The 71,717-nt window shown below is 34.2% G+C and overlaps 1 protein-coding gene across 1 annotated transcript; it reads left to right on the top strand.

Annotated features, from left to right (window-relative positions):
* The first annotated feature begins 33,324 nt into the window (after positions 1-33,324).
* Positions 33,325-60,549, top strand: LOC115433891 (pro-neuregulin-3, membrane-bound isoform-like). The gene is made up of 2 exons (XM_030155448.1): positions 33,325-35,778; positions 60,416-60,549. Exons 1-2 carry the CDS (start codon positions 35,046-35,048, stop codon positions 60,547-60,549), a joined length of 867 nt encoding a protein of 288 aa, XP_030011308.1. The 5' UTR covers positions 33,325-35,045.
* The last annotated feature ends 11,168 nt before the right edge of the window (positions 60,550-71,717 follow it).

Below are 71,717 nucleotides of genomic sequence, written 5' to 3' on the forward strand. Positions count from 1 at the left end.
ATTTTGAGGACAACTGTATAACCTTTTCACTGTATAACTGATTTTGCCTCATTGTGCAGGGAAATCCAGGAGGTATTCCAGGAAGCATTTGTTGACCAGGAAATGAAGAAATGAAGTTTGATGGCCTTCTAGTTTTATATTAGCTGCTGTCATTAGTATTCTGATGCACTGCAGGGTCCCTGGTGAGATATGAAATCACAGCCCATTCCAGTACCAATCATTATGTTCATGTACTCACACAGAAGCTCCATTTCTTATTTTTTTTTTTTTTTTTAAGGAACAAAAAAAGAAACACAAAATGAAACATATCACAAAGAAAAGTCAAGCTGGAATGTGCTGAGATGGAGGAGTCAGGTACGCTCGATGCTGCAGGGCTGCAAGATGCTGAGACGGTGAAGATACAGATGTCTGCAGGTGGTCCAGGATTTGCAGAGGTGGGATTAGAATAATTCAGAAGAGCATCTGAAGAGAAAAGAGGAATATATGAGACCAATAGGTGCTACATTACAGTAATTAAAAAAAAAAAAAAAAAAAAAACTGCTGATGGTGAAACTCAGCCAATAATAATACACCTGTCACATTAAAACCAAGACCTTTTAAAAAACGGCTAAAGTAATTATACCAGGCATTCATGCATGCACATGTTCCATGCTGTTTGATATTGTTAATATTGAGTATACAAAGGTTCACGACTATTAACTGGAAAAGGAGGTGGAAAAAATGTCGTAATTTAAGTAATGATGGCTTCTTATATTAAAATGTCAATTAAAATGTACTGTATATTGGGTGCTTCTATGAAACTGGTCCCTAAAAAATAGGACATGGGGGCTAAAAATTCAAACCAGATGTAGAATTAATGTTATGACGCAAGTTTGGAAGCACGTTGGGTCTATTTTAACCCTTTCATGCATGAATTATGAGAACCTTAGTCAATATTTTTTTTCTTGAGTGTTTTTATTCCTCTTGAGGCATGAAAAAAACAATGCAATTGATTTTTTTTTTTTTTATGAACCTATTTTTCTTGGAGTAACAAAAATATCCACTCAGCTGGACACCATGCATTTAAGTTTTGAAGCAAAGAAACATTTATTTAAAAAAATCATCATTAGAAAGTGATATACTGTGTGAAAACTATGAAGTAAAAACATTTTTAATGCCGCTAATTGCTAAATTGCTACTGTTTTCTCACATTTTATCATACTCTAATATTAGTTATTACTCATTTCATGGAGATAATATCCTCCTGAGACCCAGGAATTTGACAGTTTTAGCTTTTTTACATTAAAAAATTGTCTTGATTGGAAACTGCATAATGCAACAGTTTTTCCAGATACATTTTTTAAAATTATTTTTATTTATTGATTGATTTTTTAATGGAATTTCCTTTGCAATGAACAGTATTTTTAAAGTAAAACTGTCAAACTTTTGTCCACTGCAGGGGACAAAACGCATTGCTGGGTTTCAGGAGGATATACAAAAAAAAAAAAAAATTCCAGAAAACTGTTAATTACAGTCTAATAACAATTAGCAATTGATTTACACTAAAACACATTAGTGTAGATCAGGTTTATCAACAACAGCAAAGTTACAGTGTATGTCAGTGTATGAAATGGTGTTTAAGTGTCCACTGTGTTGGCTGATAACTGGCTGGAACTAAAACAACAAAACCCGTGAATAAACAATAGAACAGCTGTAGGATAACTGTCCACTGTGGTGACCAGTATGCATGAAAGGGTTAAAAATAAATATTTACTGAGATAAAAGAGAAACTATTTTTCAGATAAAAGACATTTTTATATATTTTTTTAGATTATTTTTTTATACAAAAATTTGCGTGTAACATGGTAAAAAAGGACACGAAAATTACATGCTACTATTTCTCGTATATTTGGGGAATCAAACTAATTATGCAAGACAGAGTGTTTCACAAAAATAACCACTGTTGCAAAATCATTCACGATTCGGACCCCTTTAGCCCTACCAGCCCAACCGCGGGAGGAAAAAATTATATTAATATTCATCTACTATAAAAATATAATAAATCAAGACAATGAATGTTTTTTTCAACTTTTGCCCAAAGTTTAGACCCTAATGTTAATAAAAGTACATCAAAAGTGTATTTTAGTGCAAACTCTAATGTTCAAACATGATTTTTAATCTTTGTGGGGTGAAATATACGCTATTAAAAATCTCCAACACGAACAATTAATTTATGCATATCATCGTCAATCCAGCCGAAAAAAAAAAACAGGCGAGGATAAAAAATTCTAATTTCTCTTTTAGTTTGTTACAGTTTACTCAGGCATAGTAACAGACACAATATTTTAGACAATGGGAATAGATTCTGTGAGGTCTGTAAATGTCCATAGATACCAAGAATATCCATATAAACCTTATTATTGTGAAGTAATTCTTCATTTACTTTGGGTATGTCTTTTTAGGTGTTTTTCTCCTGAAAATATGGTCAGGGTTAAACAGGTTAACTAGGCAGGTTCCGCATGTAACGCAAGTGGACACGATGGGTTACATACAAAACTTGGAATGAGACTGAGATTCATGAAAAACCCACATGTCTGGATTAGAAAAAACACTAGGATCATCAAATTTAACACAGTGTCTTTATTTATAGTGTTATATAAGACATTTACAGCCATGTTTTCCAGATCAAATGCACTGACATGTCCCAATTTTGGTCCTATTTTTGTCTCTATAATTTGATTAAAAAGTCATTAATTTTGGGATGGCTCAGATCAAGAGTATAATGTTTTTGCCTTTATCTGAGGTTATCATTAGGTACATCCTGCGGGGAAATATGTCTAATTTTCTCTTTTATTATTGGGTCTAAAAAGCTGGAAAAGTGCCAAATACCAAAATAAACCCAGTTACATAGAAGCACCCATTTATCATTTTTTCAGGCAAACAATGTGACTGTGCTTTAGAATTTAACTTGAACTGCAGGAAACAGGATTTGACACATATTTGACACGTGCATCAAAGGTGAGGCTACAGTTAAAAGACTCCATAAAAAACATAATTTTCACTAATGAGTTCAAGGTTAAAGTAACTGGCATTTACTGATATTTAACTGTTACCTAAATGCACCATGGAAATCCAAGCAACAATATATCACAGTATTAAAACAGTATACAGTCTACTCTCGTTAAACCGCCCGCCGTTATACCGCCATTTCCGCTTATCGCCATCCGCCAGCCCAGTTCCATGCACAAACAACACTTATACCATTGATTTCCCGACCGTTATACCGCCAGCGGCGCGGCGCGGCACCTCCGAGGTGCGGCTCCCAGTGTTGTCTTTTCCGTGGAAACCGGGTCAAAATGGCTCTTTGAGTGTTAAAGGTTGCCGATCCCTGCCTTACAACATAACAGAATCAAGATTTATTTAGAAACGTAATTAGAACGGGTTAACAGAGGCAGCATAGACATCATATAGTAAAGACATACACATTATGGACGCAACCCATTGTAACGCCATTTTCGCTATACCGCCAATTTGGCCGTGAACGGAAGTTGGCGGTATAACGAGAGTAGACTGTAGTATTCAACGGTTAAAGGGCATTTTCATTTTTTTTATTCATTTTTTTGAGACCATGATATTGTGCACATTAACACACACACTGTCAGGACATTTCACACTAAGGAGAAATGCTATCATCATGTTCCACAGAAGGTTATGAATAATCTAGTGTAAGTCTCTGTACATACATACGTACATACGTACACCTCACACTGCTGATTCATATGTGAAATATAGGTTCATATTACACTCACTTTTAACAAGATGACATTTTAACTTTTTCCCATCTCAGCGTCGGGCTCAAATTGTACAACATCGCCTCCTGGAATAGGGCTCATCAGTCCGGTCTGTCCTTTTAATGGCTTAACATCTGTTTAGTTTCAAAGAGCGTGTTCAATGAAGCCGGTCTATAGAAATAAAGGTCATCATTACTTCAGTTCCTATTCTGACAACCAGCAGCACAAAACACTCACCTTATTCTGTGGGCCTTGTGTAAGATGAGATGAGATGAAATAAAATAAGATAAGATGAGATGAGATAAGATAAAATAAGATAAGATAAGATAAGATAAGATAAGATAAGATAAGATAAGATAAGATAAGATACAATGAGATTAGATAAGATTAGATGAGATGAGATAAAATAAAATAAGATGAGATAAGATAAGATACAATGAGATAAGATAAGATGAGATACACTAAAATAAGATACAATAAAATCAGATACGATATAACGAGATAAGATGAGATGAAATGAGATAAGGTATGATGAGATGAGATATAATAAAATGAGATAAAATGAGACTGAATGAGATGAAATGAGATAAGGTACGATGAGATAAGATAAGACAAGGTACAATGAGATACGATGAGATGAGATACACTAAAATAAGATAAGATACAATACAATAAAATCAGATACGATACAATGAGTTAAGATGAAATAAGACAAGTTAAGATCAGATACGATTAGATGTGATAAGATGAGATAAGATATGCTAAAATAAGATATATGTTACAATGACATTAGATAAGATATGATCCAATAAAATCAGACGCAATACGATATGATGAGATAAGATAAAATAAGACAAGTTAAGGTCAGATACAATATGATGAGATGAGATAAGATACGATGAGATAAGATAAAAATACAATGAGATGAGATGAGATACACTAAAATAAGATAAGATACAATAAAATCAGATACGATACAATGAGATAAGATGAGATGAAATGAGACAAGGTATGATGAGATGAGATAAAATGAGATAAGATGAGATTAGATGAGATAAGACTAGATGAGATAAAATAAGATAAGATAAGATACAGTGAGATGAGATAAGATTAGATTAGATTAGATAAAATAAGATAAGATAAGATAAGATAAGATACAATGAGATAAGATGAGATGTTATACACTAAACTAAGATACAATAAAATCAGATACAATATAATGAGATGAGATGAAATGAGATAAGGTATGATGAGATGAGATAGAATAAGATGAGATAAAATGAGATGAAATGAGATGAAATGAGATAAGGTACGATGAGATAAGATAAGACAAGGTACAATGAGATACGATGAGATGAGATACACTAAAATAAGATAAGATACAATACAATAAAATCAGATACGATACAATGAGTTAAGATGAAATAAGACAAGTTAAGATCAGATACGATTAGATGTGATAAGATGAGATAAGATATGCTAAAATAAGATATATGTTACAATGACATTAGATAAGATATGATCCAATGAAATCAGACGCAATACGATATGATGAGATAAGATAAAATAAGACAAGTTAAGGTCAGATACAATATGATGAGATGAGATAAGATACGATGAGATAAGATAAAAATACAATGAGATGAGATGAGATACACTAAAATAAGATAAGATACAATAAAATCAGATATGATACAATGAGATAAGATGAGATGAAATGAGACAAGGTATGATGAGATGAGATAAAATGAGATAAAATGAGATTAGATGAGATAAGACTAGATGAGATAAAATAAGATAAGATAAGATACAGTGAGATGAGATAAGATTAGATTAGATTAGATAAATAAGATGAGATAAGATAAGATAAGATACAATGAGATAAGATAAGATGAGATGTTATACACTAAACTAAGATACAATAAAATCAGATACAATATAATGAGATGAGATGAAATGAGATAAGGTATGATGAGATGAGATAGAATAAGATGAGATAAAATGAGATGAAATGAGATGAAATGAGATGAAATGAGATAAGGTACGATGAGATAAGATAAGATAAGACAAGATACAATGAGATACGATGAGATGAGATACACTAAAATAAGATAAGATACAATACAATAAAATCAGATACGATACAATGAGTTAAGATAAAATAAGACAAGTTAAGATCAGATACGATTAGATGTGATAAGATGAGATAAGATATGCTAAAATAAGATATATGTTACAATGACATTAGATAAGATATGATCCAATAAAATCAGACGCAATACGATATGATGAGATAAGATAAAATAAGACAAGTTAAGGTCAGATACAATATGATGAGATGAGATAAGATACGATGAGATAAGATAAAATACAATGAGATGAGATGAGATACACTAAAATAAGATAAGATACAATAAAATCAGATACAATACAATGAGATAAGATGAGATGAAATGAGACAAGGTATGATGAGATGAGATAAAATGAGATAAGATAAGATGAGATTAGATGAGATAAGATGAGATGAGATATGCAAAAATAAGGTATGATATATACAATGATATTAGATAAGAGATGATCCAATAAAATCTGACGCAATATGATATGGTGAGATAAGATAAAATAAGACAAGTTAAGATCAGATACAATACGATGAGATGAGATAAGATGAGATGAGATAAGATAAGATGAGATACGATAAAATAAGATACGATATGATACAGTAAAATCAGACACAATACGATAGGATGAGATAAGACAAAATAAAACAAGTTAAAATCAGATACGATATGATTGGATGAGATAAGATAAGATACGATCAGATAAGATGAGATAAGATGAGATACGCAAAAATAAGATAAGATACGATACAATATGACACAATGACATTAGATAAGATGAGATACGATACATTAAGATGAGATATACAATAAAATCAGACACAATACAATATGATGAGATAAGATAAAATAAGACAGGTTAAGATCAGATAGGATATGATTGGATGAGATAAGATACGATGAGATAAGATGAAATGAGATATACACAAATAAGATAAGATACAATATGATACAATGAGATTAGATAAGATGAGATACGATAAAATAAGATAGGATACAATAAAGTCAGACGCAATATGATATGATGAGATAAGATAAAATAAGACCAGTTAAGATCAGACATGATACAATTAGATGAGATAAGATACGATGAGATAAGGTGAGATGAGATAAGAGGAGATGAGATACGCAAAAAAAAGAGAAGATACAGTATGATACAATAAGATTAGATAAGATGACATGCGATAAGATAAGATGAGATATGACACAATAAAGTCAGACGCAATATGATATGATGAGATAAGATGAAATAAGACAGGTTAAGATCAGTTATGATATGATGAGATAAGTTAAGATGAGATGCGATAAAATAAGACACGATATGACGCGATCAGATCAGGTTCGAAACAATACAATAAGATAACAAGATACAATACGATAAAATGAGATGCGATATGATGAGATACGATGAGTTAAGATGAGATACGATAAAATAAGATAAGAACCAATATGATGAGATAAGATAAGATGAGATAAGATCAGATATGATATGATGAGATAAGTTGAGATACGATAAAATAAGATGCGATAAGACTTTATTCCACTTTGGGATAATTTCACAGTTAACAGCAGCAACATACAAGCAAGAAAAAGACATGTAGAAAAAACACAAACAAGTGACAATATAAGAGAAAAATAAGAAATTTAGTATTTATATAAATATTTATGTAAATAAAAAAATCAGAATCAAATCTATTATTTCCATTTGCGTCCACTGTTGACACTTGACACCATGATGCCCAGCTTAAATTATTTTATAAATGAATAAATATAGGATAAACCTAAAGCTCAAAGTAGATTAGGCTAAGCATGGTGTGTGTGTTTGTGTTTGCAAACACTTCTGATTGTGCCACTCATGATGAAGAGTGCAGCTTCATTTGTATTTAATTCATAAACATCACACTAATGCATACGTGGCCATACAATATGTACAAAAAATAAACAAACCCATCACTATAAGCTACAAGTAGACTTGACTAGAAACATCTTTTATTATATATGATAGGATTATATTGCTGCATGGTAAACAACAGATGGTGTGGGATTGGAGAGCATGGCAACACTGAAAATGATATTTACAACTAATGAGAACCGGTAAACAGCTTAAAATAAAACCAAGAACAGAGACTAAATATAAACCTTATATGGTGACAGTCAGTTCAAGCTTTCAGCAGGATTACCGTGCAAACTGCAACCTAATACTTAAAGCTCACTATGTTACAGCTGACACAAATAAAAGAGAACAGTGCATAATCGGTACCTGGAAAAGATGAAAAGAAAACCGTCAGAGTAATGCTGACATGGGGAGAACATACCCCTCTGTGCCAGACTTTAATTATTTTTACATTACCTAAATTAAAACCTCATTAGAAATGTGTTGCAGCTGCAGCCATCCACAAATCCAATGTGCTTCAGTCTTCAAGTTTCGTTTTTGTACTTTTTTTTTTTTTTTTTACCATGCATTTATAAAATCAGAGAAGAAGAGCTATTCTAACTCAGTATAAAGCATATTAATTTGTGCAAAAATATTCCTGAACTATGAAAAAAAAAAAAAAAAAAAAAAAAAAAAAACTTGCTTAAAGTATTGGATGATGTGAACATCGGTGTTAAAAATTAAAGTTTCACCTATCATTTCTCAAATAGGCTCATTTTTAACTGAAGGACTCTTATTTATTTATTTATTTATTTATTTATTTATTAGGGACAGTGCATATTAATGAACATCTACAGCAATTGCAGCTGTAAATATGCCAGATTGTAGCAACAGTGGTAATTTCCATCCATCATTTTATGGAACCGTTTACAAAATTTCCGTATCACTTGTAGAAAAAAGATATAACTGATTATGTAAAGTTATAATTCTCTAAATGCAATACTAATAATATATTTTCTTGCTTGTATAGTGATATTTTAAATCTGTGAATCTGTAGGAACTAATTATTCAACAGTACAAGAACATAGAAACGTTATGTCCAATCCAATTATTTGTCAAATATGCCCTGTTATTAGCTGTATATATCACTTCAGCTGTAATACGTATGTTAAATAAAAGTTTAGTAACATATTTTTAGTGTTTTACTTCCAAAGTCTTTTATTCTGATTGTGAACAAAGGGACAAACTACTGTCCTCTTGTTACAACATATTAGTGTTCATAAAAACGTATTATTTAAACATTTTTATCCAATATTGATCACAATTGTAGTTTAACATCATAGCTAAAGCCTTATGTTTCATTTAGGATCGATTTCTTATGAGAATAGCACATTTTGTACATTTGTGTAAAGTTTAAAAAAAAAAAAAAAAAAGGTAATGGCTATTGCTGCAATACTGTGGCACAAAATATGGGTTTGTCTATTGACACAGAGCCAATCAAATGCTATCATTAGTACTAAAGCCAATCATGTTTTTTTTTTTTTTTTTACATTTTGCTACCACAGTACTGTGGCAACTGATGAAAAAATGATCAGTTAGTGATAATATATAGTATAGAATGGGAATTACTGTTGTAAATACTCTATATGTAGTTGTTATATGGTGTTCTTTACTCTGTGCAGTCAGTGAGATTGAGGCTGGAGAAGGTGGGCGGAGCTACATGTTAAATGCAGCAGTGTTCCGTGTGACTTCTCAGTTCTGTGTCAGTTCAGTGCATTGAGTGCTGTGTTCCGAATTCTGCACTCTGAACGTTGTCCCAGTGGCTGATTTATATCAAAGTCAGACGCCGTGCCATGAGATCACAGAGCAGTCCAAATTCTAAAACTAAGATGATACTTTTTTTCATTGTATACGTAGGGTCTGTAGAGACTGCCTCCATGTGGTTTGGAGAATATTGCTTTAATAACCCTTTGGAAAGAGAACGTAAAGTATGTGTCCACAAATGTGGACATCATGCATGAACATTAGGGATGGGAATTGTTAAGAATTTAATGATTCCGATTCCATTATTGATATTGCTTATCGATCCGATTCCTTATTGATTCTCTTATCGATTCTCATTGGGTGAGGGAATAAAAGAGTACAAACGGGTGTGTTTGCATTAACTGTCTTTTATATTTCCATCTCTGCACAGAAAATATAACATATACAGTATGTACAAATAATAACAATAGATGACACGGCCCTGTTGGGGGGGGGAGCACAGTGAAAGTGAAACTAAAGACGCTTTACTAATTCCTCTATTGCCACATTTCTACTATGTGGAACCGGTTCGACTTGGCTCGGCTTGTCTCCTGTTGTTGTGCATCTCATTTCCTTTCCCTTCTTACCTTCGGAAACTTGTATTTGAGGAGTTACGACGTTTGTTGCCCACACCGGAACCGGCCCGGCGTTCACTCTGCCGCTACATTCACAAGCGCCGCTGAGTATCAAATACGTGACATTCCTGTAAATGATTCACATGCTGTGGACAAATGTTTGAGGATATTGGAGGGATTCCACCCTTTTGAAGACATGGAAGCTTTGACAGTGTTCCAAGTAAGTGGACCTGGTGTCGTCTTTTTAGACCGTTTCTGCCTCAACACCATGTTGGCTCTGTTCTGACCAAAACAATGCAGCGTACATGTGACATCATTGCGCATGCACAGCGAAGGCGGAATCGATAAGCAGAATCATTAAGCAGGCAGGCAAACGATTCCAAGGAATCGAGCTACTGGGAACCAGTTCTCAAAAAAGAACCGGTTCTCAATTCCCATCCCTAATGAACATAAATGGACCTTATGGAAAGGATGGGTGAAAAGTAACTAGGCATTATACACTGGTAATAAAATCCATTTTCCTATTACAAATGTATTGAAACAAATGATACATGTTCTTTATTACGTGGGAAAATGAAAGTAAATCTGCATATTTCAGTGGAAGCAGCAGTGGTGTCAAACAGTTTCCTCAAACAGCCAGGGATGGAACGAACAACCCTCTGAAGGACGTCGTCTGGGATATCATTGAGAACCTCCTGACTCTGTGAATAAGAAATAAGAAAATAAGAAATCTGAACCGCTGAGGCCTATTTGATACGCATGTCAATACGCTGCCAGCGATACCATACATTAACGATACAGTGAAGCCCCCTGCAGATATGATGCGATACGATTCACCCCCTGTTTACGATGTGATTCATTAATGAGTTGACAACGATTTCACTTTATACAATGCAGTTCGGTAGGATTTATGAAGCGTTCCAAAAAACGATTCAACACAATACATAGAATTTCCAAGCCCACATGTGGTTTCTAAACATCACAATTCTTTTGTCCTCTGTCCCTGTGAAGGATGAATTTGATACTTGATTATTTTTTTTTTATAACTCAGTGAAACCAACATTGATTCACCAGTAAAACCACTGGAGTTTGACAAACGAAAGTGGATGAAAACACTTGGTTTTCTGTTCAGTAAATAATATATTTGCTGAAAAAGTTGCTTTTTCTTCAGGTTTCTCCTCAACTTTAATCTGAGCTTTTATAAACATCTACATGATCAGTGAATTAAATATAGAAAAATACCGGATTTTCAATGAAAAAATGCAAAATACAGAAAATAATATTATAATAAATGGTGATAAATCACTTAACAAAGATTAAATAGAGAGAAAAATTCATTTGGGAACTGACACAAAAGTAGCATGGGGGTCTTTACGGGTTAAAATCAGAAATGACGTGAACTGTAACACTCATTAATTTCTGTGAAATAAGGAGAGAACTGTGCTATAAGTTTATCTTGTATTTTAAATTAGTAAAATGACACCTGCTACAAATCTCAGGGTTGTGGAAGTTTGTTCATTTCCATCCATGAGCTTCTGGGGAATATTAATGACTTCAGATCCTCGCTTCAGATCAACAGCTATCCAGTTTATGTAATAAAGTGAAAGACATGCCCCATTCACTGTGAGTGCCATCAGTTTGAAGAGAGGTTTGGGAGTGACATCAATATATTACAACTGTCATTATTACTTCCGCTATCGGTCCACCTCTAATAATGACGGTATCTCAGTTTGGTTCCATGAAACACTGCACGATAAAATGTCTAGAATAAATGTTACACAATGTGAGAGTAACTGAGGCAGAAAAACACAGCCCTAAACATCAGGACAGAGGATGTATATGGGTCAAAACATGGTATTTGAAATCTCTCTGATGGGACATTTTAGAGACCATTTGACAGATTAGTGTTGTTAAATGACCTACATTTTAACTTTTAAATTCATTTTTGCTTCAATTGGACCATAAGGGATCATCCAAAACAAGGACCTACTTTATATTGACATAAATATTGGAATGGAAATCAATTAAAGTTCACGCTCTGATGGGGCATTACTGAGTTTTGACCAATATACAGTTGCAGAAAAAATTATTAGACCACCCCTTGTTTTCTTCAATTTCTTGTTCATTTTAATTCCTGGTACAACTAAAGGTACATTTGTTTGGACAAATATAATGATAACAACAAAAATAGCTCATCAGAGTTTAATTTCACAGCTGATATCTAGACATTTTCCATGTTTTCTTGATAAAAACCAAAATCACTTCAGTACTTACATCAGTATCTATGGCATTATACTGACAAAAACAGTGCTTTTAGGCATTCCATGTTTTCTTTTCTGTCTGTTTTAGTCACATGATACACACAGGAGTTAGTACTTGACTGCATAACTATTGTTTTTGATGACTTTAGATCAGGGGTGTCAAACTCATTTTAGATCAGGGGCCACATCCTCCCAGTATGATCTGAAGCGGGCCGGAACAGTGAATTAATAACATAGTAATATATAAATAATGCCAACTCCAAACATTTCAATGTGTTTTATTGTGAAAAAAAGTAAAATTACACTATGGAAATGTTTACATCTATAAACTGTCCTTTTAAAAATGTGAATATAATGAACAACCATGAAAAAACTGAAATTTATTAAGAAAAATAAGTGCAATTTTAACTATATTTTGCCTCTGCTTATCATTTGTAAATGTGCATTACAACTTACAGATCACAATGGATCTGAAAATTTACAAAATATTTTAGTAACTGGCAAAATATTAGCAAAATTGCACTTACTTCTCTTAACACATTTTTAGTTTTTCTTTTTTTTTTTTTTTTTTTGTGAAAGGCTAGTTTGTAAATTTACACATTTTCATGTAATTTCACTTTTTTACACTAAAACAGGAAAAATTTGGAATTGTCATTATTTGTAGGTTTTTATGGTAGTATTTTACTGATTTGACCCACTTTAGGCTTTTTAATGGCCCATTGACTATTAATATCTTGAGTGTAGTTTTTTGCATTTCAAAAATTCATCCTATGGGCTGGATTGGACCCTTTGGTGGGCCGGATTTGGCCCCCGGGCCGCATGTTTGATACCTATGCTTTAGATGGTCTAATAATTTTTTTCCGTGACTGTATATCACTGCTTCAGAACAGTGTTGCTAACTCCTCAGTAAGGAAAGTAGCTATTGGCTGTTCTAAAAGTTGCTAGATGTCGCTAACAGATGCTAATGGGGTTTAAATTACAGACTCAGTGGTACCTCCACTCATTCTTCTCCCCCGAAAACAAATTTGCGACCGGGGTGGTGGTGGTCGAGAAAGAAAGTTCTCTGTATGTAGCGCAACATACATTAGTTCAGGGGGGGGCAATGTGCAATAGGAGGCTACTGTGACACTGAACACCTGTGTATGCATTAGGATGACAGAGATCAGTTACTGCAGAACAATACATGCTTTCACGTCATTAGGGATGGGAATTGTTAAGAATTTAACGATTCCGATTCCATTATCGATATTGCTTATCGATTCGATTCCTTATTGATTCTCTTATCGATTGTCATTGGGTGAGGGAATAAAAAAGTACAAACGGGTGTGTTTGCATTAACTGTCTTTTATATTTCCATCTCTGCACAGAAAATATAACATATACAGTATGTACAAATAATAATAACAGATGACGCCGGGCCCAGTTCGGGGGGGGGGGGGGGCTTGCAGTGAAAGTGAAACTAAAGACGCTTTCCTAATTCCTCTATTGCCGCATTTCTACGTGGAGCCGGTTCGACTCAGCTCGGCTTGTGTCCCGTTGTTGTGCCGTTGTGTCTTACCTTCAGAAACTTTTATTTGAGGAGTTACGACGTTTGTTGCCCACACCGTAACCGGAAATGGCCCAGCATTCACTCTGCCACTACATTCACAAGCGCGCTGCTAAGTATCGTATCAAATACGTGACCTTCCTGTAAATGATTCACATGCTGTGGACAAATGTTTGAGGATATTAGAGCGATTCCACCCTTTTGAAGACATGGAAGCTTTGCAAGTGTTCTAAGAAAGTGGACCAGGTGTCGTCTTTTTAGATCGTTTCTGCCTCAACACCATGTTGGCCACGTTCTGACCAAAGCAATGCAGCATACGTCTGACGTCATCGCGCATGTACAACGAAGGCGGAATCGATAAGCAGAATCATTAAGCAGGCAGGCAAACAATTCCAAGGAATCGAGCTACTAGGAACCGGTTCTCAAAAAGAACCGGGGAAAGGAAATGAGGTGCACAACAACGAGTTGAACTGGTGCGGCAATATAGGAATAATTAAAATATCTTAAGTTTCACTTTCACTGCCCCCCCACCCCAAACCGGGCCTGGTGTCATCTATTATTATGATTTGTACATACTGTATGTTATATTTTCTGTGCAGAGATGGAAATATAAAACGGTTAATGCAAACACACCCGTTTGTACTCTTTTATTCCCTCACCCAATGAGAATCAATAAGAGAATTGATAAGGAATCGAATTGATAAGCAAAATTGATAAGGGAATCGGAATCGTTAAATTCTTATTGATTCCCATCCCTACTCAGTGGTGCTCATTTCTGTTCTAGTCATGTGATCCACACAGGGAATAAAATGTACACATAAAGCATTAATTTTAAACCAAATACTGTTCTACATTTGGGTTTTGTTTGATACCACGAATTTCCTTTCCTTTCCAATCCAATTCTGAGTAAAATTCAGGCTGGTATCGACGATACTGATCCGATACCGATACTTTGTTCAAATACACATATTGTCTTGGGAAAAAAATGTGTATTTCAAATCCTAACGTCATAAAGAGTACAAGACATGAAAGTAATTATTGTTTAATTATTTAGAACTATTATAAAAATGAAAGCTTGCATATTAATTCATGTTACATGAACGTGTAACACTTCAACAAAAGCATCCAACATCGACACTTTCCCTCATTCACAAGTTTTTGTTCAGGAACAACAGCATATTTACTGTTTTCCCCTTTAGTCTGTTTCGTTTTTTGGACTGAGTCAGAGTTAAGTGACTGAGAAGTGTGATGCAGTACACACTTACCCAGGCGGAAGAAGAAGTACTTCCCACCAATCGCGTATCATTTGGATAAAATCCCAGTAGTTTAGCTACTTTCCACTGTGTTCCTGATGTATATGACCTCAAATGACCGAAGTACCAAAAGTATCGATGTTATGATTTGTGAATCAATTCAAGAGTGTAAAGGGCTGTTATTAGAAATATCAATATTTCAGTATCAATCTGTACATCACTAGTTTTTAACTCAAAATGTATGCCACTTTTAATCCATTTTAAATGACTTTACTAATTCAAAATCAACTATACATATCAGGGTTTCATGAATAAAAAACACCGTAGTTCTAAATACTTCCCCACAAATGTTCTGCCTCAAAGCTTTTTGTATCTGTGGGTTTTTCAATAAAAGATCTTCAGTCAAAAAACATAATACTAATAAGTGTCGAACATCAAGCCCTCGTATGAATCCTGTATGTTCTAGTCAGTCTGCATCAGTGTCTTCTATTGGTTCTACAGTCATGGAAAAAAATATTAGACCATCAAAAGTCATCAAATACAATGGTTATGTAACTAAGTCCTAACTCCTGTGTGTACCATGTGACTAAAACAGACAGAAAAGAAAACATAGAATGTATAAAAGCACTGTTTTTATCAGTACAATGTCATAGCTATTCATTTAAGAACTGAAATGATTTTGGTTATTATCAAGAAAACATGGAAAATGTCTAAATATCAGCTCTGAAATTAAACTCTTACGAGCTATTTTTGTTGTTATCACTGTATTTGTCCAAACAAATGTACTTTTAGTTGTACCAGGCATTAAAATGAACAAGAAATGGAAGAAAACAAGGGGTGGTCTAATATTTTTTCCGCAACTGTATATATGCATTTTCCAGATAAAAAAAAACAAATTAATAATAATAATAATAATAATACATCAGTTTTATATAGCGTTTTTCTAAGTACTCAAAGACGCTTTACAAAAAACAACCAAGGGACAAACATACATCCAACGGGTAAACAGATACAAAGTTAATGCTAAATGGTAATCGAAGAACAAATACAGAGACAAATATTGATTAAAGAAAAACACACAAAAGAAGGTATGTGAGAGTGGAGGAGGTTGAGTGGGTGGTCAGTTTTCGAATGATGATCTGAAGAGGTGGGATTTGAGTTGGCTATTGAAATTGCAACTAGATTCATTTTAGATCAACTTTGCGGAAGCTTCTAGAAATTTAGTAATGCTGTTTTAGATGCATCACTTTGGAGTCTATTTCCATAGAAAGCTTGAAAAATAACCAGTCATTTTTTGCTGTAATATTCATGTTCTGAGTGTAAATACTCCTGATATCAGAATGTCTATTGAGTGGAGTTTATATATTTAGGTGTTTCCTTTATTTTAAAGGAGTGATATTTTGCTTTTTAAAAAGGAATTATGCATTTTAAAACATTTCCCTGTGATCTATATAAACTATAAATGCTATGGTTGGGTCTGAATTCTTCATTAATTCAACTCCACAGGTCCATCTTCAACCCTATTTCTGAGTAATGACACCAGAAAGGTGGTTTTGAGCGCTGGCCCTTTAAATGCAAATGACCCCACCCCCTCCAGTTTGTTGACCTTGTGCTGCTCTGTCCCATTCAACCAACAATTGAAAATTTTAGTTAATCGGCTCAAAGTTTGGATATATTTTCAGTTTTTACTACAACCGCTGCTGCTGATAAACAGTTATGTTATACTCGGAGAAATGTTCGTCGGAAGTCTTGACCTTATATGCGCAAATGTCGCGATGTGACTAGTTATAAAATGTAACAAATTAAGCAGGAATTGAAACAGGTTGTAGAAATCCACTGAATTTTTGCCACAATAAATATAAAGATAGCTTTGCAGCACCTGGAGGGTTCAAATTCAAACTGTATGAACTATTAGGGTCCAAATACACAAATAAATGAAGCAAAGACTAGTAAAAGTGGGTTTAGCAAAATATGACCCCTTTAATGTCTACTACACTACACCCCACAGAACCCCCCACTCGCCCCACCCACTCATACTACAAAATAAGTCAGGGGTTAGTCAGCAGAGTTATGAAGAAGGGTCCCACATTCAGATAAAGTTAACATAAGAGTAGAGCAAAGACATACTAACCTTGTTCACCACTGGGTTCTGCTGCACGTGCTGCTCTCACTGTGGGTAAGGACAAGTAATTAATCCACAATCCAGCACAGGCCATGATAGATTATCATTAATTACGGCTATGGTTCACATGTTTGTCTGTACATTTTTCTGTAGTTAAGAGCAAAGTGTTCCAGTTTAGAGACGAAGCAGCGTACTTCATAAAGCCAGGAGTGTGGTGTACTTACACTGAACCACTGCTGTGCAAGAGAATGATTACTATTATTAGTATTATTATTAGTAGTAGTAGTAGTATTTATATTATTATTATTATTATTATTATTATTATTATTATTATTATTATTATTATTAGTGGTAGTAGTAGTTGTAGTAGTAGTAGTAGTATTTATATTATTATTATTATTATTATTATTATTATTATTATTATTAGTAGTAGTAGTAGTAGTAGTAGTAGTAGTAGTAGTAGTAGTATTTATATTATTATTATTATTATTATTATTAGTAGTAGTAGTAGTAGTAGTAGTAGTTGTACTGTAGTAGTAGTTGTAGTAGTAGTAGTAGTTGTAGTAGTAGTAGTACTAGTAGTAGTAGTTGTTAGTAGTAGTAGTAGTAGTAGTAGTTGTTGTACTAGTAGTAGTAGTTGTAGTAGTAGTAGTTGTTAGTAGTAGTAGTTGTACTAGTAGTAGTAGTTGGAGTAGTAGTAGTTGTACTAGTAGTAGTTGTAGTAGTAGTAGTAGTAGTAGTAGTAGTTGTAGTAGTAGTAGTTGTACTAGTAGTAGTAGTAGTAGTAGTTGTACTAGTAGTAGTAGTTGTAGTAGTAGTAGTTGTACTAGTAGTTGTAGTAGTAGTAGTAGTTGTTGTTGTAGTAGTAATAGTAGTAGTTGTACTAGTAGTAGTAGTAGTAGTAGTAGTAGTAGTTGTACTAGTAGTAGTAGTTGTACCAGTAGTAGTAGTTGTAGTAGTAGTAGTAGTAGTAGTTGTAGTAGTACACTGTAATACATTGATTTTGAACTATTATATTATGTATGTCATATTCTAAACAGTGTTTAAAGTTAATAAATGCATATATCTATGCAAAATACATTTGAATATAATTTTATAATATAATTTATTTGTATGTTATAAATATTGTAAAAAAAAAAAAGTATATGATATTGATTATTGAAATAAAAAATGTTTCATTTGATATTTAATTTTGTTGTCCATCCGTGACACTGCCATTTTTCAAAACTCTTGCTATTTAGGTATGATGAAATATTTTTTTCCTCTAATCAATTCTAGGTTGTAAAATAGAGGGTTTAAGGCAGGGGTGTCAAACTCATCTTAGTTCAGGGGCCACATACAGTCTAATATGATACAAAGTGGGCCGGACCAGGAAAAGAATATAAATAATAGAATAAGAACGTGTAAAAAACGTCAACTCCAAAGTTTTCTCTATGTTTTTAAGCGGAAAAAAGTAAAATCACATTATGAAAATTTTTACATCTAAGAACTGTACTTGAACATAACATGAACTAATATGAACAACCTGAAAATTTGTAAGAAAAATAAGTGAAATTTTAAAATTTTATGCTTTGGTTTATTTATTTACACATGTGCATCACAACGTACACACAAGTTTTAGTAACAGGCAAAATATTGGTACAATTACACTGACTTCTCTTTAGACGTTTCAGGTTATTCACTTTTTTTGTACACAGCAAAAATTGGAGAGTTGAAATTTCAGGGTTAAACATTTGAGAGTCAGTTTTCACTCTCAAAGTGGAGTTTTAACTCACTGTGAGTTAAATGTCACTCAGAGTTGGGGTTAATGAAAAGAGTTAGTCAAGCCTGTGGAAATTCACTCAGGAGAAGTGTTGTTTTGCGTCTCTCCAGTGTTAATTTGCCTGGCCCCTGCATTTCAAACCAGGTGAACCTGTGCAATTTCTACCAGACTGTCACTGTCAGAGAGAAAAAAGAGGAAAAATATATTTTATAGAAAAAAAAAAAAAAAAAAAAAACGCATCAGTTTTCTTTGAATCATCCTGTTCACATTGAATTTTAAGTAATTTTTAATGGATTCACTTTTTTATGATTAAAATGAACACTACTTTCAGAGTGAAAATTAAGTAAAATGAGTGTTATTTTTGTTACTTTCATGGTGTTAATTTAACTCTGTTTGAGTTAAAGGAGAAACTCTGACAGTGTAAATAATAAATCCATATGGGTTCATTTAACCCAGGTCGGTGAGATTATGAAGGGCGGCTGTGGTTCAGTTGGTAGAGCAGGTCGTACAATGACCAAAGGGTCGGCAGTTCAAATCCTGGCTCTGACAGTCCATGTGTTGAAGTGTCGTTGGGCAAGACACTGATGTCACTGTATGAGTGTGTGTGAATGTGAGGAATTGTAAAGCGCTTTGGGCACCATGAAGGTGTAGAAAATGCACTATATAAGTTCAGTCCATTTACCTTTTATGAACTCTAGTGAGTGATGGGAGTTAAATCAGTCAGTGTTAAGTTAACTCAGGTTTCTGAGTTAAAAAAGGCATAGTGTTAAATAATTAACTCCAATGAATATGTTAATTTAACTCTGTAAAGTTTGGACCTGTATAAACTCTGAAAAAGAGTTAAAAAACAGCTCTGTGGGAGTCGATTCAACTCTCCAGTTTTTGCTGTTCAAAAAGCTAGTTTGTAAATGTAAACATTTCTGTGTAATTTTACTTTTCTTACACTAAAACAAAGACAAAAATTTGCGGTTTCATTATTTATAGGTTATTATGGTAGTATTTTACTGGTCTCACCCACTCTAGATTGAATTGATCTAAGATGATTGTAACATTCTTGATTGTTAATATCTTCAGTGTTTTTTTTGCATTTCACAGGCCGGATTGGACCCTTTGGCGGGCCGGTTTTGGACCCCGGGCCACAAGTTTGACACCTGTGGTTTAAGGGATACACTGAATACATTTTAGGATGAAAATGTCTTTGGAACTTCACTTTTGAGAACTTTGTAATTCTTACAAAAACACAGATGTAAATTTTTTGTCCATCTGTGACGCGGTAGTTTTTGATGTTTTTCATTTAAAAATATTTGAGACTAAATTTTGCCTTTTGAGTATGTTTAACCCTTTCATGCAAGAATTATGAAAAAAGGCATCTAGATTGTTTTAAGGATTGATTTTATTTCTCAAAATTAGGCCAACGTTGAAATGCATTTTGATTTTTTTTTCTTCTTTTTTTTAAATATGGTTTTATTAAGAAGACAACCTCCCGAAACCTAGGAAATTACAAGTTGTTTTTTTTTTTTTTTTTTTTAAATAATTGCTGATATTTTATAACAGTTTTTCAGATGCATTTTTTTTTAACCCTTTCATGCATAGTGGTCACTACAGTGGACAGTTTTTCTCCAGCTGTTCTCTTGTATATTTATGGATTTTGCTGTTTTAGTTTCATATCAACCAACACAGTGGACACTTATGCACCGTCCCATACACTGACATTGAAAACATTACTGTAACTTTGCTGTTCTTGATAAACCTGATCTATCATGTTCGAGTGTAAATTAATTCCTTGTTATTGTTATTAGACTGTGATTAACACTTTTTTTTTTTTTTTTTATCTCCATGAAGTGAGTAATGACTAGTATTAGAGTACACTACAAACAAAAAGTTAAGGATATTTCTTTTTTTTGGTCATTCTTTTGGTCATTTTTGCCATTTGTAAATAAAACTATATCTGGTCAATAAAAAAAAATTGTTTTTCGATTCGCACACAAAAAAGTAAACAGCATTGTGCAAAAATCCCAACTGAAAAAAAAAGCCCAAAATTTAAAATATCCATAACTTTTTATTTGTAGTGTATGTTAAAATGTGAGAAAATATCAAATTAGCAGCATTTAATGTTTTTATTTCATAGTTTTCACACAGTATATCAGTAAATATATGTTTCTTTACTTTAAAAATTCAACCCACTTTTTTGTAACTCCATGAAAAAGAGCTTCATCCAAAAAAAACAAACAAAAATAATCTCATTGTTTTTTTAAATGCCTAAAGAGGAATAAAGAAAAAAAAAAGTCTTAATTAATGTTCTCATAATTCATGCATGAAAGGGAATGTCCTTTGCGGTTGACAATTGTTGTTTTTTTTTTTTTTTTTTATAAGGCTGTGAAACACTTTACCCCAAACATGGACAGAAAACCCATAGCTGGGTATTGGGAGGTTAAATTTATGACATCACAGATCAGTCTACATTGTGCAACTAAGATAATCCTTTTGTTCATTGTATTGCTGAGGGTCTATAGAGACTGCCTCCATGTGGTTTAGAGAATACTGCCCTTAGAACCCTTTGGAAAGTGAACTTAAACAATGTGTCCTCATGTGTGGACATCATGCATGAAAGGGTTAAGATGGCATTTAAACCGTTCCAATTATGCGTAATATTTATCTTAACCTTGTCTGGTTCAGGAGTTATGAACCTAAAGGTAGTGGGCTGTCCATCCATTGACCTCGCCCTATAGGTTTTACAGTCCAGCTGTATATTTTTACGCTCCTAAAAGTGTGGTGGCGCTGATGGTTTAGCATTTAATTTGTGTCTGTGTGGCTTTTTGCCCGGACAGTTACTGGCAGGTGTTTGAAGCCACTACTGTACTGTCATGGCTGCACCACCACACCAGACCTGCTGTGTATACTTATGTGACAGGTGAAAAAGAAATGTGAAAAGCTACAGCACAGGTGTCAAACATGTGGCTCGGGGGCAAAATCCGGCCCGCCAAAAGGTCCGATCTGGCCCCCAGGATGAATTTGTGAAATGCAAAAATTACACTGAACATATTAGCAATCAGTAGTGTAAAAATCATTTTATTTCAGCTTCCATACAGACACATATAAACCAATTAGATCTCACTTCAGTCAGACCAGAAAAACACTATCATAACTAGAAAAGCACTCAGACAGCGCAGACCTCCGCCAAGGCAGATCAGCCCCCCCCCCAAATCACCACCAAAATTTAATCATTTGTTCCTTGTGCCAGTATCAACATTTCCTGAATTTCCAACTCCATCCATAATGTTTTGAGTTATCTTGCTAACAGATAAACTACTATATCAATTTTGCTACACATGATGAATCCATCTTTAATATCTTGTAGAACCTGTTGGGAACTTATTTTGTATTTTTTTTTACCAAGCACTCTGACCATTCATTGTGGAGTTACACATACATATGTTGAAAATATCCCTATCTCCCAATGATAAAGAATCTTTTTAAAAATTCCTGGTTCCAGACAATGATCCAGATCAGTCCCAAAATCTAATCATTTGTTATTCGTCCCATTTCGGACATTTCCTGAAAATTTCATCAAAATCCGTCCATAACTTTTTCAGTTACGTTGCCAACTAACCAACAAACAAACCCTGGCAAAAACATAACCTCCTTGGCGGAGGTAAAAAATCTTACCAAGATAATTTTCACTTGTTCCATTGGAAGATTGTTTTGGTTAATTCAAGATTTTGTTGCTTAATTCAAGCAAAATAAAATCCGCAATCTGGATCAGATCCGGATCAGTCTTTGCCATTTGATAGAACACCCCATTGTAAATCCCTGAGTCAAATTGCATGAGATTTGCACAATTCCCCCATATTGTGATTTCCACATAAATATTAGTCCCATATTTATTTGACCTATATTTTAAGATTCCTTGACCATGAAAACATACCATTAGCAACTGGATTCATAATTATATCCTTATTAGTTCAGTAGTTATTCACGAAAATCACATTTCTCGTAATGGCGGTTTTCTTCTGGATCTAGCTCCTTAAGTATTAAAGCTACATGAAATCCGGTGGCATACTCCCGATGCGGAACTGACTGAGCTACACGATGGCGCTTGTCAGAAATTTCTACCTTTAATATTAAATGCACAGTAGGCCAAAAAGTAAGGGCACCCCCATTTTTTTATATTAATTGAGATAATATCCGCCTTCTGGATCAGATCCGGATCAGCCTTTGAAATGTGATAGAGGACCCCGTTGTCAATTCCTGAGTTAAATTTCATGAGTTTTGGTCAATAATTAAGCGAGATATTGGGAAACGAAAATTTTGGCCCCATTTACCACAATGTTAACGAAAATTTCAAAGTGATCCAGAATCCAGGATTTCTTTCGCATCACCCCCAAAAGTTAATCATTTCTTCCTTATCCCATTTCCAACAAACCCTGAAAATTTCATCCAAATCTGTCCATAACTTTTTGAGTTATGTTGCACACTAACGGACAGACAAACAGACAAACAAACCCTGGCAAAAACATAACCTCCTTGGCGGAGGTAATAACCTATAATTAATGACAACTGCAGTTTTTGTCTTTTTTTTGTGCAAAAAAAGTGAAATTACACAGTAAATTTGCCAGTGTAAAAAATGCAGTGTCAAAGTATTTTAATTCTTTCGGAGTTATTCCAACAATGGACAGAGTAAAATTTAACAAGATAACTTCCAGTGTTGGTGTAAATAATTGGAGTTAACAGAGGTTTTACACTGTCAGTGTCATATATTCGGTGTTAAAGTAAATTGACTCTCTTAAAGTTAATTCAACACCGATAAGAGCAAGACACCTTTCAGTGTTAAAAAATAATGACTCTGAAAAGCCCCGCCCACCAACCTCTGTGCTCAAACTGAGTGAGAAGTGGGACTCTGGAATCGCTATCTTCCTCGCATCAAAAAAACTGCGATAAGTTTTTGTCAATAAACTATTGCTTTTGTTATTTCATCCAAGCAGAATCTGTGTGCAAGAATATAGTTACGTCGTCGTTGTCAGTGTTGGGTACGTGTTTTCAAATACCGAATTTCAAATGGATAACGCGATATCAGGTCGGCGGCTTTCATTTTACATGTCATTTTATGTTTACTTTTAATTGCAATATTTCATTTTTACTTGGAATAAATTGGGTACAGAAATAATTGTATCTCTTTTCCCCCCTGCAGACACTGAGACTATAGTACATCATATGTAACACTGGTAGGAGGCAGTTAAAAATCAACACTCTTTGTAGTAATTTATTTATCAACATGTAGTGTTAAGTAGGTTCAACATTGGAAAAGTTATTTCTTAACACTTAACTCTTCAGTGTTGAATGTGAATAACACTATGGGTGTTACTTCTCACATTGTGTAAAACTTGATTGACACTAATTAGTGTAGTGTAGTGTAAGATATTGACTCTTACTAGAGTAAAGTTGACTCTGGAAATGTAACTCTATGTTCAGTGTAAATTTTGCACTTTGTAGATAGGGACCATATGCTCACTGAGGTAGTGTTAAAATTAACTCTTTAAGTGTTATATAAACACTGGCGATTTTACTGTGTACATGAAAATGTTTATATAAACAAAATATCCTTTTACAAAAAAATGTGAATAACCTGAACAAATATGAACAATGTGAAATATCTTGTGAAAAGTAAATGCAATTTTATCAATATTATCCCTGTTACTAAACGTTTTGTGTATTTGTAATTGTAATGGAAGTTGTAATGCACATGTGTAAATGATAAACTGATAAACTGAGGCAGAATAGTGTTAAAACTGCCTTTGTTTTTCTTAAGACATTTCAAGTTGTTCACGCTGTACAGATTTTGAAGCAAACGTAGTAGATGTAAACATTATCATAATTAGGGCTGTCTATTGGCAAGAATCTGGCGATACGATACAAATCACAACACTAGGATCACGATACGATATATCACGATATATCATCATACTGTTAAAAAGGCAATTTTTTGTTTGTTTCTTTTTTAAAAAATGATTATTTCCTGGAAGAATTAAATTACACCAGAAATCTGCACAAATATGAAACACTTTTTTTTTTTTTTTTTTTATCACAACAGGATCTAATGCTATAGCACAAAATGTTCCTGTGTTCAAACTTAAATTCTGTTTTACAGACATTCCAGTTTAACCCTTTCATGCATACTGGTCACTACAGTGGACAGCTATTCTACAGCTGTTCTCTTGTATATTCATGGATTTTGTTGTTCTTTTCGTTGTTTTTTTTTTTTTTTACACATATCTTTATTAAAGTTTTAAGACATTACATGTCTTTTCTGACATGAATTGGTAACATTATGTACATCTCTCCTGAGGATAAACCCCCAGAATCAAAAGCCTTCCCCACAGTTTTCACACAGTTTATCAGTAAATACATGTTTCTGTGCGTCAAAAATTAAATGTGTGTCCAGCTAAGTGGATATTTTTGCAACTTCATGAAAAATAGGTTCATAAGAATTTTTTTTTGTCATTATTACTTTTTTAAATGTATTTATTTATTTATTTTTTAAATAATTTTTATTTTTTTTATTTATTTATTTTTCAGAAGAAAATGTTCTATCACATTTTTTTTTCATGCCTAAAGAGGAATAAAAACACTCAGGAAAAAATTTTGATTAAGGTTCTCATAATTTGTGCATGAAAGGGTTAAGATCCTGTTCAAATGTTCATATTCTATAAGTTCAGAACTAACATCAGAACATTATTTTGCGCAATCCCAATAAAGGAACTACTATTTGCCTCTCAGACAGTGAAAAGTGCTTTTAGGATGCTTCAAATAACCATTATTAAATCAAACAGTGTTAAATAATAATAAATAAGATATAAATAACAAAGAAAACTAAAAAACTAAAATGAACCTCTGTTATATCTGCATTTGAATAAATACCTGAAAATATCAATACAGTACTTTTTAATATTAATACAGTATTGTGAAATGAAACATCGTGATATATTGCAGAACCGATATTTTCTAACACCTAATCATAATGTAATTTTCCTTTTGTCACTGGTGTTATTTTACTGGTCTGGCCCACACGAGGTCATATTGGGGTGAATGTGGCCCCTGAACTAAAATGAGTTTGACACCCCTGGCCTACAAGCATCTTTACATTTTCCCCTTTGGATCAACTGAAGGATTTTTCTGTAGTCAGATGGCTATCTGCATGCTGTGCATGTGTGTCTGTCTTTCAGTGCTATCGCATTGCAAACACAAGTGTGCACACAAAGATAAAGTCACAACAGGGTGAAAGGAACTGTGTGTGGTTTTTACTAAATCCATCTTAAAGGTTGTTTTACACTGCGCCGTACACTGTTAAATTGATTTGATCCAGGCTGGATTTACTGAGGCTCAGTCGACCAAACTGTCTGATTAACATAATAGTCAAAGTATCAGTGGTGCAAAACCCAATAGATCATTCAGTCTTTTGTCTTATTTCTTTCGGCTAAAATTTGCTTAGAGGTCTTATTTCTGTCTTTGTGCATAAGAAATCAATATAAGTGAGAAGTTTGTGTTGGTAAATGCAAGTTATGCAAATTTACAGTTCTGTTGCAACATGTTGATGGTCATATGAACTATGTTTTCAGGTCAAAAATGTCCAATTTCATCACAATTAATGCTATATTTTCATGTCACAAATGGTTAGAATATTAGTCTCAGAGCTACAGATCTACACTACACTGTCTGCACATGACAATACATTTATTTACAGGTTCTATCAGTGGAAGACTTATAAACCTATTGTATACATGTACATAAACCAACACTTTATCATATACCTTGAAAACATCAGTAAACCAGCACTTTTGTCATCTGTTTTCCAATTAATCTTATTAAAATATGTAATGTTTAGCACATTTTATCTCTGAAACAGTGTTGCTAACTTGGCGACTTTGACACAAAATCAGGCGACTTTTCAAACCCCCTTGCTCCTTTTTTTTCCAAAAGTGACTAGCGACAAATGTAGCGACTTTTTGTGGTGGTACTGGAGTTTTCTGGTGTTTTGGAGACTATGACATGAAAGCACTTATCGTTCTGCAGTAACTGACCTCTGTCATCCTAATGCATTCACAAGGCGGTCAGTGTCACAGTAGCTTCCCGTCGTGCATGCCCCTCCTCTCCCGGGTTTTCCGAACTAATGTACGTTGCACTACATACGGAGAACTCTCTTTCTCCACCACCACCACCCCGGTCGCAAATTTGTTTTCGGGGGAGAGAAGGATGAGTGGAGGTACTACTGAGTCTACAATTTAAACCCCATTAGCATCTGTTAGCGACTTCTAGTGACTTGTAGAACAGCCAATAGCTAACTTTCTAACTGAGGAGTTGGCAACACTGTTCTGAAGCAAAAAATTTCTATAAAAGTGTAGACCAGTGATATACGGCTAAAATTTGCTTAAGTCTTATTTCTGTCTTTGTGCATAAGAAATCCAAATAAGTGAATCCCCACAGGAACTTTGTGTTGGTAAATGCGAGTTATGCAAATTGACAGGATTTCAGTTCTGTTGCAACATGTTGATGGTGATATGAACTATGTTTTCAGCTCAAAAATGTCCAATTTCATCACAATTAATGCTATATTTTCATGTCACAAATGGCCAAGTTATATTTGAACTGAATTTACCTGAAAAACAAATATTCTATTCTTTTAGATTCCCCAAATTTTCTTACAAGATTCTATCCTACATATCACATGTTTTATTTTGACACGTTCAATATGGAGTATGGTGCTGATCCATCCTGCTTATGTTATGCCAATACATACATGAAGAATGTCACACGTCACTTTCTAAATCAACAGTTTTCGGTAACACTTTATAATAAGTACACACTGTGAAGCATTAGTTAAGCATTAACAAATAATAAATTCATTGTTTATAAAACATATTTCTGACACGAATACTCATTAGTATATAATTTATAAGCACAGTTCTAAATGTTTTACTCATCATTCATAATCATAATCATTAATCATTCAGTCATGCAGTTTGTTTGATAATCCCATGTGCTTTGTCTTTCATTTGTTAGAATAACTCAGACTTTTGTGAGTCTTTAGACATTGCCAACCTTTAAATCTCATTTGTAAATGTTTTATATGACATAGATAGTCCACACTTTAGATGAGCTCACACCATATATTTAATTAATGAGTAGTAAGTGCTTTATAACTACCTGAAATAATGGATTCCTGTATTACTAACTGCTTATAGGACATCTATTGTAAAATAAATGTGTGAGTTAGTATAAAATACACACTAACATATTCACTAACCATTAGTACATGTCTGAATAGTGTATGTGCGAGCATAAATGTGTGTCATAACTGGTTTGTAAGTGATGCAATACTGCATTTTTAAATGCTGAATCCATAATTTATAAAGTATGAAAATAAAATCATTAAGCACGTTGTAGATGAGCTTATTAATGATGAGTAAAACCATTATAACTGTGTTTATAAACCATATATTAATGAATATTCATGTCAGAAATATGCTTTATAAATGATGAATTCTGTATTTGTTAATCCATAACTAATGTTCTTATTAATGATGAATAAAACATTTTTAACTGTGCTTATAAACCACATATTAATGAGTATTCATGTCAGAAATATGCTTTATAAATGATGAATTCAGTATTTATTAATGCTTAACTAATGTTCATAGTGTGTACTTATTATAAAGTGTTACCCAGTTTTCTAATAATAAGCATTTTTATAAAGAAAGAACAATTCTATATTGTTATTTACTCTTTAGTATGATGATAAACTATACAATAAATAATTCTGATCCTAGTTTTTGCACAGGGATCATTAGTGGAAACGGTGACATGGCTGCCGAGCATCAGTATGATGGGATCTGTAACAACCATGTCACATCCGTCCACTGCCACATTTTGTGTTTTTGTGTCAGCTGTTATTGTTTTAGATCCACAATACTAACATTTATGAATAAGAGGATAATTAGCAATAGTAAGTATATAAGTTTATTACTAATAAAGTACTGGTACTGACCAGAGCATCATGGGTAATGTCACGTCCATCCACCGAGGTTATAATAGTTTTGGATTTTTCATTATAGTTTAGTTTTATTTAGTTTTGACATTTTTTTTCTCTATTTCAGTTCATTTTAATTGGTTTTTAGAGCAGGTTTGCTAGTTTTTATTAGTTTTTATTTTTTTTCTAAATGCTTAGTTTTAGTATAGTGTTTATATGTTTTCTCTTCTTCTCTGTCATATTCAAATAAATCCCAGACAGGACTCTGCTGTTTTCTCCCAACTTTAGTCTCCATGTTTCCAGGTAGAGTGGGGATGAGAAGACGACTGGAAACCACAAGTGACGGACCGTTAAATATCATATGGTGGCGCAAGCTAAAATTGCTTGAGGGAGATAAATCGATTTTATATCAACCCGACATTGACAAAGACGAAAACGAAGGGAATTTTATCCATAATTTTAAAATGTTTTAGTTAGTTTTTTAAGCACACAATACAGTTTGAGTTAGTTATTGTTTTTTTCTTTTAATTATAGTTTTTATTTATTTCAGTTAACGAAAATGTTTTTACAATTCTAGTTTTCGTCATTTCGTTAGGTTTCATTAACGATGATAACCTTGCCGTCCACCAGCAAAAGTTTTCACATACACGTGCTATTCAAAATCCAATATTTCTGAAAATATAGCTTCCACTGTCAAATAATATCAGTAGTCTGTGCACAAACGGATTAGCATCATTTCAACACAGTTCTATGCATTTCTTACAACTTTTTTTTTTTTTTTTGACAAAAATGGCCACTCATTTGACCCCCTAAGTAAATTTTTGCCGCTTTGTGTTTTGTCCCAACTGTCCCACTTTTATGTCATTTCTTGCATCAGTTCAACTCTTAAAATCACATTTTATAAACACAGTAAATGTATTTAATAAAGATATAATGGACGTACAATATGAGAGGGGAAAAAAAAGAAAGAAAAGCAGGAAACAAAAATAAAATATGTGCATAAATAGAAGTGATGCTCACAGTCTGTACTTCTAAGGTGCCAGTTTTCACAGATGCTGCATTTTGGCTTCAGGTTTCTGATTTAATTTCAGTGCATTCAGACAAATATGACTTTAAATAAACAATTGTTTGGAGTAAAAATAAAGACAGGACTCACGATGCTGCAGAAACATGCTTCTTGTGCCATATTTAAAGGTTTATACACTGATTTTTTGGAAAACCTGAGCAGTAATCACAACCAACATTTAAAACAGTGGTAAATATAAAGTTTCTAGACAAAATTAGAACAAATGCAGAGTATAAGCAGAAATATGAATAAGAATAATAACTGAAATAAGTAGAAAGTGCAAAGAATTCAAGTGGCTTTAGAGAAATATTCACAGTTTAAAGTTAATGATAAATAATGTACACTACAAAGAAAAAGTTAAGGATATAATTTTTTTTTTGCCATTTGTAAATAAAACTATGTCTGGTCATTACAAAAAAAATATGTTTCAATTCAGTTCACACATGAAAAAGTAAAAAGCACTGTGCAAGAATCCCAACTGAAAAAAATAGCTCAAATATTAAAAATATCCTTAACTTTTTGTTTGTAGTGTATATTATGTACAGGGTTAGGACTAAATAAATTTTTTATTTTTTTTTATTTTGACATTTATTGTACCTAATGTTAAGATAGTGTTTAATGTGTACATGAACTATACATTTTCGTTTTTCATTAATTTCAAGTGTTCAGATTTTAAAAAGAGAATACAAAACAACATTCATTATTAAATAAATATTGACTATAATCATAAGAAAATGTAACATTTTATTAGAAAAATTCACGTACTTAATTCAAAGAACTTAATTTCAAAAAATCATAAAAGTGGTTGCATTGATATTATTTCTTTGGGGTAAAACCCATTCTGTCGTTAATTTAATTAATTTACTTATTTTTAAATTGACAATCATTTTACCTCATGTTACGATAGTGTTTTATGGGTAAATGAATTATAAATTTAAATTATCATCAGTGTTAAGTGTTCAGATGTTAAAAAAAGGTAAAATATAAATGTTTTTTAAACAGAGAATGCAAAACAACATTCATTATTAAATAAATATTGACTATAATCATAAGAAAATGTAACATTTTATTAGAAAATTCCATATACTTAATTAAAAAAACTTAATTTAAAAAAAAAATCATAAAGGTGGTTGCATTGGTATTATTTCTTTGGAGTAAAACCCATTCTCTCATTAATTAAATTAATTAATTTATTTTTAAATTGACAATCATTTTGCCTCATGTTAAGACAATGTTTTATGGGTAAATGAATTATACATTTAAATTCTCATCAATTTTAAGTCTTCAGATGTTGAAAAATGTTAAATATAGATGTTTTTTTTTTTTTTTTTTATTTTAAGAGGATACAAAAGAACATTCTTTAGCAAATAAATGTTGAATACAATCATAAGAAAATGTAAAATGTTAGAAAAATTCAAATACTTAATCCAGAACACACAAATTTTACCTCCTGAGACCCAGGAAATGTCAGCAAAGTACAAGCTTTTTTTTTGTTTTTTATTAAATAAGTGCCAATATTGGAAACATCATGATGCAACCGTTTTTTCAGATGTAGTTTTTAAAATTTTTAGGGAATGTTCTTTGTGGTGGACAGTTTTCTTCTTTTTTTTTTTTTTTGCATAAAGTTGTGAAACTCTTGTCCATAAATGTGGACAGAAAACCCATAGCTGGGTCTTAGGAGGATAAAAAAAAATCATGAAGGTGGTTGCATTGACATAAAAATAACACTGGGTTACAAAAATATGTTTTTTGCAAGTTGTCTAGGTTTTTTCAACTGAATTAGGACCATTTTGCACCGCTAAATCCAAAAATGACATCTGTTTTTTTCAATCAGGTCAGGTTTTTTTTGCTAATTTGATTTTGAAAAATTAGATCTTCTCAAAAAATTGATTACATTTAATTACATTAATACCAAAATAAGATTGGTAAGCACACTTTATGAAACTTGTGACTTGATTCCTGTTAGGTACAATGGTGTATTCACCGCAGATGTAGCAGAATACGTCAGGCTTATTTTTGCAAGATCTTCTAGTCGAAGCCATTTCATTCACCTGTAATGTTAAAAAAAAACATTAATCATAAATTGGCAAAAGTAAAATCTTCAGAACTCGTTTATTGCAAGAAATATGAAAGAATTTTGTATCATATGATGTGAAAATGTCCATAAATGTAAGCAAAAATGTTAAAAAGCCAATATGTAGCATAGTTCAGAAAGTTGACCTGATTGAGCAAAATGAATGTGATTTTTGGATTCAGCACACCAAAATGATCCTAAATCAGCTCAAAAAACTTAAACAATACATTTGTTGTTGACAAGTGTAATAATTTAAAAAAAAAAAGATTGTAGGGTAAATTACTGAATAAACAAAAACAACAAGTAAACTTTACAAATCTAAAGTTTCCTGGTGGAATCTGCGTCGACAGGGTTGAACTTCAAACTCATGGAGTAGAACTGAATTTGCGATTAAGCTTAAAAATTGTTACTACGAATACTAAAAAACTCAATCAAACACGTCGATGTTGAGTATTTGGTTTGATATTCCATCTGTGCTCCCTCCTCCTCCTCCATCCTCCATCCTCCCTCCTCCCTCCTCCTCTTCTTCCTCCTCCTCCCAGCCGGTCCTGATGCTGCGAAGTGGGCGGGGCTGAGTGGGTGAGTGATGGCTCTGATCCGTCTGGGACTCTCGCTTCTCGCTGGTAACTGCCTCGTCTGTCGCTGCAGAGCCGTCCCCCCCCCTCCCCTCCTCCTGCTCTCATTATCTTTATCTGTACACACACCTCCAGTCCCTCTTTTCTCCCGTTTTCTATATGCATTCTGCATCTTTACTCTCTCCCCTCCCTGCTAACGGAGGTGGGCACGCTTCCCAGTGCTGGTGCATCTAGCAGGTGCAGCCTCTTTCTCCCTCCCTCCCTCCCTCCCTCCTTCGCTCTCTCTCTCACGCTCTCTCTCTCTCCCTCTCTCTCCTCCCTCGCTCGCCCGTGTGCACACTCTGCCTGCATTTTTCCCCCCTCTCTTATTCGTTCTCTGTCTCTCAGCAGCGGCAGCTCAGGGAGGCAGCTGTATATGTGTGCGTCTGCGTTACAATCGCCGCACGTTAAAGGCAGCTGCATTCGTCGGATGTTGCTAACCCCACGGGGGGGGTTGAGGGAGCCTCTGCTGCTGCTGCGATTGGAAGTTCTCATCCCGGTGCGGGGCATCCATCTCTAATCATCTCCAAGAGAAGCATCCTGGAAGAAGAGAAAAAAAAAAAAAAAGGGACGAGCAGAGGATCCCGGCAACCCAGCCAGCAAATCACAGGCTGACCTGAAAGAGCAGGAGGCTTTCTTTTGGTTTGGGCAGACTGAGGAAGAAGAAGAAGAACTCTGAAAAGAAATCTGACAGCAAAATACAAAAAAAAACCCAAAAAAAACAGTTGGACGTATCCAAACATCTCAGCCTCCTGTTTGTTTTGATGCTTGTGTCTCTTTCTATCACTTTCTGCATCAAATCCTTCTCATCCACTCCTTCTTCCTCTTCTCCCTCTTATGCCCTCATGCTTCATCCATCTGTGGTGGAATGTTTCCTGCAAATACAAGAGGAGAAGCTTTTGTGAGCGCTTGCTGCAGTATTAACGGACAGTATACTGAGACAGCAGGGCGCTGAGCGGACAGACTGGGGGGAAATCTGATCCACAGCCGGCTGGAGAAGGAGCAGGATCACGCGTCACAGTTGCAGATTTATCCGCCCTGTGATACCACTGCGCGACAACACCCCTCATTCTTTCTTTCTTTCTTTTTTTTTATCTCTTTCTTAACCCTCTCCCTCTTTCTCATCTTTTGCCTGAAGTGTTGCTTTTTTTTTTTTTTTTTTGACTCGATCCTGGAAAATGCATTGGAATCTACTGGTATATTTTTAGCCTCACTGGAATTAAGAGCGCATATATCAACGGGAAAGCGAAGGACTCAAAGTGGCACGAGAGAAATATCTCAAGAGCTGATTGAAAAGCAAAAGGGGCGACAAAAGATAGTGGATAATCAATCCTTGGAGAGTGTTCGACAGACGCATTAAACCACAGATCTTTCGCGCTCGCTCTCAGTTACGAAAGATTTTGGGGAGAAGCTGAGGGACGCTGACTCGGCTAAAGCTGTTGGAAGGGGGCTGCATCGTGCAACATTTGCTTGTTTCTTTTTTTGGGGGGGAAAAATTTCAGGTCCTGCACAGGGTGGGGGAAGCAACAAGACCCACCCTTCAAGTTTCACTCCCCCCCCTCCCCCTAGTCAGACTATCCCACTGTCCCATCGTGGATTTGTACAAGGAAGGGGGACAAATATGCATGCTGAGTAAAAGTAGCTGTGGATTGTCTTTTTTTTTTTTGCTGCAATGCCATCTGAACACTGATGCGACCGATTCTTCACATGCACAAATGTAAAGCTGTTCCTTCCCACCCATCTCTCCCTCCCGTCTCTCTCTTTGTCCTTCTTTCTCGCTGTTAGTAGAGGCTTCTTCCTCTCCTCTGGTTTTCCCTTTCGACTTGAAGTTTACTGTTGCTCCAGTTGGACATCGGGAGCTGTGCAGGACTAAACACGGACTAATCGGTTGATTATCCGTCTACGCTAGCTCTCCCATTTCTCACTGGGTGTCTTTGAGTGTGTGTGTGCTTGCAAGCGTGTTTGTGATTGGGTGTCTGCATGTACATTCTGCACCCCTCCCCACCTCTTTATCCTCGGATTATATATTTGTGTACATATTAACAAGCTTCTGTGGGCTCCTTTTTTTTTGTTTTTTTTATTCCATTTCTTCACCGTTTCCCCCCCTTGTCTTTTCTCAATGTCCGGCATTGTCTGGAACGTTTCTGCCATGTGCTACCGATGCCAATCACAGGGTTAACCCCCAATGAGCCATAAAGGACGGCAGGGAAGGATGAGCGAGTGTTCTGGGGCAGCTGTATCCGGGGCAGTGATCCTGGAGGAACCCGAGGCTGCAGGTGCTTCTGGGGGCCGTGGCGAGGGACAGGCTCAGGATCAGGGCCCCCTTCGCTGTGCGTTTTGGCCTCGCCAGCAGACATGGCTGTGTGTGGTCCCCTTGCTTATCGGTTTCATCGGCCTTGGATTGAGCCTGATGCTGCTCAAGTGGATTGTCGTTGGGACAGTACGGGATTACGTGCCAACGGACCTGGTGGATGCTAATCGAATAGGCCAGGATCCTATATTCCTTTCTAAGCCAAGTGGGATTCCCAAAAGCCCTGATACTACTACTACTACTACCACAACTATTACTACAGTTGATGGAGGAAACCCCACAGCTAGAGCTGTAACCGTGGCAAAAGGTAGAACTCGTTTCAGCGCTACCACCACGGCTGTAAACGCCAGAGGGGGAGGAGGAGCCTTCGGTAACCAAGTAACCCCTCGAAATCCCGGGAATCGTAACGGACGTGGACCCGCTGGTTTTACTACAACCACCGTGGCGCCCAGGACCATCTTCACAATTGGAGCGGGAACTTCTACACCTTCGCCGTCTAATCCAACGGTACTCCATGACTCTACACAGATGTGGACCCCGGAACAAACTACAACTGAGACAGTCTCCACCACGCTTACCACGCGCACTCACAGCCACCGCAAAACACGTAAGTCGCCTCAATCTATATGCTTTTGGCTTGAAAATCGGACGAAACGTATAACTTTGGCGGCGAGTTGTGATGAGCTGGTTGACGTTCGGCCTTTGGGCCTGATTTGACCTCATGACGGATTACAAATGAGGTTTATTTCAGAAAACTTTGGGGTCTTGTTGAACTAACTGTCACATATGACAGTCTGTTTTTGTAATGGTTTGTTTGACGCTAATGTAGGCCAAGAATTGCATAAGAGCGATCAATTGCATTGATTTAGGACTGTAAGGCTATTTGAACCATTGGAGAGTTCAATTATCAATCATTGAGCTGTGAATGGATTGAAACTGTAACAGTGCTGGAGTTGGAGTAAAGAACTGTGGGACTTCCTTGTGGAACGTGCAACGCGGAATTGGTGCAAAATGGAGGTGCATGCGGAAAGTAATAACTTTAGGCTGAAAATAAAGTGTGGACTTGAGTAAAAGGCTGTTAGCAAGATTTTGAGTTGTTTTATCACAGATATTTACTTGGATATTTTAGTTTATAAAGATATGAATGATATGACTGTTTTTTTTTTCAGTGTTCTGTATGGTTACTAGAGGTGATTTGGCTTGAGCTGAATCTGAGGGATGACTGGAAATATGGCTTGATTTCTGAAAGAACTCTAATAGTCTGTGCTGTAGAGCAGTGGTGTGGGTTGCAGTCAGAAAAAGACCCAAATGGAACCTATGTTTAGGCTCAACAGGAGTGAAGAATTGCATTGGATAAGTTTGGTGGAAATGACTGTGAATGTTGCAGAATATGTGAAAAAGATGTCCAAAATGTACCTCCAGGTGACCAGTTTATAGGTTTAAGTTACATTTCAGCCAAGACACATAAAGTGTTTGCATTCTAGCCTTACAGTTCATGGAACTTGAAGAAAAGGGTGCATTTTAAAAGGTAAATATAAAGAATATAAGCTAATTGTAACACTCATGATGCACCTACGTGTTGAAGCAGTGGTGTTTGTGTTAGAAAGACTTCCATGTAAAATCTAATGAATGCTGATTCTTCTGCTTCAGTTTTTACCACCTCTGTCCTTGACTCCAGTCATGCTGCTTGCATGTATAGTATCGATTTGTGCTGCAAGGGGATTTCTTGCAACAATCAATGCACACACACAGACACCAGCTTCCTCCATGATAAATCTCTCTGATCTCAAAATGGTGTCACATATCTGCTGGACTTCCCTCCATGCCTCTGATCCACGGGCCGACATGGCCAGAGTGATACGAGTGGGTAAATAACAGGCTTGCCACCTTGTTTATTTTTATTTTTTTCATGTCTGCAGTGCAGAAAGCTGTCGGGTCAGCAGAGGCTTTGAAGAAAATCAGGTGAAGCAGGTGATTCAGAAGGAGGCACTTTGTTGTTAATCACATCTGGCAGAATCATGTACCTTTACAATTATGGTCACATTACTGATGATGATTTCACGCAATAACTTCATTAGAATGATGAATTTATTGTATGTTATGAATGAATTGACGCTGATGTAAAGGATGCTGGATTGTGTGATTCACATGATGAGACCAGCAGCCCTACATTTAATAATTGATCAACAAAATCGCTTCGTTGCACCTGCTGTGGCTTCTGTCTGTTGGACTGCATAGGTGTGTCTGCTTCTTTTGTGCGCATGATAATGAAAATGTCCCCATATTACTCCAGGGACCAGGGAGTGTTCCCTGTGATAATTAGAAACATAGGGGGAAATTTGTATCATTTTATTACCAAGAGAAAAATGGGAGCAATTTATCATTGTCCATTCTTTTATTAATTAGGCATAAAAAAAAAGAATGCCATTTCTCCAGTAACTGCTCATGAAAGCCATTAAGCCTCTTTGATAGATATCCCAGGGAAAATGTCACTCCTTCGTCAGCTCAGCCAGGAAAGTTCTGCCGCCACAGAATAGCAAACCAGTTCGATAATCCTAAACACTCTTTACCCTCCCACTCCTTCTATTCTCCAACCCACATGCTGCTTTCATTTGAAAAGGCCATCATTTTCACATTAACTATCCATTATGTATCAATGTGTTATGCAGTATTACTGAATTGCTTGTGTTGGCCGGAACTCAGACTCTAATAGAATTCTATTAATTTAAGTATAGCGGCCATCTGTGAGCTCTTACTGATGCTGTCCCCATCTTTGTGGGTCTCAAAATTAAGATGGACATGAATGGAATATAATATCTCATATTGGGATGTGGTGCAGCCTGTTGTTTTTTTCCAACTTTTTGTTGTCACCTCTTATCCTCATTAACCCTTCCATGCATAGTGGTCACTACAGTGGACAGTTATTCTACAGCTGTTCTCTTGTATATTCATGGATTTTGTTGTTTTAGTTTCATATCAGCCAACACATTGGAAGCTTATGCACCATCCCATACACTGTAACTGATAACATTACTGTAACTTTGCTGTTCTTGATAAACCTGATCTAACATGTTCGAGTGTAAATCAATTCCTTGTTATTATTATTAGACTGTAATTAACAACATAAAGTTTTTTTTGTTTTTTTTCTGGCATATTATGGCCGTGAAGTGAGTAATGACTAGTATTAGAGTACACTACAAACAAAAAGTTAAGGATATTTCTTTTTTCTTTTCTTTTCTTTTCTTTTTTTTCTTTTTTTTTTTTTTTTTCTTTTTTTTTTTTTGCATTTTTTTGGTCATTTTTGCCATGTGTAAATAAAACTATGTCTGGTCATTTAAAAAAAAATGTTTCAATTTAATTCACACACAAAAATGTAAAAAGCGTTGTGCAAGAATCCCAAATGAAAAAAAATAGCCCAAAAATTAAAAAAATATCCATAACTTTTTGTTTGTAGTGTATGTTAAAATGTGTAGAAACATCAAATCAACAGCATTTAATGTTTTTATTTCATAGTTGAAAAATTAAACACATGGTGTCCAGCTTGGTGGACATTTTTGCAACTCCATGAAAAATAGCTTCATAAAAAAAAAAAAAGAGGAAAATTTAATCGCATTGTTTTTTTAATGCCCAAAGGGAAAAAAAAAAATCTTGATTAATGTTCTCATAATTCATGCATGAAAGGGTTAATAAGTGGTTTAACCCATAGAAACCCAAACAACCACCGGTGACACAAACCTTCTACTGATCTAAACTGTTTAATACCTATTGTTTAAAATGCAGTTTGTCATCTTTTTACGGTCATCAGATATGACCCATTTGGACGTTCAGAGGCTTTGTAGTTACCGTGGAAACACTGTCATCTTCTACAACATTAATTCACCAGTAAAACCAATGGTGTTAGATCAATGACAGTGGATGGAGACACTTGTTTTTACATTCAGTTTTCGATATCTTTGCTGAAAAAGTCCCTTTTTCTTCAGCTTTCTCTGTTTCTGATATAATATTCCACATCTATAATCTGAGCTCTTATGAACATCTACACGGTCAGTGAATTAAATATAGGAAAATACAGGATTTACCCTGAAAAAATGCTAAATAAGGAGGTTAAAATATCAATAAATAGTGATAAATCACTTAAGAAAGGTAAAATATAGAGAAAAATTTATTTGGGGAACTGACACAAAAATAGCACTGAGTCTTTATGGGTTAAGCTCATAACAGATAGAATACCCACAAGACATTAGATTGGCAAGTTCCTTATCTTTGCTGGAAAAGTCACTTTTTGTTCATTTTTCTCTGTTTTGATATAGCTAACTGTAAATTTACTCTGAGTTTTCATGAACATCTACATGATCTGTAAATTAATTATAGGAAAACACATGATTTACATGAAAAAATGCAAAATACAGAGAATAATCTAAAAAAAAAAACCTGCTGATAAATCAGTTAAGAAAGGTAAAAATAGAGAAAAAATCATTTGGGAATTGCCACAAAAGTAGCACTGGGTCTTTATGGGTTAATGTCCGGACTGATTTAACAGAAAATATAGATAAACATGTGGATCTGTGTATTTACACATTGTTTTTCTTGGCTTAATTAACAAAGATATTTTCATTAAGACACATTCTATACATTTCTTATACTTAGCCAAGAAGCTATTTCGTCTGTAATCCCCTGACAGATATAATATAGTCAGCATGAATAGGAATCTAAAATTAAAACTCTTTATTTAAAATGGGACATGAGCATTCAGAGGAAAATAAAGACAGAATTATTAATGTGGTTTAAAATAAGTCCAGATGACTCAATATAGTAATGAGTAATTCCCTAGAAAGGTTTATTTATTTATGAATAGGCTTGGGCTGGTGTTTGTTTTTATGATCTGTCCCACATAATAATAGAAAACAGGCTAAATCTGTGATGGTCAGAGTCAGTCTTATGATATCTGGTTCTTTCCATGATGGTCAGGTTCAAGTTTGAGAAGATGCTCTGTTTCCATCACACGTCTTTGTCTCTGTGATGAGATATGACCCATTTGGATGTTCAGAGGCTCCATAGTTACCGTGGAAACACCGTCATCTTCTACAACATTAATTCACCAGTAAAAACCATGGAGCTGGATCAATGACAGTGGATGGAGACACTTGTTTTTACATTCAGTTATTGATATATTTGCCGAAAAAGTACTTTTTCTTCAGCTTTCTCTGTTTCTGATATAATATTCTTCAACTTTACTCTGAGATTTAATGAACATCTACATGGTCAGTGAATTAAATATAGGAAAATACAGGATTAACACTGAAAAAATGCTAAATAAGGAGGATAATGTTACAATAAATGGTGATAAATCACTTAAGAAAGGTTAAATATAGGGAAAAATTCAATTGGGGAAACGACACATACATGTATCTTCAATTATTGAGAGAATTTAACCCATAAAGACCCAAACAGCAACTGGTGATAAAAAAAACATCTACTGATCTAAACTGTTTAATACCTGTTAATCCATTAATCCTATCAATATGTCAATAATTGGTGTAAAATACAGTTTGTCATCTTTTCATGGTCATCAGATATGACCCATTTGGACATTCAGAGGCGCCGTAGTTACCGTGGAAACACCGTCATCTTCTACAACATTAATTCCCCGGTAAAACCCATGGAGTTGGATCAGTGACAGTGGATGGAGACACTTGTTTTTACATTTAGTTGTCGATATCTTTGCTGGAAAAAGTCACTTTTGCTTCAGCTTTCTCTGTTTCTGATATAATATTCTTCAACTTTAATCTGAGCTCTTATGAACATCTACATGATCAGTGAAATAAATATAGGAAAATACAGGATTTACACTGAAAATAATGCTAAATAAGGACGATTATATAATATAACATTAAATTATGTCAGTGTTTACATTGATAAAGTTTCCTTAAAAATCTGAATAACATGGACAACTTGAAATGTCTTAAGAAAAACAGGTGCAATTTTACCAATGCTCTGCCTCAGTTTATCATTTACACGTGCATTACAACTTACTTTACAATTACAAAAACACAAAATACTTACTAACAGGTAGAATATTGGTAACATTGCTCTTACTTATCTTAAGACATTTCAGATTGTTCATATTTATTCGAGTTATTCACATTTTTTTAAAAAAAGGGAAGTTTGTCGATGTAAACATTTTCATGTAATTTGACTTTTTTTTTTACACTAAAACAACGAGAAAATTTGCGGTTGTGATTATTCATAAGTTACTACAATAGTATTTTATTGGATTTACCCACTTGAGAGTATATTTGTCAGTATGTGGAACCTGAATTAAAAGGATTTTAACATCATTGACTGTTAATATCTTCAGTGTAATGTTTGCATTTCACAAATTCATCCCAAGGGCCAAACTGGACCCTTTGGCGGGCTGGATTTGGCCCCCAGGCTGCGTGTTTGACACCAGTGATCTGCATGATCTGTGAATTAAATATGCTAAAATCCAGGATTTACATTGAAAAAATGCTAAATTAGGAGGATAATATTACAATAAATGGTTTGTTTTTATGATCTGTCCCACATAATAATGCAGGGGTGTCAAACTCATTTTAGTTCAGGGGCCACATTCAGCTAATTTTGATCTGAAGTGCAAGCAAGCAAGCAAAAAAAGTTGATTTACAGTATGAAAAGGTTTACATCTGCAAACTATCATTTCAAAAGATGCGAATAACATGAACAAACTGAAAAAATAAGTGTAATTTTAACAATATTCTGCCTCAGTTTATCATTTACACATGTACATTATAATTTATAGACCACAGTGGATCTACAAATACACAAAACATGTAATAACAGACCGAATCTTATTAAGACATTTCAGGTTGTTCATATTTTTCAGGTTATTTACATTTTTTTGGTCAAATTATACTTTGTTTTAGTGTAAATACATGAAAATATTTACATTTACAAAGGGAAAGGTTTAGAGTTTTCATTATTTATATGTTATTATGATAGTATTTTACTGGTCTGACCCACTTGAGATTGAATTGATCTGACTGTGGAACCTGAACTCAAAGGATTGTTAATATCTTTGTGTAATTTTTACATTTCATAAATTCATCTCAAGGGCCGGACTGGACCCTTTGGCTGGCCGGATTTAGCCCCCGGGCCGCATGTTTGACACCTGTGTAATAATGGAAAACAGGCTAAATCTGTGATGGTCAGAGTCAGTCTTATGATGTCTGGTTCTTTCCATGATGGTCATGTTCAAGCTCGAGAAGATGCTCTGTTTCCATCACACGTCTTTGTCTCTGTGATGAGCTACTCAGTGGGATTAGGTTTCAGTCAGACAGTGGCCCTGAAACCTAAATCCAGATTAACAGCCCGGCCCATCTCGCCATGACTGTGGAAGCAACAGAATGATATTAGCCCACCTATCAGTCACACACACTTAGCTCCCAAAGCAACTGCTGAAGGACTGTTTTTGATACGTAGTCCACGGCAGCTTGTTTTTCATTAAATCATAGATAGTTGACATGTTTAAGAGAACGTTTCCTCTCTGCTATGTTTCCGAAATCCCTTAACGGTGCTTTGAAGAGGCCCGAGAAAACAGTTTATGCTTATATTAACACTGCTGATGTGACAATCACACACAATAAAGCGGTACTTATCGCTGCTGTTTTGCCAACAGCTAGCGTCTCTGCAGTACAGATGCATCTTTTCTGACTGTTTATGCCATCGAATGCTGAGTCAGACACTTTAACAAAACTTTTCTGTACATTTGGCAAAAGTGATGCTTTGAGGGTACCGAACGCAAATGCAGTTAGATAAAAGAAAAGTGTCACAGTAAAGCAAGACGATCACTGTCTTAACAGGTCCCAGTAGAGGACACTGGGGGTAAAATGAACACATTTATCTCAATACAAACTGTCTTAAGACATGTAGGGTATATGTTACATAGTACATTTTTCATTGGGACTATTTCACTGGGTACAAATGTCAGGTTTTTTGTTGTTGTTGTTGTTGTTGTTGTTGTTGTGGGATGATTTTAGTTTCAGTTGATTGAAAATTTAACCAAAATCCAACGGAAACTACCATTTTGGGATCCACCGAGTGAGCATTGTGCAAGTGTTTTACTGTCATGTGAACAGTAAAGAAACCAGTTTTCCTGTAGAATGAAAATCTTACTTTGCTGTCCACATTGAAAGAGAATTTAAGATGAAAAAAAAAAAAAAAGAAATAGAATAATTAACTAGGAAATTAAAACAAACAAAACAAAGTAGAATTTAACCCTGTAATGCCTGAACCATTAAATGACTGACAGAAAATTCCAGTTCTTTGAAACCGGAGCCTTTATTGGTCCTTCTGAACAACCCCCATTTTTTTTTTTTTTTTTTTTTTTTTTTCAAATATCAGTTTCCTTGTATAAGTTTCAGTTTTGTATCATATTTGATACATCAGGTCTCAATGCTCACATATGATTATTTTTGAACAAACAAAAACGTAATATAATACAAATATGTCTAACAAATCAGTAATTCCTTTTCAAAATTGGCAAAGTTCTGCGTCCTTCCTCATTAATGACAGTCTTGTCGTGTCCCTAGAAAGGCCTCTGGTGAACAAATTCCTCCCCCCTGGTGGATTATCAAATCAAATCAAATTAAATCAAATCAAATCAAATGTTATTTATATAGCACCAAATCACAACAAAAGTTATCTCGTGACACTTTACATATAAAGTTGGTCAAAATCAGACTCTTATCCGTGTATTGCATGTATCTAATTGTATACGTCAGGTTTTCAAGAGAAAAAATATCACACTGATCATGTAGAGGGCTTCAAAACTCATGCATCAAATATGATACGTTTGGCGTTATTGGGTTAAGAATGTCATACAAAAGAGAATGAGCATAAAATATAGAAAATATAAACTACTAATACTAAGAGAAAAATATGCATTTACATAAATATGCAATATCTGAACAATCGTGCAAACTGTCAGATACATATTATGTTAACCCATAATGACTAAGTGTTACTTTTGTGTCATTTCCGAAATGAATCTTTCTCTGTATTCAACCTTCCTTATGTGATTTGTCACCATTTATTTTCATATTAACTTCTGTATTTTGTGTTTTTTCAGTGAAAAGCAGGTATTTTCCTTTATTTAATGTACTAATCATGTAAATGTCCATAAAAGTTCAGATTAAAGTTGAGGATTATCACATCAAAATAAGAGGAAACAGAAGAAAAAGTGACTTCTTCTGCAAATCTATCATGAACTGATCAAAAACCAAAATATGACCCCTTTTAGTGACTTATCACCATTTATTAGAATATTATCCTCTGTATTTTGCATTTTTTCCAGTGAAAATCAGGTATTTTTCTGTATTTAATTTAGTGATTATGTAAATGTTCACAAAAGCTCAGATAAAAGTTGAGGATTATTATATCAAAAACAGAGAAAATTGAAGAAAACTTTATTTTTCATTAAAATCTATCCTTAACTGAACATAAACCAAGTGTGTCCATCCACTGTCATTTATCCGACTTCATGGGTTTTAGTGGTGAATCAATGCTGTAGAAGATGATGGTGTTTCCACGGTAACTACAGAGCCTCTGAACGTCCAGATGGGTCATATCTGATGACCATGAAAAGATGAGAAGATGCATTTTACAACAATTATTTATATGTATTAATAGAATTAGTGGATTAAAGGGTATTAACCCTGTCATGCATGATTTATGAGAACCTTTGGCAAGATTTTTTTCTTGAGTGTTTTTATTCCCCCTCAGGCATGAAAAAAAACAATGTGATTTTTTTTTTTATTTTTTTTTTTCATGGAGTTACAAAAATGTCCATGCATTTAATTTTTGAAGTAAAGAAATGTGTGTGTAAAACCCAATATCAGAAAGTACAGAAGAGAATTAGGGCCACTGGAAAAAGATAGAATAAAGTAAGGTCCAATATGTATTTCTTATTATTAATATGAGGAGAAAAAAAGTCAGAATTCTTAAGTTAAAGTTGGAATTCTGAGAAAAAAAGTCAGAATTCGGAGAAAAAAAATTAGGATTCTGAGATTAACGTCAGAATTCTGAGAATTCAGAATTCTGAGATTAATAAGAATTCTGAGATTAAAGTCAGAATTCTGAAAAAAAAACAAAAAAACAAAACAGAATTCTGAGTTTAAAGTCAGAATTCTGAAAAAAAAGAAGAAGTCAGAATTCTGACTTTAATCTCAGAATTCTGACTTTCTGAAAACTAAAAAAAAAAAAAAAAAAAGTCAGAATTCTTGAGATTAAAGTCAGAAATCTGGAAAACACTAAAAAAAAAAAGTCAGAATTCTGAGATTAAAGTCAGAATTCTGACTTTTTTCTCATAATAATAATAATAATAATAATAATAATAATAATAATAATAATAAAATATTACACCTTTTTTATTTTCCAGTGGCCCTCATCCTCTTCCGTAAGAAAGTGATATGAAAACAATAAAATAAAAACATTTTTAATGCTGCTGATCTGATGTTTTCTCACATTTGAACATATTCTAATGCTAGTTATTAGTCATTTCATGAAGATAACATGCAAAAAAAACCTTTGTGTCTAACAAAAAACACAAGAGGTTTACACTTAAACATGTTAGTGCAGATTAGTTTTATCAAGAACAGCAAAGTGACAGTAATGGTCTGAATGTCAGTATATTATGGGATGGTGTATAAGTGTCCACTGTGGCTGATCTGGAACTAAACCAACAAAACCCGTGAATATACAAGAGAACAGCTGGAGAATGACTGTCCACTGGAGTGACCACTGTGCATGAAAGGGTTAAACAGTTTAGATCAGTAGATGGTTTTGGTCGACAGTGGATGTTTGGGTCTTTATGGGTTAAATGTGCAAAGACTGTCAGAGATAACAGTATGAAGTATGTGCAGTTATTGAGTAGAAGGTGCATAACCAATATCCCAGTACATGTAAACACTGTAAACAGTCAGTATGGCTTTTATTGAGTAAAAGCAGAAAACAGAAGATGAACCCATTGTGTATTTGTGCTTTATAAGCCGATCCATGTGCTGTTCAATCCTGGAGAAGTGTCTCAGTATATGTTTCGAAATGATGATGGAATTGCGTGGACTTCCAGTTAAACCACCGTGCAGCAAACACAAGCAAATTAACCCTTAAACTATGGCTTTCATCACCGCTGGCTAACGCCGAGGGCATCAGTACATGTTTGTGCTGCACTAATCATCTCATGGGGAGAGATTTTAGGTTTTAAATCAGATTTTAGGTTTTAAACCAGATTGTAGAGTTCACAATCTTTACACTTGGATTAGTTCGCTGTGAGCTGCTTAGTAACAAGTCTCTACGGGGGTTTTCGATGAACGCGTGTGTGTGTGTGTGTGTGCGTATGCATGCACACGCTCACTGTATATACATGACCGTATGATTGTTTCAGTTTGTCTTCATGAACTCTATGTATACGACCCACCTTTGACTTCTTTTTTTTTTTTTTTTTTTTTTTTTTTTTTTATAAACACATGTCCTTATTAAAGTTTTAACACACTACATGTCTTTCCTGACATGAATTGGTAACATTGTGTGGGTCCCCAGAACCACAAGCCACCCCCCCCCTACCCCCCCACCAAGACCACCACTGAAATTCATTGCACTAAATTTGCACACCAGCGTCCTAACATTATTGTTTTTAAAGCACTTTTTTCCCTGTTATTTAGGTAATTTGAAGTACATTATGAATTCTAAAGCGAGTAAAACAAGGAGATTATGTCAAGTATAAAAGCTTATTTAATTTGTATAATTTCTATTTATATACCTGAAGTTCTTTAACCCTTTCATGCATAGTGGTCACTACAGTGGACAGCTGTTCAAAAGTGTCGTTCTCTTGTATATTTATGGATTTTGTTGGTTTATTTCCATATCAGCCAACACAGTGGACACTTATGCATCATCCCATACACTGTAATTCACACCATTACTGTAAATTTGCTGTTCTAGATAAACCTGATCTGCAGAAACATGTTTGAGTGTAAAAAAAAATTCAAATTGTTATTGGACTGTAATTAATAGGTTTTTTTTTTGTTTTTTTTTTTACAAAAAGCTGGGGGTTTTTGCATATTATCTCCATAAAGTGAGTAATAACTACTATTAAAGTATGTTAAAATGTGACAAAACATTAGATAAGCTGCATTAAAAATGTTTTTTTTTTTTTTTTTTTTTTTAACAAAAAGGTTTTTTTTTTTTTTTTTTTCGCAAATTATCTCCATGCAGGTATGTTAAAATGTGAGAAACCATCAGATTAGCAGTATTAATGTTTTTATTTCCTAGTTTTTATGCAGTATATCAGTAAATACATGTTTCTTTGCTTCTAAAATTAAACACATGGTGTCCAGCTGAGTGGATATTTTTGTAACGCCATGAAAAATACGTTCATGAAAAAATTCAATGGCATTGTTTATTTGTTTTTTTCATGCCTAAAGAGTAATTAAAAACACCAAGGAAAAAAAATCTTGATTAAGCTTCTCATAATTAATACATGAAAGGGTTAATTTATTTAGATTTTTTTTTTTTTTTTTTTTAATTTGACCCACATTTGTATCTATATATTGGAAATGTAAAATATTGTGTGAAGTATGACTATTTTTTTTTTTTTTTTTTTTTTTTAAATCCTACTTTGGTGTAATATTATTATGTATACATATTGTTTAATTGTTCATTGTTCAATAATAAAAAAAGTAAACAACAAAATAATAATTGACAGACAATATAACTAATACCGACTCGAATACTTGTCAACATCCATTGTTGTGTATCTGATACATAATTAAACATTATAAAAAAAAAAAAAAGGGGGTATGGTCTCACTTTGTAAGTTATGATGATGAGATATCAGGCCTTGATTCTAAGAATTTGAGAAAAGAATTCCATATCTTGTAGAAGATATTAGTTTTCTGTTTAATTGTGTACGTGAGCCTTTCAATAGTTATGCAGGATGAGAGTTCAGCAACCCATGAATTCAGCGATGGACAATCAACACTTTTCCATGTATGGGGCTACGTTCACACAGCAGGTCTTAATGCACAATTCAGATTTTTTTTGTGAAATCCGATTTTTTATGTGGTCTCATTCGTACTAAAAATTAAATGTGACTTCTATCAGTTCTCAGTAGGAACTGAATGCGACCCAACAACAATTTCTACAATATTCCATCTCTTATTATTAACACCACTACAGATCACAGTGGATCCATGAATCATAAATGCACCAAACATTTAGTAACAGGCAGAATATTGTTCAAATTGCACATTTCAGGTTGTTCATCTTTGTTTATATTTATGTATTTATTTGCATTTTATTATGAAAAAAATAGTTTTGTAAATGTAAATATTTTCACAGTGTAATCTTCTTTTTTTCACTTAATTTTTTTCCACATAATTTTTCACAAAGAAAATTAGTAGGTGTCAGTATTTATGGGTTATTGTGTTGTTATTTTTACTTTAGATCACAACTGGTCTGTATGTGGAACCTGAATCAAAATGATTTTGACAGCCCGGACTGTTCAGGTTAATTTTTGCACTTTGATGATGATGATGAAATTCTTTACTCAATCATCACATAATAACCAGTGGTCAACAACAGCACTTCCAACATTACAAACATTACCAACAGGTTAATGACTGAAAAGGCCCAGGCAGAAGCAGGATGCTTATATTAATGCCTGTCCTACAGAACAAATTCAGCTACCCAGCATTCAATATAGGAAAAAGAAAAAAAAAAACAAAACAGTGTATCCAAGCAAACAAACAAGCAAAACATGAAAAGGTGAAAATAAACCAGAAAAATAGAAAACTTAGCCACCAAATTAATGGTAATTTAATGTAGACTCAAAAATAAATAATTTACCTATTACTTGTTAGATCTTAACAATTGTATCCTTCAAAAATTGCCTTACGTACCATTTTTTTAATTTTCAAAAATGGGCTACACATTCTTAAATCCATGCTGGACTCATTCCATAGTTTAACTCCAACAACAGATATACATCTTCTTTTAATCTCTTTTCTAGTTTTTTGTACAACAAATTTACAAATATCTCGCAAATCATATTTAGACTTGTGTTGAGAAGAACCTTTGTACACAGATGGGGAGTAACTTTAATTTGGCTTTATACATTATTTGCCTTATTTTATAGTAAACCAATCATTAAATTTCATAATATGGGATTTCATAAACAATTCATTAGTATGTTCATAGTAACAGGCCTTATTAACCCTTTCATGCACTGTCCACTCCAATGGACAGTTCTTCTCCAGCTGTTCTCTTGTATATTCATGGGTTTTGTTGTTTTAGTTCCATATCAGCCAACACAGTGGACGCTTATGCATCATCCCATACACTGTAATTCAGATCATTACTGTAACTTTACTGTTCTTAATAAACCTGATCTGCAGTGACATGTTTGAGTGTAAATCAGTTGTTATTTGTTAGACAAGAAGTTTTTTTTTTTTGCATATTATCTCCATGAAGTGAGTAATTACTAGCATTAGAATATGTTAAAACGTGAGAAGACATCAGATTAGCAGCATTAAAAATGTTTTTATTTCATTGTTTTCATATCACTTTCTGATATTGGGTTTTAAACACATGTTTCTTTACTTCAAAAATTAAATGCATGGATATTTTTGTAACTCCATAGGAAAAAAAAAAAAAATTCGATCACATTGTTTTTTCATGGCTAAACACTGAAGAAAAAAAATCTTGACTAAGGTTCTCATAATTTGTGCATGAAAGGGTTAATAATACGTTTTTGTAGGAGGACTTTAGTATTTACAGTTGTTTTATATGTCCACAATATACACACAATATAAGGGAGTATAAGTGAACAGTAAATTATATGTAGTGCCACATGGTTGAGTAGATTTCTGGACTTATACGAGATTGCCATTGATTTTGCAATCTTTCCTTTTATATATCTAATATGTGGTTTCCATGTTAATTTGTGATCAATAACAACCCCTAAAATTTTGTATCAAACACTCTTTCAATTTCAGCATCGCATATTTTAATGTAATATCCCCATCAATTTCTTTTCGATTCCCAAAAACCATAAATTTAGGTTTTTTTAATGTTAAGTGACAATCTATTGACATCAAACCAAGTTTTAAGAATTTCTAAATCCCTTTCAACCCGTGGGCCAGAATGGAACCTTTGGCGGGCCAAATTTGGACCCCGGGCCGCATGTTTGACACCTGTGCATTCGACAGACGTTCACCAGCCTACTTTCATTAGTTCTGAGGGCTAAAGTTTCTAGAATAAGACCTAGAATACAGACCTCTGAGCACATAGAGATTTCTTTGTCTATAATATTGGAAATTGTGTTCATTATCCTTTTTCAAAAATCACCTTTGACTTCTTGTGCAAATCTGATTACTCTGTTCCAGCTGAAACGATCTAAGAGATGTTTACAGCTTCAGGGCAAGTAATATGTAAAAGTGCTGACGAACTAATGATATATAAACACTGCGATTGTTGATATCAGTGGTGTTCATTCAGATTCATTCAGACAAGTTTATTGATCTAAAAAAGAGCAATTCCAAGTCCGCACGCGCTACAAAACTAGCATGGTAGCAGATCAACATACAAGGGCATGACAAGCAACTTTAAAGTCATAAATAAATAAGCAGAGAGTCAAACTGAACACATTTAGAAAGGATGTAATGGTTATTTAAAATGACTGCAGCGTGTAGAAGCCTGAAAGCAGAATGAATGAAAAGACTTAGAGGAGCGGTTTGTTCTCCTGAGGGGCACTTTAAACCACCAGCCTGAGGGCGTTGCAGCGAATTCACTGGACAAAACCTCAGTCAGATTGGCTGATCACTCCTTTTTTTTTTTTTTTTTTTTTTTTTTTTTTGTTTCTTTCCGAGTCTGCTTGTTTTGATCGCAAAAGCACAAGTCTCTAAGCTGGACTCCAATTATCCCAGAGCAAACTTCCACAACACCCTTTAGGCTATTCTCGAAAACAGTTGATTAAACCACAACATAAATGAAAAGCAGAGAACTCTCAATGAACAACCGAAGCTTAATGTTGTTTAAAAAGAACAAAAAGATCTTGTGAATTTGGGGCGTTTTCCATCAGATGTTTGGAGTAAATAAAACATGCTGCAGAATTTTGTCAGAAGGTGGCGTGTACACTACATTACATGTGGTTGTAATAAACATAGAAGAAGAAGCAGAGCATTCTAACGTCATTTAAAGGCACTTATTTTATTTATTTATGACTAGATCTGCATAATTTTGTCTCTATATCAGCCTCCACAACATGAAACTATGCCTGCAGTTACCTTAAGCATGCAAAATCAACGATGTTTCCCTACCAACCGTTTCAGATTCTGCTAAATACACATATAAGGGCCAAGGGGGCACTTAACCCCCCCAACCATTTACTCCCCCGGGTGCCTGACATGGTGAGCCCACTGCTCCTAGTATGACGCAGTGTGTGTGTGATGTATGATCTGATGATGGGTTCAAGGCAGAAGACACATTTCAGTGTGTGGTGGATGTTTACATTTGTGATAAAACTACTACTGACAAAATATGGGTTCTATTCTATTCTATTCTATTCTGTTGTGTCTATTCTATTCTGTTCTGTTCTATTCTAGTCTTATTTTCCTCTATTCTATTCTATTCTATTCTGTTCTATTCTATTCTTATTTTCTTCTATTCTATTCTATTCTATTCTATTCTGTTCTGTTCTATTCTATTCTTATTTTCTTCTATTCTATTCTATTCTATTCTATTCTGTTCTGTTCTATTCTATTCTTATTTTCTTCTATTCTATTCTATTCTATTCTATTCTATTCTATTCTATTCTATTCTGTTCTGTTCTGTTCTATTCTATTCTATTCTATTCTATTCTATTCTATTCTTATTTTCTTCTATTCTATTCTATTCTATTCTGTTCTGTTCTGTTCTGTTTTGTTCTGTTCTGTTCTGTTCTATTCTTATTCTCTTCTCTTCTCTTCTCTTCTCTTCTCTTCTCTTCTCTTCTCTTCTCTTCTCTTCTCTTCTCTTCTCTTCTCTTCTCTTCTAATTCTCTTCTATTCTATTCTAATTTTCTTCTCTTCTCTTCTTTTCTATTCTATTCTTATTTTCTTCTAATTTACTTCTCTTCTATTCTATTCTGTCGTGCTGTATCTATCTATCTATCTATCTATCTATCTATCTATCTATCTATCTATCTATCTATCTATCTATCTATCTATCTATCTATCTATCGCATGGATAATCAACTCAAAAGTGTGAATATTCTATTTTTTCCTCACCACAGTCACCAAGTGTTTGGTCCTAAATTGGTTTAAGTGACTATTTTTGGTCATTTCCATAGACATTAAATATGGGGCCCATCATATGCCTCAGTGAGGTGAAGAAGTACAGTATGTTGGTTTTTCTAACACTATACAGTGATTCAGAGAGATTTTATAGAAATGTTGAAGCTGTAAATATGAGTGATTTTTTATCAGTTTAAGCCTTTATAACAGTGGTTTTATTACGTGTTTACTTTCTAGCAAGTGCTGCTCAGATGTTTTATGGCAAGAGGAGGGAGACTAGCACATTAAGGTTGAAAATTTGGCCTATAAAGGGTTAAGAGTGGCTCTAATTGTAAAGTGTCATGAGATAACTTTTGTTTCGATGTGACTTTATATAAACAAATGTAATTGATTGATTGATTGAGGACGGAAATCAGTGGCAAAAGGGACGTTACAGGAGAGATAAACAAAAGTTTAATTTAATATAAACCTTTTACAAGTGAGACAAATTGCATTTTTGTTTGTATAGCTCTGAATTTCTGTTTTTTTTTAGAAGAAAATTAACCTGTTTTCAGCTGAAAGGTAGCGTCGAACTCCTAACTGACACGTCTGTTAATGTATTTTCCTATTTTCTTACGTCTTATTCTTTCAGTGATGTGAAATATGTAATTCCATGAGTTGTTTTTCACCCGAACCTTCTTTAATATACAAAACACACCAGTCAGTTATCTCTAAATCACTCGTGGAGGAGAGACTCTGCCTTGACCACAAACTAAACGCATCAAAATCCTGTCAGCTGATGTCTCGATTAGAGTTTTAATTTGGACTCAGATGGCGTGTGAATAAAGCCTAACGTCACTTTGATTCATTCTGATGAACTGTCTTGCAGTGGGGAAGACGGATGAAATATTAATGATAAGAAAGAGAAACATGTTCAATATGTAGAGGAAAGTGTAAATAATTGAAGATGGCCCTTTGACAAATTATCCCACGCTGAGCAAATTCTGCATACAGGCATACTCCTGTCAGCGGATGAAGGCGGAGCGCAGAATGAGGTGTTCCCTCATCGTCTTCTCACAGTGTATTTCCTTTCTGATGAGTGAAAGAAAGTAGAAAGTTGGGTAACACTTTATAATAAGTACACACTATGAATCATTAGTTTAAGCATTAATAAATACTGAATTCATTATTTATAAAGCAGATTTTTGACATGAATGCTCATTAATAAAGGTTTTAAACGCCCTGAATCATGTGTTGAGTTTATTTTAATGCAGTTTGTTTGATAATCCCATGTGCTGTGTCGTTCCTGTGGTAGAATAACTGAAACTGTTGTGAGTTTTTAGGCATTGCCAACCTTTAAATCTCATTTGTAAATGCTTTATATGACATAGATAGTGCACACTTTAGATGAGCTCACACCATATATTTAATTAATGAGTAATAAGTGCTTTATAACTACCTGAAATAATGGATTCCTGTATTAATAACTGTTTATAAGACATCTATTGGAAAATAAATGTGTGAGTTAGTATAAATACCTATTAACATATTCACTAACCATTAGTACATGTCTGAATAGTGTATGTGCAATCATAAATGTGTGTCATAAATGGTTTGTAAGTGATGCAATATTACATGTTTAAATGCTGAATCCATAATTTATAAAGTATGAAAATACAATCATTAAGCACATTGTAGATGAGCTTATTAATGATGAGTAAAACCATTATGTGACAAAACCATTTTTTTATATATATATATTTATAACCATTTGCACTACATTCATATCAAACCGTATTTGCACTCTCCTCTTAAACACCTTTAAAACATGTTTTTATTCAGATTTATATGACTGTTTGTTTTATGTGTATGTGTATGTTTATGTGTATGTTTTCTGCTGACAACACTGTGAATTTCCCCACTGTGGGATCAATAAAGGAATATCTTATCTTATCTTATCTTATCTTATCTTATCTTATCTTATTATAACTGTGCTTATGAACCATATATTAATGAGTAATCATGCCAAAAATATGCTTTATAAATGATTAATTCAGTATTTATTAATGCTTAACTAATGTTCTTATTGGTGATGAGTAAAACCTTTATAACTGTGTTTATAAACCATATATTAATGAGTATTCATGTCAGAAATATGCTTTATAAATGATTAATTCAGTATTTATTATTGCTTAACTAATGTGTTTATTAATGATGAGTAAAACTATTATAACTGTGCTTATAAACCATATATTATTGAGTATACATGTCAGAAATATGCTTTATAAATGATTAATTCAGTATTTATTAATGCTTAACTATTGGTTCAAAGTGTGTACTTATTATAAAGTGTTACCGAAAGTTGGTATTTTCTGAGAGTTTTTTTTTTTTTTTTTTCTGATAATCTCCCTCTCTCCTGTTCTTCCTCCACCTTCATGTGTAAATTTATCAGCCGGGTCCACATGATGATGGAGTACAAAGTGGTTAAATTCTGCCGCTAACTTCACAGGAGCTTTTAATAATGAATTCAGGTTTAAAGCTGTCTTGATTAGATGAGGGTTGCTCTATTTTATTGGAGCCGGTGGCAGGGAAGGGGTAGCGGCTGACGAGACGTAAAGAGAAGTTAATTCCTTTTTCTGGGATTCACCTGCCCTAGCTCTAGCTCTCCAGAGGAGGCTGCCACCTGCTAGCTAAACCGCTCTGACATCCTCATTTATTTGGAGGTAAAAGTGGAAATTAGGTTATAACACTTTGCGTTGCAGTGATAGAGCCAATCGTTATCACTTAGCGGCAAGTAATCCATGTACGTCAAGTCTTTACGCTGAAAAACAGAACAGGCTTTTTGTGTTTTCTTAGCAAAAAAAAAAAAAAAACACATATGACATGATCTAAATTAAGTCAAAAACCCGATATTCAGTTCCAGCTTTAATGCATCCCATAGCTTATAAGAAATGCATATTGATTTTTTCCGAGTTATTTAATAAGACAAGCTTCCAAAGAGGCCATAATGCACAGCGGCTCTCCCAAAGCCAACCTTTTGCTCTCTCTTATTAAATCTGTCAGCTGGCCTACAGCTGCAAACCATTTAACAGACCTAAGCAAATAATATCAGGCTGTTATGAGGTCAACACGGCTACAGCCAACAGCTAATGGTGCAGCCTATAGCTTGGTTGCCATTTGAGAGGAGTGTGGGCTGTGAAGAAAAAAAAAAAAAAAAAAAAAAAATTCAGGGCAGTAAACTCTAGTTTCCTAGGTGATATGTGAATGTAGGAATCCTCAGCAGAAAAAAAAAAAAAAAAAAAAAATTGTCAGCATTGGGTGTTATTGTTCCAATTTTTTTTGGATGATCTAGTTCTGTGTGTTTTCTACTTTGGCTTCATGGAACAACTGTCGTGAATCTGGAGGGTGGAAAATCTCAGCTTCGTAGTTTGGAGCGGATCCATCTATTTCTTTGTCATTTCATTGTGAATATATACTGGATTTACAGTATGTCTTATGGCTACGTTCAGACTGCAGGCAAATGTGGGCCATATCTGACCTGTATTTGATGTGTTAAAGACAGTTTGAACAGCACAAATCCGATTTTGTGAATCATTTTCATTCATACACTGGAAAAAAATACAAAAAAAACGTAAAAAACTGTATTATTCGGTAGCTGGGGGTGCCGAAAAAATACTGTTAAATAACTTAAAAATAACCATCTCATAAAATAGGGTAATTTTCCATAATTAAAATACTCTTTTTTGATCTAACTTTACATGAGATTTTGCTTTTTTTTTTTTTTTTGACTTTTTAATGTTTAATAGAGAATATTTACATGTATTAAACCATCAACACTGTAAGCCCGGACTTTGTATTTACTAAAATGCTTTAATTACAAGGTACTTAAATGATTTAAGTTTTATTCCATTACTATAAAATGTTAAGTATATTCTACTAATTTGTAGACATAGTCGAAAGTACGAAAAAGTTTAAGTTGAATGGATTTAAATCACTAAGTTTTAGTCATGACCACACCTTTTTATCTCCGCATTGCATTGTGGGTATTGGGCATGTGTTGAAAACTGTGTTCTTTTTCTGTGCAGGGGTTCAGCGGGGTTGTGGTGTTAGGTGTTAATTTGGATATAATGTGTGTATGGCAGTGTTATGGGCCTTTTTGTGTTTGTTTTGTATTTTTGTAGAGAGCACCATGAGTCAGAGCCATAGGAAGAACAATGCTTTACTGTCCTCTACATAGATTTAGGTTACTGAAAATCTTTTATACCTCGGTAAAATAAGCTTTTCCTGTATTGGTATTAATTACACGGAGCTATCTTACGCTTAACTTCCAGCCAAGCTGGAATACATTAAGTTGAATAATTTCATAAAGCAATTTATTCTGCATAAGATTTTAATATAAGTAACTCAGAATGAGTCCAATGCACTGATGATATAAGTTAGTGATTATCGAAGTAACTGACATTGCAACAATTTAAGTGAAATTAACTTGGCATTTAGTGTGTTGTACTAAAATAGCATTTCCATTCAAATCAAGCATTTAAGTTTAATACACTGAAGTTTTCATTACACATACTTAAATTTTTAAAGTAACTCAACTTATTCCGGTATTAACAGTGAAATTGACCTATATATATATGTATATATGTATATGTATATGTATATATATATATATATATAATTATATAGGTAATTTTCAATGAGACTAAGTTGTATGCTCCACTGATAAAATGGTGAAGAATTACATCAGAAACTGAGAAAACTGAAGAAAAAACGACTTTTTCCACAAATATATCAATAAGTGAACATAAAAAAAAAATGTGTCCATCCACTCTCGTTGATCCAACTCAATCAGTTTTACGGTGGATGAATCAATGTTGTAGAAGTTGACGGTATTCCATGTTCACTACGGACCCTCGAAACGTTCCAAATGGGTCATATCCGATGACCGTGAAAAGATGACAAAACTGTATTTACACTAATAAGTGGACATATTGATAAATCAATGGATTAACAGGTATTAAACAGATAGATCAGTAGATGTTTTTTTTTTTTTTTTTTTTTTTTTTTTTTTTTTTTTATCGCCAGTTGCTGTTTGGGTCTTTATGGGTTAAATTCTCTCAATAATTGAAGATACATGTATGTGATAATTATATGTTTCCATAAAGTTACACATAGCAACATACCTGTTGATGTAAGACAATATCTTTACATCCTACTAATTATTTTAATGAGACCGTAGTGGGAAAATATGTCAAAAGACTAATGCACCTAAAGGTCATATAAGCCAATAGTACAATCTGACCTCTCCTAATTTCATTTGTTGAACACTAAATATGATTCCTGGTAGTCGCTCCCTCTGCCCTTGGCTCATTATACTGCTGGCTGACAGTAAACACTGCGATAGTGAAGATTGAAACGCTTAGACAATGATGATTTAACCTCTGTGTTCACGGACCTAGCAGGGAAGTCTGACAATTTCGACTGAAACAGTTGTGATCTGTGATGACTCTGTCACTGACTGAACTGTCTGACTGATCTTTTTACCTCCGCTACCCCTGCCAGCCTCTCCAGTCACTTCCTGTCTCTCAAGGTCAGCCTGTCTGACTCATATTACAGGTAGGGCTGATGCTGACGTCTACCACCTTGATGGAGCAGCACTAAGAGGAAATGCAATGAATGATTTTTCTATAACAAAAAAATTATTTACATATAATTAACCCTTTTCATGCATAGTGGTCACTACATGGACAGCTATTCTACAGCTGTCTTTTGTATATTCATTAATTTGGTTGTTTTAGTTCCATATCAACCAACACAGTGGACACTTATAATCATCATAGACACTGCAATTCATACTGTAATTGTAAATTTGCTGTTCTTGCTCAACCTGACCTGCCGAGTAACATGTTTTAAGTGTAAAAAATTGCTTGATATGTTATTAGACTGTAATTATTATTATTTTTTTCATGAAAGCTGGGTTTTTTTTGCATATTATCTCCATAAAGTGAGTAATAACTAGTATTAAAGTATGTTAAAATGTGACAAACATTAGATTAGCTGCATTAAAATGTTTTCACACAGTATATCAGTAAATACATGTTTCTTTGCTTCAAAATTAAAAGCATGGTGTCCAGCTGAGTGGATATTTTTGCAACTCCATGAAAAACAGGTTCATGATTTTTTTTTTTTTTTTTTTTTGTTCAATTGCATTGTTTTTTTTAATGACAAAAGAGGAATAAAAACATTCAGGAAAAAAAAAAAAAATCTTGATTAAAGTTCTCATGCATGAAAGTGTTAAAAAACAAAAATAAAATTGACAATTTCATTGGTGTCCTTTTGAACATGCCGTTTATAATTTAGCCCAGTGGTTCCCAGCCTTTTCTGTCTCATGACCCCCATTTTAACATCACAAATTTCTGGCAACCCAGACCTTCAATACGGAGACTTTTTTTTGTTTAAAACTCATTTGTTTTTGGTCATGTAATAGTTTGCTATACTATGTTGCAAATAAATGTTAATTTTAGATGATATTTAGTCTATAATAATGTATATATTGTGGACGGAGGCAGAAAGCCAGGTGTAGATTACTGCACAAAGTGAGAATTTTATTTTCCTTGGTCAGGATATGTACAGTCAGTCCACGCTGGATTTACAAAGCTGACAATTAATACTGAACAAACAAGAACTCAAACTATGAATGATTGAAAGAGCTGCAGCAATCTGAAACTGACCACAATGAACATTTGACAGATAAACAGTACCACACTGCTTCAGTTTCAGCTTCACAGTTTGTCATGTCTATTATGGGTTGTGATTGTCTCTGTCAACTCACCATATACTTTTTTATTAGTATGTTTTTTTTTTTTTTATTTTGTATCGTTATTTTTATCAATTACTAGAAATTTCAGGTGACGCCATTTGAATTGACCCCAAGGTTGAAAAACACTGCTTTAGATGTACATTGGAATTTGAATGTGTAACAGGAGTTTAGCACTAACCTTAACAAGGAACATCACAGAACAAATATGTACAAACATGAATAAAATATATAGGACAGTATATTGTGCAAAAGAGCAAAAAGATGATCACATCTGCTTTGCATTAAACCACTACTTGAGTTTTTTGAGGAGAATTACCATATATACTTAATGAAAATAGTGGTCCATGAATAGTGCCTTGTGGGACTCCCAATGGATAATCAAGTAAAGGAAGCTAAATGATATGAACACGTTGTTTTTTTATTGGATATAACTTATTTTACCCCATAAATTAATTATTTGGACACAATAAAGTGTGTTAATTAAAGAACCTAGTTGTTGACAGTATCATATACCCTCTAAAGGTTTGAAAACACACCCTCTGCACAGGCGTTCTTATTTATGGTTATGTACTCCAAAAGGGTGCAGCCTATTTTTAGATATCTAGTCGATAGCTTCGCCTACTTGATTTCAGGGGAAAATATAGAACAACAGTAAGTGTTTATGTTCTCTGTTACAATCACTAAGTGCATATATTTTGAGATTACAATTTTGAATATATTTAGCTGAGTGAATGTAACATTAAATGAAAATCATTCTCCAAGCACTGTTTGTGTAAATTAGATGTGGAGCTGATTGAAGAGTTCCTCAAATCCATCTAATAAATCCATTTTCCTGCCCATTAATTTTGACATCAGTACCAGCATTAGATCCTCCCTCTTGGTTAGTTATAGATAACGATTCTTTGTATGTGGGTGTATCTTTGTGCGACGGCACATTTTTCATGCACAGTATATGAGCCACCTCAGCCATCCTCTACCCTGTACCAGATATTGATCCCGGTGTGATTGTATCCCAGCCTTTTGCCACTCAGCAGTTTAGCAGGCGGCTTGCGGGCCTGCATATGGGCGTGGGTTCTGATTATCCCGAGCTCGCTGTATTTCGCTGCTGTTATTTTTAGCTTCAAAGATTGTTGCCAGCTTCTCTCTGGGAGGCTGCGTGGTACTGGCTTTTCTGGTGGAGGCCTTGGAGCTGACACTGCTGGAGAAATACAACAAAGAAGCACGGAGGAGACAGTCAAGACGGCAACTTTAGAGTCAGTCGCAGAGATGTTTTATTTCAGAAATTTTACATTAAGAGATTTTAGGATGTTAAGCTGAGCCAGGGATGATTTGTTGTGTTGTTTTTGTTTATTTCGGGGATGCTGCCAGTACCATCGTATTGTGTCTTACAATGGTTAGAACAACTGGAGGGCTCAGTTATAAGGGTCTACAGATGAAGGATTTATTTATCTATTATTTTTCAGAGCGATAAACCACACATTTCTTATCATGTTACCGCACAGGAGGTTTCCTGAGGAAACAGGAAGCTCTTCAGAAGGTCGCTTTCACTTGATAGAAAACACATTTCAATCAGACACACAGACGGTAGGAAGCTCAGTACTGTACGCTAGACATTTCTCCTTAGGGCAGATAGTAACATCATTTCTCTTTGGGAGTCCTGACATGGAGAATGTGTGTGTACGTGCACGTGTGTGTGTGTGTGTGTGTGTGTGTGTGTGTGTGTGTGTGTGTGTGTGTGTGTAGACAATATCAGCACAGCCACTAAGCGTTCAAGTACTCACTGTTCTATCAGCTTGTCTCACACTATCTCTGTTTTTTTGGGTTTTTTTTTCTGTTTACCAGCCTCTCTGTGTTGTCTGTATTTTGTGGGTACATCTAAAGATAAAGTTTCCATCATAGAATCTGTAGACATTTTTTTTTTTAATCATATGTATTAATTTCCATTACAAAACCCTATTATTTAACCCAGGGGTGCCAAAGTCATTTCAGTTCAGGGGCCCACATTAAGCCCAAATTGATCTCAAGTGGGCCGGACCAGTAAAACAATAGTATAATAACCTGTAAATAATGACGACTCCAAATTTTTCTCTTTGTTTTAGTGCAATCAAAATGAAATTATGGAAATATGTACATTTACAAACTATCCAAACAAAAATGATATGAATAAGATGAAAAAACTTAAATTTCTTGAGAAAAATAAATGCAATTTTAACAATATTACACCTCAGCTTACCATTTATACATGAATATTATGGATTGGATCTACAAAGGCACAAAATATTTAATAACAGGAAGAATAATGTTAAAATTTCACTTTCAAAATTTCAGGTTTTTCACATTTTATTGTTAAAGGATAGTTTGTAAATAATATTTTCATAATTTAATGTAAGTTTTTCCACTAAAACAAAGAGAAAAATTTGGAGTTGTCATTATTTATAGGTGTGTTGAGCCGCATTATGTAATAAATTCCCATGATGTATAAAAGTTCAAATTGTAATAAGAATGTCATGTCATCTTGTAATAAACCTGCATTATGTAATAAACGGATGCATTTTGTGATAAACTACCTCAGTGCATTATGTAGTAAATTTTTTCGCATACTGTAGTAAGTTATTACAATTTGAGAAATTTATCACAAAATGCACTTGACACATTTTTGTTTTCAGGAAAATGTAATAACATGGTTCATTTCCAAGATCATAATACTGTATCAGACACAACTGACACGGCAATATAATAACAATGTGCTAAATGAATCTTTAAACTGTGTGGTTAAAGTTCTGATTCCATTACCTGTAGCTCCTGTGACTAATTTCTTCTAAATTGCTCTGAAATTGTATTAATTTGGATTGTTATTACATAATGAACCATGTTATTACATTTTTTAAAAAATAAAAATTTGTTAAGTGCATTTTGTAATAAATTTCTCGAATTGTAATAACTTATTACATAATATGAAAAAAATTTACTATCTAATGCGTTGACGTAGTTTATTACAAAATGTGTCAGTTTATTACATAATGCGGCTTTATTACAAGATGACGTGACATTCTTATTACATTTGGAACTTTTATTACATAATGGGAATTTATTACATAATGCAGCTCAACAAGGTGTAATGTAATATTATGTTTTTCACATTAAACTAAGAAAATTTGGAGTCATTATTAAATAGGTTATTATGGTATTATTTTAGTTGAGATCACATTGTTCTGTATGTGAAGCCTGAACTAAAAGTTCAACATCCTTGATTGTGAGTATCTTAAATGTAATTTTTGCTCTTTGCAAATTCATCCCGCGGGCCAGACTGGAATCTTTGGCGGGCCGGTTTTGGCCCCTGGGCCGCATGTCTGACACCCCTGATTTAACCTATAAAGACCTAAACCTCCACTGCTGACCAAAAGTATCTACTGATCTAAACTATTTAATACCTGGTGATCCACTAATTCTATCAATCCATGTAAATAATTGGTGTAAAATACAATTATTCATCTTTTAATGGTCATCAGATATGACCCATATGGACGTTCAGAGGCTCCGTAGTTACCATGGAAACACCATCATCTTCTACAACCTTGATTCACCAGTAAAACTCATCAAGTTGGATCAATGACAGTAGTTGGAGATGCTTATTTTAAATTCACTTAATGATATATTTTGCAGAGAAAATGATTTTTTCTTCAGTTTTCTCTGTTTTTGATATAATAACCCTTAACCTGAATCTGAGCTTTAATGAATTTCTACATTATCAGTGAATTAAATATAGGAAAATACTTAATTTTTTACTATAAAATGCAAATACAAAACATAATATTAGAGTAAAGGGTGATAAATCACTTAGGAAAGGTTACAAATAGAGAAAAAATCATTTGCACTGGGTCTTTATGGGTTAAAATACAATAATGTGGCAAATTATATGTATTGTATATATATTCAAAGGTGCAATGTGTGTTATCATAACACATGATTACGTCTCCGAAGTGTCTCAGTGATCAACGTCAATAATATGAAACTGTACCTTAATTTTGATGTGATTGGATTGGATTTTGGCAGAACTCCTTAGTGTATGTGTACCGCAAAGCAAATTTTTAAGTCTTGCAACCGACCCAACATGACTAACAAAAACTCCACATAAGAACAAGAGGATGAGCAAGTGCTACATATCGTTAGCCTCGTAACATAATTGCCAAAGTCATATTTTTGGCCAAATTATGTAATCTGCGTAACTTTACTCTCCTAACATCTCATCCTCCACATCCTAACACATCCTCCTTTCACCTGACGAAGTTGTATGATCCTGTTTTTCACTAATAGTATCGGCTTACTGATTACTCATAGTAGGTTCAGTAGCTAACAAGGGTTAGCCTCAATAGCCAATGTTAACATGATGAGTGTGTCAGCTGTAAAGATTTAATAGAGTCTTGATCTTATTATAATTGTATTGTCCCTGTATGACATATGCAGTGCTTTGCTAGTGGGCAGTCTTCAGCAATTCAGGTTGATTTTATTAGTTTTTGAGACTTGATTCTGTGCAGCTGTAATCCTTTTATGGCAGGCATGACGAAACACAAGATTTAACCCAGAAATACCCAAACAGCCACCAGTGACCAAAACCATCTGCTGATGTAAAGCGTTTAATACCTGTTGATTCCACAAATTCCATCAATACATGTAAATAATTGGTGTAAAATACAGTTTGTCATCTTTTCAGGGTCATCAGATATGACCCATTTGGACATTCAGAGGCTCCGTAGTGAACGTGGAAACACCGTCATCTTCTACAACATTGATTCACCAATAAAACCAGTAAAACCCATGGAGTTGGATCAATGACAGTGGATGGAGACAGTTGTTTTTACATTCAGTTATTGATATCTTTGCTAAAAATGTGACTTTTTCTTCCGTTTTCTCTGTTTTGATATAATAACCTTGGAATTTACGCTGAGTTTTCATGAGCATCTACATTAGATATAGGAAATTAAATATTGAAACATAGATTATTTACGGTGAAAATGCACAGTGCACAAAAATTCACAGTGTTGTCAGCAGCAAATATACACATAAACATACAGGGTGGGGAAGCAAAATTTACAATGAACATTTAGTTGTTTTTTCTCAGCAGGCACTACGTCAATTGTTTTGAAACCAAACATATATTGATGTCATAATCATACCTAACACTATTATCCATACCTTTTCAGAAACTTTTGCCCATATGAGTAATCAGGAAAGCAAACGTCAAAGTGTGTGATTTGCTGAATGCACTCGTCACACCAAAGGAGATTTCAAAAATAGTCGGAGTGTCCATAAAGACTGTTTATAATGGAAAGAAGAGAATGACTATGAGCAAAACTATTACCAGAAAGTCTGGAAGATACTATTAAAGAAGAATGGGAGAAGTTGTCACCCGAATATTTGAGGAACACTTGCGCAAGTTTCAGGAAGCGCATGAAGGCAGTTATTGAGAAAGAAAGGACACATAGAATAAAAACATTTTCTATTATGTCAATTTTCTTGTGGCAAATAAATTCTCATGACTTTCAATAAACTAATTGGTCATACACTGTCTTTCAATCCCTGCCTCAAAATATTATAAATTTTGCTTCCCCACCCTGTAGGGGGTGCTAGAGAGCTCATTTTGGCACCTATGAGGTTAATTTTTACATTTCATCAAATTTTTTCGCCAGACAGACTTGCGTGCCAAATTTGGTGAGTTTCTGAGCATGTTAAGGGGTCAAATTCCAGTTTATTGCGTCTCAATATAATAATAATAATAATAATAAATAATAATATAATAATAATAATATAATAGTGGCAAATAAATTCTCATGACTTTCAATAAACTAATTGGTCATACGCTGTCTTTCAATCCCTGCCTCAAAATATTGTCAACTTTGCTTCCCCACCCTGTACACATACACGTAAAACAAACAGTCATATAAATTTGAATAAAAAAGATGATTCACTATATATAAAAAATATAAAATACAGAGGATAATATTATAATATATGGTGATAATCAATTAAGAAAGATTAAATCTAGAGAAAAAAGTCATTCGGGAAGTGCTGCAAAATTACCACTGGGTCTTTATGGGTTAATGTAGGACAAACTGAAATAAACTGCATGTTGAAACTTGATGGATTATGTCCTTATTCAACATGAAGCTTCTTTCAGTCAAAAAGTGAATCTTTGTGATATCCCTCCGTGTCCTCTTCCTCTTGCTTTGGCTCATGCTTTCCTCTCCTGACAGCTGTCCCAGAGAGACTATCAGTGACAAGTCTGGTGAACTGGTAGGTTGTCGGTTTGTATGTATGTTTTTGATAGAGACACAAATCTACAGATGACAGGTGGACTCCCTGGCTTTCACTCCCAAAAGGCTGTGTGACTCAGGATTCTGTAGAAAAAGAGGAGAAACAAAGTACAACCATCCTACCAGCAAGACACAGAGAATAACGGAAAAAGGATCGGAGGACTTTGAGGCTGGAGAGAAAAAAATGTACAGACAAAAAAAAAGGTTACAATAAGGAAGGGGAGAATTCGCCGGAGGAAATTTGTCCACTGGGCAAGATGAAGCAAAAGGGAAACCAACCTGTCATCCATCTGGCAACAGTGAGCGTTCCCTTCATTCTCCCTCCATCTTCTCTTTTCAGCCCACTCAGTTCATTTACATTTACATTACACCCAGCTGGAGTTGATTTGGTGGCGAGTGATGGATGGCGAGGTTCTGATGCTGTTTATAGAAATGGGCTCAGGGGTTAGCAGTGTCAGCTGTTTGCAAGGTGGCAAGCACATTCTCATACAATATGGTTAACTTGTTAGCTACTAAACTATTAGCTACAGTGATGGCACATCTATTTCCAGGCTCTATTATCTGCTGCTTGTCACAGTGACTAGCTTGTTAGCACATCCCACCCATAGTGTGACAACCTAGCAGAATGGCCCGCAGTTGTTTAATCCTGCAGTTATATTTAAGAAAGTACTACACTGTAAGCCCGGAATTTGTATTTACTAAAATGCTTTAATTACAATGCACTTAAATGATTTAAGTTTTATGATGTTACGATAAAATGTTAAGTATATTCTACTAATTTGTAGACATAGTTGAAAGTACGAAAAAGTTTAAGTTGAATGGAATTAAATCAATAAGTTTTAGTCATGACCACACCTTTTTATCTTCGTATTGCATTGTGGGTATGGGGCATGTTGTTGAAAATGTGTTCTTTTTCTGTGCAGGGGTTAGGTCGTTGTGGTGATAGTGTTAATTTGGATTTAATGTGTGTATGGCAGTGTTTATTGGCCTTTTGTGTTTGTTTTTGTATTTTTGTAGAGCTGCACCTGAGTCAGAGCCATAGGAAGAACAATGGATTTACTGTTCATCTACACTGTTATTGTACAAGGGAAAATTTAATGTCTTGTCAAATTAAAAGCACTTCCTGTACTGGTATATGACATTGAGCTAACTTCCATTCATGCATCAATATATTAAATTGAATAATTTCGTAACTATTTTGGTCAGGAATAGGATTACAACTTTGATTAACTTAAAAAAAGTTGTTTAATCAATGATAAATTAATCTGGCTGCAATTGAGAAAATTAGTCAGTGTAACCTAAAATGCTGAGTTGAATGGTTGGATAGTGGGGTTGATTTTACAACAGATTTAAAGTACAAATAACTAGTCTTTTAGTGTTTTTTACTTAATAGTTTAAATTCAATACTTTTAGCATTAAAGTTGAACCTACTTAAACCAATTGATTTGTCGATCATTACTCAAATCATTTAAGTTTAAGTCACTTGCCTCAAATTTTTTGAGTAAACTCTACTTATCTGGGCTTACTTAGATGTGATCTCGTATGATGAGGCTCAGTTTAACCCAGGGGTCTCAAATATGCGGCCCAGGGGCCAAATGCAGCCCCAAAGGTTCCAATCCGGCCCCTGGGATGAATTTCCGAAGTGCAAAAATTCCACAGTCAAGGCTGTGGAACTCATTTTAGTTCAGGTTCCACATACAGACCAATATGATCTACAGTCAAACAATAACATAAAAACCTACAAAAAACTGACTCCATATTTTCTACTCGGTTTGATGTGAAAAAAATATTACATTATGTCTATAAATAATGACAACTTCTAATTTTTGTCTTTATTTTAGTGCAAAACAAAACATTCAATTATGAAAATTTACATTGACATATATCAGTGTAAATATTTCATAATTTAATGTTTTGTCTACACAGAACTTTTTTTTTTTTGTATTTATCTGTTTTGTAGACAACACAAATATCCTTTCCTCTGGTGTTATTTCCATCCAATTATTCATGTAAAGTGCATGAAATGATTCCACTTAATCTTGAATTGGAGAAAAACTGCATTGCGTATCTTTGATAATGAAAAAAAGTTTAAATCAAAATGATTCACTATAAAATATGACAATGACAGTGACTAAAAATCAATCAATATTATCCAGTCAAAGAAAATGTTCGCCTCGCCATTGGAAGGTGTTTATTTGTCGTTTTGGTTCTGGAAACTATAAACTGTGAGCAAAAAAGAACCAAATGTGTTTTTATTATTATTATTATTATTATTATTATTATATTATTTATTATTAATAATAATATATAATAAAATAATAATAATAATAATATAATTTGTAAAATGATATAAAAAGAAAAAGTGTCCAGTAATTGACTCCCTGTAATAATATAACAACAGGGATGTTATTGTAACTGAGATCATTTTGTTAAAACAGTTAAAATCAGCGGCTTTGGCCTACAATTAAAAAAATAAATAATAAATAAATAAATGAAAAAAGTCAGTGTGCTGTAAAAGCCAGACGTGGCTGATCCACACAGGATTAATATCACTGGGTGCATCTGTGACACACAAAAATGGGCAAGGCTACCCTGGAGAATGCAGTGCTGTCAGTATGGGGGGTGGGTGGTGAGTGAGTGATAACAGATGGCCATTCATATCACCTAAAAAAGAAAAAAAGACATTGCAGCTGAGAATGAGAACCTGATGCAAAACACTGACATAACAGACTTCGGCCTCTGTCCTTGTCTGTATAAGAGCCTCACATGTACACATCAGACAGAGCTGTAGCCTTCATGCTGATGCTTCTGTGGACGATGAGGTGAAGCCATCTGTGACTGGTCAGTTTGACATGGTCAGCGTTAACGAAAACTAACGAAATGATGAAAACTAGAATTGAAAAAAACATTCGGTAACACTTTATAACAAGTACACACTATGAAGCATTAGTTAAGCAGTAACAAATACTGAATTCATCATTTATAAAGCGTATTTCTGACATGAATACTCATTCATATATGGTTTATAAGCACAGTTATAATGGTTTTACTAATCATTCGTAATCATTCATCATTCAGTCATACAGTTTGTTTGATAATCGCATGTGCTTTATCTTTCCTTTGTTAGAATAACCAAGACTTTTGTGAGTCTTTAGACATTGCCAAGCTTTAAATCTCAATTGTAAATACTTTTATGGCATAGATAGTAGAGTCCGACTGATATGGGATTTTTGGGGCTGATGCCGATACCGATATTGGGGGCTAAAAAAAGCCAATCCAATATATCGGCCGATATCCGATATTGGCCAATAACCGATATATTGGCCGATATATGAAATAAGAACACTGATCTACACAGGATATAATAATCTTATATTAGATAATTGTTTATCTGACAAAGATAATTTACACGACTTTGCAATCACAAAAATAATTCGAGCAAAAAATATGATTTACCACAAAATTATGTTTTCCCTCACAAATTTTGATGTGTCTGCCTCAAGGCACTACAACTTCTTATGTGGACTAAGGACTAAACTGAGCATGTGCAGAGTGAATTAGGTGACTCCTAAGTTGTTCCTGATTGGAGCAATTGCAAGTGTTACAACTGGCCTGTGCTGCAACTGTCCCCGGTCTCCCCTACACTATTAATACCCAGGCATGCCGGCAGAATGAAACTGTGAGGTAGACAGGAAGTGCATGGACATGGGTGTGTGTGTGGGGGGGTGAATACCTCATAAGCTGAGGGGGGTGTGGGTCCGTGATTGTCGGACAGTCCATCCTTGTCAGAGCGTGCATGATTATGTGATTGTGTGTGTGGGGGGGTGATAGCATCATTGTCCATGCAGGAGTGAAAGTCAAACTAACTCGCTTTAAAGTTCCTCTTATTCTCCGGGCAGCACACACACACACACACAACACACACACACAGGAGCAGTGAGGGACAGAATCTCCACGCAGCAAAAAAAGTTAATATATCGGCTACATATTGGCCGATGCTGATTAATTGGTGATATGCTCTAATCGGCCCGATTGATCGGCCAGCTTAGTCTTAACAGAAGTATGTAGAATCGTACCAATATTCTGTCTGTCACTACATGTTTTGTGTATTTGTAGATCCACTGTGATCTGTACGTTATGATGCACATGTATAAATGATAAACTAAAGTGTAATAATGCTAAAATTGCACTTATTTTTCTTAAGAATTTTGAGGTTGTGCATATTTGTTCATGTTATGTTCAAGTAGAGTTTGTAGATGTCATCATTTTCATTGTGGAATTTGACTTTTTTCACTCAAAAACATAGAGAAAACTTTGGTGTTGACATTATTTATCAGTTCTTATCCTATTATTTATATTATTTTACTGGTCTGGCCCACTTTAGATCATATTAGTCTGTATGTGGCCCCTGAACTAAAATGAGTTTGACATCCCTGATACAGACTAAATGTCTAAAATTATTTTATTTGCAACATAGTATAGCAAACTATTACATGATCATAAACAAATCAGTGTTTATGTTTTGAATGTCTGGGTTTGCCAGAAATTTGTGACATTAAAATGGGGTCAAAAAAGGTTGGGAACCACTGATTTATACATATTTGAATAGTTTTGCACTCCACAAAGTCAATGAGTTTTAAGGTTTTAGATTGATGAGCGATCACCATATGAAGTAGTCAGATGTGATAATACAGATTAAAAAAAAAAAAAAAACCCTTTCAGTAACTTTCACTTATTTTCATCTTATATGTGTTCCAGAAAGCGACACAAACAAACCCATGTGTTCATAGGTGTGGGGTGGTGCTGTAGTGGGCAGGCATTTCCACAACTGTCAAGTAAATGAAGATAGAGCGTGGTGTCAGATAGTGGGCGACAGTGCTACGGAAAGAAAGCAACAAAGTGTTAATACAAGGAAACATCCATCCATCCATTTTTCCATCCATCCGCCTATCCATTTTCTAGATCCATTTATCCTGCTAGGCTGCAAAGAGCATAGGGATTTCCCAGCATGCATTTGGCAAGTGAGGGATAAACCCTAGGCAGCTCACCGGCCAAGCAGAGGGCTAATATGTTTAGAAAAAAACCTACATGCTTTGGAGTTTAAATCTAATTAATTAGTGCATAAATGTTGGTGTTGAGATCCAGGTCATTGCGGTGTTGATAGTAGTTTTTTTTCCCCAACGGGCAACAACCACAGATTGAAATCAAAGACAACGCAGAAGCATCAATCAGGCTCCATTTGACTCCCAATTAAAACCCATCAACTTCTGCCTTCAAATACTAATTCAGTGATTTTTTTTTTTTTTCAGGACCTTCACTCATCTTATTTGAATCCTCTAATAAATGCACCAGGTTTGATTTGTAAATTATTGTTGTTTAATAATGCTAATTAGCATGATTGAGTTTGCTCATCTGCTGTGTTGGACTAATGACGCTGTGTTTGTGGAGGTTAAAAAGGATTTTCTCCTTGTGTTTAAGAAATTATACTAACAGGACTGTTTAATGATTGATGCGGTGTTTCAGGAAACTGTTACATAAAGTAGCTGAATCGGTATTAGTTATTGCATCATATAGTCTGTTAATTATAGGACAGTTAGCTTACTAATTAATGTGCATACAGATATAATGAAATATATAATATAATATATATATATATAATATAATATAATAAAAGGGCTTTGGGTGATTTTAAAAGCATTGTAATCCATTATTATTATTATATTATTATTATTATTATTATTATTATTATTATTATTATTTTATTATTTTGGAAAACAATAGGAAAGGCAGTCAATAGCAAGAAACAAGTAACTTTATGTTTTCACTGACATCAACAATAACTATGATGTTTTTTTTCTGTTTAAAATATAATATTGCAAGTCAAGACAGTGGCGAAAAAAGTTGTACAAATTGGAAAGAAACATCTAATTTTGTGTGAATTCCCATAGGATGCACATCACAAACCCAAAAGTGTGTCACCTCAGCATATTTAGCATAAAGACCCAGTGTTACATTTGCAGTAGCTCCCAAATTAATTTTCCCCTCTATTTAACCTTTATTAAGTGATTTATCCACATTATTATAAAATTATTCTGTTTTTTTTTTTTTT

This window comes from Sphaeramia orbicularis, chromosome 15 (assembly GCF_902148855.1).
Source record: "Sphaeramia orbicularis chromosome 15, fSphaOr1.1, whole genome shotgun sequence".
Classification (NCBI taxonomy): domain Eukaryota; kingdom Metazoa; phylum Chordata; class Actinopteri; order Kurtiformes; family Apogonidae; genus Sphaeramia; species Sphaeramia orbicularis.

What these genes read in the sequence shown, in the direction of transcription:
- LOC115433891 (XM_030155448.1), top strand. Translation starts at nt 35,046, where the DNA reads ATGAGCCATAAAGGACGGCAGGGAAGGATGAGCGAGTGTTCTGGGGCA. An exon ending in TCACAGCCACCGCAAAACAC is followed by an intron (nt 35,779 to 60,415) that starts GTAAGTCGCCTC and finishes TGTTATTTTTAG; the next exon opens with CTTCAAAGATTGTTGCCAGC.